At 46.7% G+C, this 72,089-nt stretch overlaps 1 protein-coding gene, 1 non-coding gene and 1 pseudogene across 2 annotated transcripts; 1 reads left to right on the forward strand and 2 right to left on the reverse strand.

Annotated features, from left to right (window-relative positions):
- Positions 1–4,903: 4,903 nt before the first annotated feature.
- Positions 4,904–5,040, forward strand: LOC119920001. The gene has a single exon (XR_005447773.1). It is a non-coding gene; the product is annotated as a small nucleolar RNA SNORA7 (small nucleolar RNA).
- Positions 5,041–17,394: 12,354 nt separating this feature from the next.
- Positions 17,395–60,029, reverse strand: EFHB (EF-hand domain family member B). The gene is made up of 13 exons (XM_038740032.1): positions 59,880–60,029; positions 49,013–49,075; positions 44,285–44,425; positions 37,990–38,170; positions 36,366–36,476; positions 34,898–35,027; positions 32,782–32,865; positions 28,388–28,455; positions 25,776–25,933; positions 22,775–22,982; positions 21,776–21,973; positions 19,583–19,764; positions 17,395–17,627 (listed from the first exon to the last, which is right to left on the reverse strand). The coding sequence occupies exons 1-13, from the start codon at positions 60,000–60,002 to the stop codon at positions 17,463–17,465; spliced, it is 1,812 nt and encodes a 603-aa protein (XP_038595960.1). The 5' UTR covers positions 60,003–60,029; the 3' UTR covers positions 17,395–17,462.
- A 9,570-nt stretch (positions 60,030–69,599) lies between these two features.
- LOC119919851 lies at positions 69,600–70,800 on the reverse strand (annotated as a pseudogene).
- Positions 70,801–72,089: the final 1,289 nt, after the last annotated feature.

A 72,089-nucleotide genomic window follows, 5' to 3' on the forward strand; every position in this document is an offset into this window, starting at 1 on the left:
CCCTTTCTCACATCCTCCCCCTAGCTTGGAACTCCCTCTCCCTCCATAAATACCAGACCACCACTCTCTCCACTTTCAAAGCATCACTAAAGTCACAATCTCCTCCAAGAGGCCTTGCCCGATTAAGTCCTCTTTTCCCTGGCTCGCTCTGCCCTCTGCATCCTCTATGCACTTGGATCTGTGACCTTTGGACTCTTGATATTCACCCTGCCCCCAACCTCATAGCATTTATGTACATATCTTTAAGTTACATATTACAATTATTTATTCATATTAATGTCTGTCTCCCCCTCAAGCTCATTATGGGCAGGGAATATGTCGGCTAATTCTGGTGTATCGTACTCTCCCAAGCCCTTAGTACAGTGCTCTGCACATAGTAAACATTCAATTAATATGATTGACTGATAGTAGTAATATTAGTAGAAGTAGTAGTAGTGTAGTAGCAGCAGCATTTATTGAGCACCAACTGGGGACAACACACTGTACTTGGGAGTCCAAAACAAGCAAGTAACACATTCCCAGTTCACAAGGAGCTTACAGTTCAACATGGAGACAGACATGAAAGCATTCACAAATGATAATTGTGGTATTTGTTATGTGCTTGCTATGTGCCAAGCACTGTACTAAGCTCTGGGGTAGATACAAGATAATTAAATCAAACACAGTCTTTGTCATATATTGGGCCCACAGTCTAAGGGGGACTAAATAAAACAGGTGTTTTACTCCCATTTTATAGATGAGGAAAAAGGCTCAGAGAAATTAAGTGATTTACCTAAGGTCACACAGCAGGCAAGTGGCAGAGCAGGATTAGAACCCAGGTTTTCTGACCCACGGGCCTATGTATGCTATTTCCACTAAGCCATATTTCTTCTCAAAATAAAATGAATAATTGAACATACAATTGAATAAGTATATATGCATCAGTGCCGAAGAGAGTTAAAAACAAGTACATAAATGCTGATGATGTCACCTGACATCAAGTAGCAGTGTAGCCTAGGGAAGGAGCTCGGAACTGGGAGTCAGAGGACCTGGGTTCTAATCTTGACTCTGCCACTTGTCTGTTGTGTGATCTTGGGCAAGTCACATCCCTACTCGGTTGCTCAATTGCTTCAACTGGAATTTGGAAATGAGGATTAAATATCAATTCTCCCTGCCCTTTAGAATATGAGTGCCATGTGGAAAGGGGACTGTCTGTGACCTGATGATCTTGTATCTACCCCAGCACTTGCTGCATGGTAAGTACTTAATAAATATTATTATTATCAGTATCACTATCATTATTATAACTAGCAGACATCTCCCACAGCCTGCTGTAAATTATTTGAGACACAAAAACTGCAAAACCAACCCGGGATACTGCTGTCCTCTTGGTGGACTGAGAGGTGTGTGAGTCACCCAGTCAGAACAGGGGTGGGGAAGTAGCAGTGTGGATTAGTGGATAGAGTACAGTGCTGGGAGTCAGAATCCCGTCTCTGCCACATGTCTGCTGTGTGACCTTGGGCAAGTCACTTCACTTCTCTGGGCCCCAGTTACCTCATCTGTAAAATGGAGATTAAGACTGTGAGCCCTGTGTGGGACAGAGACTGTCCAACCTGAATAACTTGTCTCCATCCCAGCACTTAGAACAGTGCTTGACACATAGTAACCCTCAAAAAGTTCTAACATTATCATTATCTTGTATCTTCCCCAGTGCCCTTACTGTGCCTGGCATATAGCAAGTGCTTAACAAGAACCTTAAAAAAATTAATGAATAACTTTGATTGATGGATTGATTGAAGGACAAGTTCCTGAGCCCCAGAACCAGTGCCCTGAGAGCATCCCTCAGAAGATGTCTTTGTGCCTTCCCCTCAGGTGGTCTCTGGAGCATGCTCTGGTACTGAGCTCACCAAAATACATTGTCTTGGGCATCCTTTTAACCAAATCTATATCAGCTACATATTTGATAGAGTGGTAATCAAGAACTGCGATAACCAAAGTGAATGGCAGGAAGCAGCACGGCCTAGTTGAAAGTGCATGGGCCTGGAAATCAGAGGACTTGGGTTCTAATCCTCACTTGCTTGCTGTGTGACCTTGGGCAAGGCATTTAACTTTTCTGGACCTCAGTTGATTCATCTTTAAAATGGGAATTAAATCCTCCTCCCTCCTACGTAGACTGTGAGCCCCATGTAGGACAGGGACTATTTCCAACCTATTTCATATCTACCCTACTGCTTAGTAATGTTCCTGGCACATATTATAAACATAAAACCCCCAAATTGGAACTAGACAGCGGGAGGAGAAGAAGAGAAAGGCTTCGCGGGGGAAGCATTTATTTTGTAGAGTTTTGAAGGAGGGAAGTGATTCAGTTAAAAAGGGAAAGGGAAGGAAAGTGAGAGCCAGGGAACTTCATGAGTGATGTCCCTGAAGTGGGGCACTGTGTGAAGGGTATGGGTAGCAAGAAAACAGATGACGTGAGTTGGGAATTGTGGGAGAGGAGAAGAGGATAGTTGGTTCCAGGCCTGGAAGCCCTTGGGCTCTGATTCTGAATATTTACAGCATCTGCAGGCTCTCCCAATCCTCGTTGCATGTTTGGGATGTTTCTGACCTTGGGTTTGAGGCCTCTCCTTTCTGCCAGCTGGTCCTGTGACTGCTCGTATGAGTACCTTGTTCCTCTGCCAGCCCCCAACCCCCCTGGAGGTTCTCCTTGGCCCTCTGACAAACAGGGGAAAGGGAGCAGGTAATATGCACTTCTAATAATGTGGTATTTATTAAGCACTATGTGCCAAGCGCTATACCAAGTGCTGGAGTAGATACAAGATCATCAGGTCGCACCCAATCCCTGTCCCACCCAGGGCTCACGGCCTAACAGGGAGGGAGGACGAGAATCAAATCCTGATTTCACAAGAGGAGGAAGCTGAAGCACAGAGGAGTGAAATGACTTGCCCAAGATCACACAGCAGGCAAGTGGCAGAGCCAGGATTAGGAACCAGGTCTCCTGACTCCCACGCCTATTCTCTTTCCAATAAGCCATGATGCTTTTTCATTGGCTCGGCCCAGTAGGGACAAGGGAATAATTTTTCCAACCTCTCCCAGCCCTAGCTAAGGATGTGGACAGTGAAGTATTTTGCCTGTCTACTGGTGCACTCACCCACCTTGTATTCTTTTTTCTTTTAAATTTTTCTTTTTCCCTTCTCTCCTTGCTGTTGCACTGTTCCCAGGTTTCCTTCCCTCCTTGTTCCCTGATTCCTGCCCCTGGATTTTCAGTGACAACCCCACTGATCTGTACATCCAATAGGAGCTCTTCGACCTGCATCTGGGCATAAATAGGATGAGGACCCCGGGGAGCCTGTGGCTGAGGAGGGCACCCAGAGGTATTATGTGCCACAAAGACAAACCACAACTTCACCCCAGCCACTCTTCTCACAGTGCATAGCATTGCCTGCTGAGGGACTGGGCAAGAGAGTGTGGATGACTCAACCAAAGTCCTCACCACTAATGGAGAGACCACCCAAATACACTTCCTTTGGGTGGTGGGATATGGATCGAGAGTGCCAATAAGGGCCATACCAAGTTGAAGGTTTTATAGGTTCCTGGGCCTGCTACATGATAGCTATCCAGTTTCAGCTGCACCATCTACAAAACCCACTCAGAAAATGACAGTAAGCACTCAGTAAATATGATTGAATGAATGAGTACCTGAAAGCATTGTCAGCTCACTGGCATTGAAAAAATGGCCACAGCAGCACAGCTCTGGGACTGAAATGCAAATCAGAAGGACAGAATAAACCACTTAGAGACCCAGTGAAGCCCAGTCTCAGATAAAGGGATGGAGCAGGGAACAGATGGGAGACCAGTACCACAGACAGACCAGCCTGACAGGCAGCTACCAGGGTTTAGGATGCTTGTCTGGAGCAAAGACTTTGCAAGTCATGGGATGTGAAGAACCAGGTTTGGAAATAGGGAAAGGTCCTGCTTAGGATAAACCTCTTAACATATAAGTGCACAAAAGACAAGGCTATCAGTCACAATGGGTCTCACCATCAGTAGCGTCAACTGAGAAAGTGAAGGGCAGCTCTCTTTTTCTTCAACCTCTCCCCACCCCCTCTCAGATGTACACATATGTGCCCCTTCCCCCCCACCCCTTGCCACCTGCCCCCAAAACTCAAGCCAGTCCTGGGTCTCCTGAGGCAACAAGGGGCAGGAGCTGGCTTTCTCCCACCCCCACCCTGGAGACATCCCCCGCCCCCATGCCCCCATCCTCTCCGGGGCCCAGCCCAGTGGCCACCACCCTGCCTAGAGTGGTGGAGAAACTGTCATGTCATGCCCGTGCCTGCCCGTGCCTGTACCCCTGGTTACAGCTGGAGCTAGGGTAGAGGAAAGCTTGGCATTTCCAAATAATTCATTCTGGAACCCCTTATGGGCACTTCTGTTGAGCCAGAATAGCATACTGCTCCCTTCTGACTTACTTTCACCTCTGACCAGAGTTCTGATTATCTATGTCAGTGCTCCCCTATATTGATGCAGATAATCAAGAGAACACTGTACCTTTCATTATAAATATCACCTTCGGGGTAGCTTTTGGTAATAACAAGTGTGGTGTTCCTTAAGCACTTACTGTGTGCCAAGCGCTGTCTTAGGTACTGAGGTAGATACAAGAAAATCGATTGGACACAGTCCCTGTCCCACTTGGGGCTCACAGTCTTAGGGGGAGGGAAAATGGGGATTTAATCCCCATTTTACAGATGAAGAAACTGAGGCACAGAAAAGTCAAGTGATTTATTCAAAGTCACACAGCGAGTGAGTAGCAGAACCAGCATTAGAACACAGGTCCTCTGATTCCTAGGTCTGTGTTCTTCCCACTAGTTCACACTGATTCTCAAGCACCAGTCTCTGTCAGGATTTGCTTCTACTTAGAGGTCATTCCCCACCTCAGGGTCACACCTGGAGAGTTTCCAGTACTCTACCAGTCTCAACTACAGGAGTGAGAGTCAAGCAGAGGCATACCCATTCCATTTCTAGCTTAGCCAATGGCTAGCGAGTGGAAGACAATCTGCTACAAGTCAAAACTCCCCTGTGCTGGGCAGCAGCGGCATGGGAGAGAGTCGAGGGCAGAGACTCGGGTTTACTGCACAGAAGGAGGCAGTGGTGAACCACTTCTGTTTTTTTACCAAGAAAACTCTTGCCATCTTGAAAATGATTGAAGATAGAGGAGGGACGTTCTGGGAGAGATGTGTCCATGGTGATGCTATGGGTCAGAGATGACTCGACAGCATAAGACAAGAGGCTATTCACACCCTCAGATGAGGGAACAAGTTCACTTGGGACAGCAGCCCTGGAATGGTGAAAAAGGAATGATAAAGAATAAGGAAATTAGGGAAATTCCCCAGCATTTATCAACAGCTCACTCAGGGAGGCAGTAAAGAAGGGAAAAAGAGAGAGGGGTGAGGAAACGCTGGCAGCTTGGACCCCAGTCATCCCGTTCTACTGGAATTCCCTGCTGAGCCTACAGCTCCAGAGAGACACTGCACAGAATCCACATCACTGGATTTTCCCCACAGGCCCTGCTCCAGTCTAGGAAGAATGAGAAATCAGTGGTAGAGCGATGCCTTCTCAACTTTTACAACATTGGGATAATTGTGGTTATGGCTGCGCTTGTGGCTGGGGCTGGTGTAAATATTAGCTCCTAGATTGCTATTATCCTGTGGACGTGTTTTTAAGCCTTTCATCTTTCCTTACGTATCTTTGGCCAGCACTCTCCCCGCTTTATTGTTGGGGGCCAGGGACCGTTTCTAATTCTCACCCGTGTACTTTTTCCCGGCACCTAATACAATTCTCAGATCCCCGAATAAATACTTTGGGAGTTGGGGGCTGCCTCTCTATCGCCATCTCGTGGGCAAGGACTCGAATGGCAGCCTGTTGCCTCTTTTTCGCCATCTCGTGGGTAGAACGAGGAGACGTGTAAGGAAGCTCTCTTGCATTGTGAAATTAATTGTTGCTTGTTTTGTATTTCGCTGTTCTTGTTCTATTCGTCTGTTCATCCCCTTGTAGACTGTGAACCCCATGTGGGACAGGGACCAGGCCTAATCTGTTTAAATCCCCCCCCAGCATATGGCATGGAGCTCTGCACATAATAAGCAATCACTTGAGAAACACCACAACCGTAACTACGATAAAGTTCTGCTAGATTTACACACACACACACACACACACACACACACACAGTGGTCTCAGGACACATCTGGGTGTAGCTGACAAAAGTCAAACCCTCTCCAGGTCAACTAGAAAGAAATCAAAAGTAAAATTTGGAATACAAAGGCCCCAAGAGCTTCCCCTGGAACCAATTCTCATAAATTGAGAAGCAGCGTGGCCCTGTGGAAAGACCATGGGCCAGGGAATCAGATGACCTGGGTTTTAATCCCGGCTACCCGTCTTGTGCGACCTTGGCCGAGTCACTTAACTTCTCTGTGCCTCAGTTACCTCATTAGTAAAATGGAGCTTAAGACTGTGAGCCCTATATGAGAGAGGGACTGTGTCCTCTCTGATTATCTTGTATTTACCCCATCGTTTAACAAACAGCATAAAATAAAATGAAATAGCAGCTGCCCCAGCCTGGATATCAATAGGAACCTGGTGATGATTTCTAGGGCTTTAAAAGGGAAATTAGAGGAGGGATGAAGGCATGTGTGTGCTGGGAGGGGGAGGTTATCCTGCTCCAAAATGACTGAAAACAGCAAAGTAACTGGAATTTGGACCTTTGCTTCCTCTGTGTCACAATCTGGAGCATCTTGTAGTAGTAGTGGTGGTGATAGCGGTATTACTGGGAATAGTAATAATAATAATAGTATTTGTTAAGCACTTACTATGTGCAAAGCACTGTTCTAAGCAGTAGTGATAGTAGTAGGAGTAGAGGCAGCATGGCTTAGTGGATAGAACAATGGCCCGGGAGTCAGAAGGTCATGGGTTCTAATCCCGGCTCCGCCACTAGTCTGTTGTGTGGCCTTGGGCAAGTCACTTCACTTCCCTGTGCCTCAGTTACTTCATCTGTAAAATGGGATTGAGACTGTGAGCCCCACATGGGACAGGTACCGTATCCAACCTGATTTGCTTGTATCCACCTCAGAGCTTAGTACAGTGCCTGGCACAAAGTGCTTAAAAAATGCAATAATAATAATAATAATATTAGTAATGGTAATAGTAGCATTTACTGAAGGCTCACTTGGTGGAAGGCATTGTACTTGGGAAGTACAGAATAATGTAGTGACACTTTGCTGTTGGATCAAGTTGTTAGCTTCAGCCTGCAGGTATCCCCCTTTCCTCCCCTAGGGATGTACCTGTGGCCTTTAGTTCCCCTCAAGACACACCTGTGAGGCCCGGGTCATTTCTCCAGCCACTGCTCCCCTCCAACCCCATCACCTGAATTTCCGCACCTCACTTCCTCACCGCTCACCTCTGTCCATCTTCCCTTCCTCACTGCAACAAGCAGAAATTCCTGACCATCAGATTTCAGGCATTCAATCAGCTATCTCCTCTCACTCTCTTGGTTTCTCTGAAGCTCACCTACTCACTGGGCCTCATTCTTACCTGCCCCCACCATCCAACTCATGCTCACGTCCTGATTCTGTGATGACTTGACACCTGTCCACATGTTTTGTTTTGTTGTCCGTCTCCCCCTTCTAGACTGCGACCCCGTTGTTGGGTGAGGACCGTCTCTATATGTTTTATAACTTGTACTTCCCAAGCCTTAGTACAGTGCTCTGCACACAGTAAGCACTCAATAAATACGATTGAATGAATGAATGAATGGAACTCCCTCCCCCTTCAGACTGCTGTTCTTCCCATCTTCATAGTGCTGCTGAAATCATAGCTCTTCTGGGAGGTTTTCCCCAGTTAATTTCTAATATTATAGCCCCACGATTACCACTTTAGCACTTGTCAGCCAACTCTTCATATGTGTATTTACCACCACCTGTAGCCATTTCTCTGCATAGTTTATATACCCTATTTCTTAAGTACTAACTCATTTATAGATATAATTTTCCTTCTTCCTCTTATCTGTACATTATTTTAGTGTCTGTCTCCCCTGCTAGAGGGAAGGGATCATGCTTTCTAATCCTACTGCTCTCACTCAAGCACGTAGTTCAGTGTTCTGTGTGCTGCAGGTGCTCAATAACTACCATTGATTGATTGATCCTGGCCTCATTCTGTCTCTTCAATTATTCCATCTGATGCTGCTGGGCTCATCTGCTCTTCTTTTTTCCACCCCTCTCTTCTCCTTTCCTTCTCCCCCTGAGAGTGTATGTCAGCCACCTTGCAACTGGTGGCTGCAGCTGTAGCTGTCTAAACAAAGGGGCCAGTCTGCTCTTCACCTGATAGAAGTGACAGCCTCCACACAGTATCCAGAGCGAACAGGTCTATTCCTTAAAAATAATAATTTTCATATTTGATAAGTGCTTAGAACTGGGGTGGATGCAACATAGGCATGTCAGACACTCCCTGTTCTACATGGGTCTCACTATCGATGCATGCCCTAGGATTTGTACACCTTCAGTGCTTTGATATTCACCCCATCCCATCCCCAAAGAACCTGTGTACATATCCTCACACTCTGCCATTTCTCCTAGCTCTAATTTATTTTAATGTCTGCCTCCCCAACTAAGCTCCTTGTAGGCAGGGACCATATCTACCAACTCTATTATACTGTACTCTCCCAAGCACTTGGTACAATACTCTGCACCCAGCAAGCACTTTTGACGGTCAGTCCAACTAGCCCCTACCCTCAGGATGGGGAAGAGGAAGTCAAGAGGGTCGCTCTGTGGTGACCTTCCCTGAGGGAAGTGTAATTAATGGCATATATTGCAGTACTTGGAGCCGAGTCAACCTGAGGGAAGGATTGGAGAAGAAGTAGGGGGCCAGGTGGTTGGGGAAGGAGACCCATCTATAAGGCAAGAGATTGTGAACTGTGTGACTGGGAGAGCAGGACTCAGGAAAGTTTTGAGCTGTGAACGCTGGATGGACACAGGGCACAGGGAAGGAGCAGAAATGATCCCGGGTGAGGGTTAGGACACCCTGAAGATATGGGAACCAGAGTCAGGACTCCGGAGGAGGGAGGCTCCTACCTCTAAGGGGTATAAAGAACACTGAGAGGCCCTGTTTCCAAATGACTTGGAGAAGGAAAGACTAGAACCTGTGATACCCCAGGAAAGTAAGAGGGAGAAGGAGCAGCCTAACATGAGCCCTGGGTTGCCTGCAGAAAAGTACAGAGGGTCCAAGGGGGAAATGTATTAGATCTACGGAAAGGAGGTTTGAACATGAATTGTTTTATTGTTGCCGAATTAAGAATACTATTAAACATTATTAAGATTATCTGATCTTGGCATCTGCCAGGGGAACTCTGAGTTTCAAGGAGACACACAGGCTGAGGAGTCTGGGCTTGGGAGGGAGCGCTTTGTCCACTGGCGTCCTGTGGCTGGGTCCAGGAGGGAAGCAGTAGGATAGTCCCCAGTGATCTCTATGCTTTCGGGGAGATGCTTAGGATTTGGGGACCTGAGATGAAATGGGAAGAAAGGCATTTCAAAAAGGAAAGAGAAGGGCTTTAGGTCCCAGCAGAGGCTAACAGGAGACTGGGCACCCCTAAGGTGACCCTAGGGTCTCTTTCAGCCTGGATTTGGGGCTGAGAATCCTGGGAACATCACAGTGCTCAATAAATACAATTGATTGATTGGGAAACGGACTGGGATTGTGGGGTCTTTAAGAGGGCAGTTGACAGCGGATGGGTAGAGGGGGAACAATGGACCCAAAAAATATAAAAATTAATATCAACTCTTTCATCCTTGCCAGCTGTCTCTTGAGAGGAAATCACCATCTTGCTTCCAAAATTGATCCCCTCTACCTATGCCTCCAACTCCACCTCTTCTCACTTTCTAGAAACACTTGAGCCCATTCTTCTTCCCTCTGTCTGCTCTCTCCAACCACTCATTCTCTAATGGGCTCTTTCCCCTCTGCCTTCAAAAGTGACCATTTTTCTCCAATCCTAGAGGCCTGCATTGGATCCCACTGCACCTTCGGTTACTCCTCCATCTCCCTCCCTCCCATTTCTGTCCAAACTCCTTGAATGGGTTATTTACACCCTCTGTTTCCACTTCCTCTCCTCCAGCCTTCTCCTTCACCCTCTACAATCCAGCTTCCATCCCTTCCACTTTGTATGAACTGCTTTCTCTGGGGTCATCTTGTCACATCTTGTCACACCTTTAGGAGTCATCCTAAAAGATATGGTAATTGAAGTCATGGGTAGAAATGAACTCCCTAAGGGAGTGAGTGTAGATGGAGAATACAAGAGAACCCAAACCTGAGTCTTGAGGGACAATGACCATTAGGGAGTGGGAGGCAGAGGAGGGGACAGCTAAAGAGACCTAAAAGGAATGGCCAGAGAAGTATTATTTAATGGTACGAGTTAGGCGCTTACTGTGTGACAAGCACTGTTCTAAGTGCTGGGGTAGATACAAATCGATCAGGTTGGAAACAGCCCCTGTTCCACATGGGGCTCACAGTCTAAGTAGGAGGGGTAACAGGTATTGAATCCCCATCATTACAGCTGAGGAAGTGGAAGTACAAAGAAGTTAAGTGACTTGCCCAAGGTCACACAGCAGGCAAATGGTAGAGCTGATATTAGAACCCAGGTTCTCTGACTGTCAGGCTTGTGCTCTTTCGACTAGGCCATTCATTCAGTCATTCATTCAATCGTATTTATTGAGCGCTTACTGTGTGCAGAGCACTGTACTAAGCGCTTGGGAAGAACAAGTTGGCAACATATAGAGACAGTCCCTACCCAACAGTGGGCTCACAGTCTAGAAGGGGGAGACAGAGAACAAAACAAAACATATTAACAAAATAAAATAAATAGAATAAATATGTACAAATAAAATAGAGTAATAAATACATATAAACATATATACATATACACAGGTGCTGTGGGGAGGGGAAGGAGGTAAGGTGGGGGGATGGAGAGGGGGTGGAGGGGGAGAGGAAGGAGGGGGATCAGTCTGGGAAGGCCTCCTGGAGGAGGTGAGCTCTCAGTAGGGCCTTGAAGGGCCATGCTGATTCCTTTCTGTTTTTCAACCTACATTTCAGGTAGTCACAAATCCTGTTAGTTCTTTCTTTACAACATCTCCAGAATCTGTCCTTTCCTCTCCATCCAAACTGCTACCATGCAAGCACTTGTTTCATCCAGTCTCTACTACTACAACTCCCTCCTTCCAACCTCCAGCCTCTCCCCTCTCCAGTCCATATTTCACTCAGCTGCCTGTATCATTTTTCTAAAACATTGTTTGCACATGTCTTCCGACTCCTCATAATCTTCTAATGGTTGCCCATTGCTCTCCCCCATCAAAAGGAAACTCCTGATCATTGGCTTTAAGGCACATAAATAGCTCTCTCCCCTCCTACTTACCTTTGCTCCTCTCCCGCTCCACCCAGGCTTCACTCCTCTCAAGCAGTGTGGCCTAGTGGAAAGAGCACAAGCTTGGGAGTCAGAGGACAGGGGTTCTAATCCTTGACCAAATAACATAACTTCCCTGTGCCTTAGTTTCCTCATATGTAAAATAGGCATGCTTCTCTTTCTTACTTAGACTGTGAACTGGGCCCAGGGTGAAAAATGGACTGGAGAGGGGAGAGGCTGGAGGCAGAGAGGTCAGTGGGTAGAGGATGATGCAGAAGCTGGATAAGGACTTCAAGCTGAGTGCCCAGGATCGGCATGGTGGTTATGTGGATGGAGGGACAGGAAGGGGTGGAAATGTTGCAGGGGTAAACTTGACAGGCTTTGAAGACAGACAGAATATGGGGCTGGAAAAAAAGGGAGGGGTCAAAGATAACGCCAAGGCCACAGGCATCAGATATGGGGAGGATGGTGGTGCTATCAGCTATGATGGGAGTGTTAAGGCGAGAAAAAGGATCTTGAAGGGAAGATGAGTTTAGTTGGGAACGTATCGAGTTTGAGGTGGCAGCGGGAAACCTATATACTGAAGTCTAAACAAGCTATATACTTTATCGAGAAAAGTCAAGTATGTTAGTTGGTGGATGCTTCCCTGTAAATCTCCCAGAAAATGCTTTCTGGGCAGGTGGGCTATGGCTACAGATCATTAGTGACCTTTGAGAGGGTGGTTTCTGTGTAGTGAAGGGGACAGAAGCCAGATTGGAGGGAGTCAAGGAGAAAATTGGAGGAGAGGAATTTGAGACAGCAGGTGTAGACAACTGCCTCCATTGAAAGCAATGGAGAAAAAGCCATTGGAGAGAGAACAGTTGAAGATGGCTGTTAGGGTGGGAAGTAGGGAGAGAGCAACAGTTTTGACAAGGTACCAAGTAATGGGCTCAGATGCACAGGTAGAGGGGTTGGATCTTTAGAGGAGGCAGATCTCTTCTAGAGATACTGCTGGGAAAGATGGGAGAGTTGAAGAGGGGGTTAGATGGGGGAGGGACTGAGGAGAGGCAGGGGAGCTCACGCCTAATGGTGGCCAGGGCTTTGGGGGCAAGGAATGGGGGAGGCAGGGGGACAGGGGCCTGAGGAGGGAGTTAAATGTCTGGAACAACTGGTGAAGGTGATGGACATGCATGTCAATGAGGGTGGAGGAATGGCTTTGCCGGGCAGAGGAGAGGGCAGAGTAAAAGCATGCAAGGATAAACATGAAGTGGACGAAGTCGGCCTGATATTGAGATTTCTGCCAGCAACACTCTGCAGCTTGTGCCCAAAAGGAAATGAGGTGGACTGTGCAGGTGATCCACAGCTGTAGGTCAGTGGGACAAGATTGACGAAAGGATAGGGGAGTGAGTGAGTTGAGTTCAGTAGAGAGGGTGGTGTTTGGAGTGTCAATTTGGTATGGAGGCTAAATGGAGAGTGATGAGTTGAGAAAATTGGATGGGGTCAAAAATCGGAGGTCTCTGTGGGGTAATGGTACAGTTTTATGGTTTTATGGGGAGGGGGTGTGTGGGAGAGGAGGCAAGTGAAGAGGTTGTGGTCAGAGGGATTTCAGAGCTTTTGAGGGAAGAGATTGTGTAGTGGTTAGAAATGATGAGATCGAGTGTGTGTCCAAATTGGTGAGTGCCATCCTTGGTGCCATCCTTGACTCAGCTCTCTCATTCACCCCACACATCCAATCCTTCACCAAAACCTGCCAGTTTCACCTCTACAATAATGGCAAGATCTGCCCTTTCCTCTGCATACAAACCGCTACCTTGCTGGTTCAATTTCTCATCCTATCCCGACTGGATTACTGCATCAGCCTCCTTTCTGATCTCCCATCCTCCTGTCTCTCCCTGCTTCAGTCTATACTTCACTCTGCTACCCAGATTATCTTTGTACAGAAATGCTCTGAGCATGTCACTCCCCTCCTCAAAAATCTCCAGTGGTTGCCTATCAACCTTCGAATCAAGCAAAGACTCCTTACTCTTGGCTTCAAAGCTCTCCATCACCTTGCGCCTTCCCACCTCACCTCCCTTCTCTCCTTTAGCCCAGCCCGCACACTCGACTCCTCTGCCGCTAACCTCCTCACTGTGCCTCATTCTCGCCTGTCCCGCCGTCGACCCCTGGCCCATGTCCTACCTCTGGCCTGGAATGCCCTCCCTCCACACATCTGCCAAACTAGCTCTCTTCCTCCCTTCAAAGCCCTACTGAGAGCTCACCTCCTCCAGGAGGCCTTCCTGACTGACCCCCCCTTTTCTGCTCCACCTCCTCCCCATCACCTCCCCTCCCTCTGCCTTACCCCCTTCTCCTCCCCGCAGCACTTGTGCATATCTGTATATATTCATTACTCTATTTATTTTATTAATAATGTGTATATAGCTATAATGCCATTTATTCTGATGGTATTGACACCTGCCTACTTGTTTTGTTTTGTTGTCTGTCTCCCCCTTCTAGACTGTGAGCCCGTTGTTGGGTAGGGACTGTCTCTATATGTTGCCGATTTGTACTTCCCAAGTGCTTAGTACAGTGCTCTGCACACAGTAAGCGCTCAATAAATATGATTGAATGAATGAATGAAATATCTCATATACCTTATTATTTAAGCATGGGTATGGGCATGGGTCCCCTTCTTACATTTATCTGAAATTCATTTTATGTGCCTTCACTACCAAATTTTATGTTCTTTGAAGGCAGGGACCATGTCTGGTATCTCCATTCTACTCTTACAGTATTTAGTTCAGAGCTCTGCATAAAATAGGCACTCAATAATACTACTGATTGATTGATTTGACTGACTTTTCAGGTGGCAGAAGTAATCATATCAGAATATTGAGATTTATGATCCAATTACAGATTTAATCACCCTGGCACTATTATTTCATAGACATGTGATCGAAGAGAACAGAGCAGTCTAAATTAACTTTTTTATTTGAGTTTCTAGGGCTGGAGACCAAACTTGAATGGAACTTCCTATTGGAAGCCCTGTAATTATTTGAAAAAATATCTGATAATTTAAAAATCCTCAAAGCCCCAAAGAATTCCAAACCTTACCTTAACCCATTTCAGAGTAATTGCAGCATTAATTTTTACTGCCCTTATTTTGAACCCCAAAGACCTTCCTTGTGCTAAATACTAGAAACCCGAAGCATCTGGCATGAAGTCTGGAGTGGAGTCTGACATGGATCTGACAGCAATCGATCAATCAATCAATCAATCAATCAATCGTATTCATTGAGTGCTTACTATGTGCAGAGCACTGTACTAAGCGCTTGGGAAGTACAAATTGGCATCACATAGAGACAGTCCCTACCCAACAGTGGGCTCACAGTCTAAAAGGGGGAGACAGAGAACAGAACCAAACATACCAACAAAATAAAATAAGTAGGATAGAAATGTACAAGTAAAATAAATAAATAGAGTAATAAATATGTACAACCATATATACATATATACAGGTGCTGTGGGGAAGGGAAGGAGGTAAGATGGGGGCATGGAGAGGGGGACGAGGGGGAGAGGAAAGAAGGGGCTCAGTCTGGGAAGGCCTCCTGGAGGAGGTGAGCTCTCAGCAGGGCCTTGAAGGGAGGAAGAGAGCTAGCTTGGCGGATGGGCAGAGGGAGGGCATTCCAGGCCCGGGGGATGACGTGGGCCGGGGGTCGATGGCGGGACAGGCGAGAGCGAGGTACAGTGAGGAGATTAGTGGTGGAGGAGCGGAGGGTGCGGGCTGGGCAGTAGAAGGAGAGAAGGGAGGTGAGGTAGGAGGGGGCGAGGTGATGGAGAGCCTTGAAGCCCAGGGTGAGGAGTTTCTGCCTGATGCGCAGATTGATCGGTAGCCATTGGAGGTTTTTGAGGAGGGGAGTAATATGTCCAGAGCGTTTCTGGACAAAGATAATCCGGGCAGCAGCATGAAGTATGGATTGAAGTGGAGAGAGACACGAGGATGGGAGATCAGAGAGAAGGCTAGTGCAGTAGTCCAGACGGGATAGGATGAGAGCTTGAATTAGCAGGGTAGCGGTTTGGATGGAGAGGAAAGGGTGGATCTTGGCAATGTTGCGGAGCTGAGACCGGCAGGTTTTGGTGACGGCTTGGACGTGAGGGGTGAATGAGAGAGCGGAGTCGAGGATGACACCAAGGTTGCGGGCTTGTGAGACGGGAAGGATGGTAGTGCTTCAATCAACCAATGGCATTTATTGAGCGCTTACCGTATGCAGAGCAAATATAGAGTTGGACATAAAGCCTGGCATGTAGTCTCATATGTAGTGTGGCACGGATCTGGCACGGAGTCTGACAGTGGGAAGGGAGTGGCAGCAGGGTAAGGGTTTCTCCTCTTTTCTCTGGGACTTCCCCAGACTAGCCATTTCTTCCCTTCCACCCTCTTTCTCTTTGGCCTCCCCACACTTCGTTGCTCTTTGCGTTCTGCTTCTTTTCTTTATCTAGCAGTTTATTTCCCATAAGTCAAAAATCCACTGGGTAATGGCACAGAGTTTAAATCTTTTAAATTTGCATTATAAGCCTTCGTGCCTGACAACCTTCCCAAAGTACACCCAAGAAGGAGTTGTTTCATCAAATTTGAGGTGAGATAGTATTAACATGCTAGGAGTGCGTGCCATTCGGATGCTTTGGAAAGAAAGCCCAAACTGTCTTCATTTTATTTGGAATACCAGTTTTAAGCATCCTAAATCATCGAAGGGCATTTGGGGTAAAATATCGGAGTATGGTTGCCGCTGTTTGTGGCAGATACTTGGGGGAGACTTTTGAAAAAAGTCCATATGTCTACTGTAATGGGATACTTGCAAAGAATGGTGGGAAACAGACTTTTCCCATACTTCCACTGATCAGGCCGCTCACGTAGAATAAATCTGGTGCATCAGAGTTTATTATCAGGCTCATAAGGAAGCAGCATGGCTTGGTGGAAAGAGCACGGGTTTGGGAGTCAGGGGACGTGAGTTCTAATCCTAGCTCCCACCACTTGTCTGCTGTGTGACCTTGGGCAAGCCACTTAACTTCTCTGTGCCTCAGTCACCTCATCTGTAAAATGGGGATTGACTTGAGCCCCACGTGGGACAAACTGATTACCTTGTATCTACCCCAGAGCTTAGAACAGTGCTTGGCACATAGTAAGCACTTAACAAATACCATAATAATAATTATTAGTAGTAGTAGTAGTAGTATTCATAGGTCTCAAACAAGGGGAAAATAATAGGCTTGTAAGCGCTTAGTACAGTGCTCTGAACACAGTAAGCGCTCAATAAATACGATTGATTGATTGTAGTCATAGTAGCAGACAAGCTCATCTCCCTGCCCAACCATCTAATCCTCTCTCTCCCCTTTCTTTCCTACCCCCTGCTGATTCCTTCAGGCCTCCTTGCCATCCTTGGCTCACCCTACTCACAACCTTTGGCACCTTAACCACTCTGGCCTGGTTACCAGTGCTCATGTCCTGTCCCAGGCCCTACACCTGGTGCCCTATGACGACTACTTGACTTGATCCTTGCTCCCTGCCATCCCTACCTTTCCAGGGCATCATTCCCAAGTGCCCTTCCCATCCTCTACCCTGCTCCCCACTGCAAGGTCCACTTCCCAGAGGCCGAGATTGGGCCCAGTCCTGCTTTCCAGCCGCTCCCAGCCTGCCCTGGGGGTCCCACCCACTCTGGGCCTGTTCCTTTCAATTCTAAAGCCACTTTGGATCCTCTGCTCACCGGTCCTGGCTTTCCCACTTCCTGTCACTCCCACCCACATCTCCCAGGGTCCCCATTCCCTACTTCTGGTGTCCTCCCCCAGCCGGCTCACGGGTTCTCCAGATGCCCTGAATCCGTGATTTACCTCAGAGACTGACTCCACATTACCCCTGATTCCCCACCACAACAGTCCCCATATCCCCAAACCCAACTCAGCCCTGTCTTCCCCTCATTCCACTCTGGGTGTCCTCCCAAGAATAAAGGGTCACCACTCTCAGGATTGGCCTCTACCGACAGAATCTATTTAAAGGCATATACAACATCACATAAACGAGGGCTCTTTCTGTTTGAAGTTATCATTGACACTTGATGTGTGATGCGTGCTGCATCTCATCTAGGACTTTGAGGATGGTCTCCACACAGACTTCCCCATTGTGTTGCTTCTTGGAAGCCAGAGTCCACAATTCTTCAAAATTTTCATCAGAAAGGTTTACACCGATGTTGCGTAATATCCGTGCAATCTACAAGACACGAGAGGGAATCTTGAAATGGGAAGCTGATGACTGGAGAAGTGAGGTGAGTGAAGTCTAGAGCCCCCTCTAGACTGTAAGCACGTTGTGGGCAGGGAATGTGTCTACCAACTCTGCTACACTGTATTCTCCCAAGTGTTTAGGACAGTGTTCTGCACATAGTAAGTGCTCAATAAATACCATTGATTGATTTAGAAGAGACCGTGTCAGGCAAGGTAATGGCAGAGTTAATTATGGAGGGATCAGGCTGTCTCCACTGGTCAGCTGTTTTGGAAAACATCCCTAAGGAAAATTTCCAGGAAGCAATTTTCAGCACAGAGAGATGGAAAGACACCCTCTCCGACCCCTTCCCCTGGATTGGCATCCCCCAAAGCAGGTGAGGGATAGGTCGCTGCTGCCGTGCCAACAGCCTGCTGCAGGCCCTTGCCAGGGAACAATCAATTCCACTCTCCAATCGGACAATCCAAACCTTTTACTTGCAAATTCAAAATTATTCAAATGGACCCTGCCTCAGGTGCAAAAATTCATTTCAAATCAGTAAGTTCCATAAAGAAAGACCACAGCAAATGCCAGCGCCAATACACACATTTGAAAGGAGCCTTGTGGCCCACAGGGAAATCACGTGTGAATTACGGTGAAATGGAATAGTCTTGCAGGTGGGGCTGGGATGAAGCCCCCAGGAGGAGAGAGATTCCAGGGACCCATTACTGAGTGAGAATTCATCAAAGGGAGAGCACAGTCTGGTAGAAATGGTAAGCTCCTTGAGGGCAAGGAATGTGCCTTGTGTTTCGGTTGTACCAAGTGCCCGGAATGGTACTATGCTTTTCAGTAAGCGCACAGTAAATACCTTCCCTGCTGCTAGGACTGGGATCAAAGTGTTGCAAGAAACTTCATAACTGGAAGACAGAGGGATTTATCCGAGAGAAGGTCCGGTGGCCAGGGCTTCAGACCACAAAGGAGAGAAGTGTGTGCGTAGGATAAATTGTACATTCCAAGAGCATAGTACAGTGCACGGCACAACGGTAAGCGCTCAATAAATACGATTGAATGAATGAATTGAAGATGAAATTTGAAAATCTTATCTCAATAAATCAAGCAACGGTATTTACTGATTGCTTACTGTGTGCCAAGTACTTTAGTAGGCACTTGGGAGAGTACAATACAGAAGAGTTGACAGACAAATTCCCTTCCCACAAGAATCATGAGAAGCAGCACAGTGTAGCAGATATGTGTAGCAGATAGTCATGTGTCTAATCCCGACTCTGCCACTGGTCTGCTGTGTGACCTTAGGCAAGTCACCTCACTTCTCTGTGCCTCAATTACCTTATCTGTAAAATGGGGATTGAGATTGGGAGCCCCAGTAGGACAGGGAGAGCATGGGTTGGGGAGCCAGAGGTCGTGGGTTCTAATACCATCTCCGCAACTTGTCAGCTGTGTGACTTTGGGCAAGTCACTTCACTTCTCTGTGGCTCAGTTACCTCATCTGTAAAATGGGGATTAAGACTGTGAGCCCCACGTGGGACAACCTGATTCCCTTGTATCTACCCCAGTACGTAGAACAGTGCTTGGCACATAGTAAGTGCTTAAGAAATATCATCAATATTATTATTATTATTGTTATTTGCTTGGGTCCAGAACTTAGTACAATGCCTGGCACATAGTAAGCACTTAAATACCACAACTATTATTATTATTATCATTACATCTACCCCAGTGGTTAGCACAGAGCCGGGCACATAGTAAGTGCTTCACAACTACCATTAAAAAAAATCAAGACTTCAAAAGCTTAAAACTACTTCAATACATCTAATATTCAGGAACAAAAGTTGGAAAAGGAAAATATCATCAATCCCATGAATGACTTCCTCTTTGCTGAGTGGGTGTGAATAAAACTGCCTATTCCCAGCTATCACTTTTTTGGCATTTTTAAAAATAATATCCAGTACCTCTTCCTTGGATCTAGTTTTGAAGAAATCGCTTTCAAACACTCTCTTCTGACTGTAAACCGATGGGTACAATAAAGCATAAGCTGTGCCATCTCCCCCATAGTTCATTTCGTCAGTGATGCTACGGATACGAGGCGCTGGTATGTCACTACGAATAGTTGGAATACCATACATGGGGTAATCTGGGAAATGATAAATTAAAAAGAGAGAGAAAATACCTTCGTAAAGGAAACAAAGTCACACTATCCATCTAAAATTCTAACAAGATTATAAGGTTCAGGCTGCCTGCACTCCTGCAATCCTGCCTCAGTTTCCTGCACATGCGTGGGCCTCACATTTTTTAACAATCAATCAATCAATCAATCATATTTATTGAGCACTTACTGTGTGCAGAGCAGTGTACTAAGCACTTGGGAAGTACAAGTTGGCAACATATAGAGACAGTCCCTACCCAACAGTGGGCTCACAGTCTAAAAGGGGGAGACAGAGAACAAAACCAAACATACTAACAAAATAAAATAAATAGAATAGATATGTACAAGTAAAATAAATAAATAAATAGAGTAATAAATATGTACAAACATATATACATATATACAGGTGCTGTGGGGAAGGGAAGGAGGTAAGATGAGGGGGATGGAGAGGGGGACGAGGGGGGGAGGAAGGAAGGGGCTCAGTCTGGGAAGGCCTCCTGGAGGAGGTGAGCTCTCAGTAGGGACTTGAAGGGAGGAAGAGAGTTAGCTTGGCGGATGGGCAGAGGGAGGGCATCCCAGGCCCGGGGGATGACGTGGGCCGGGGGTCGATGGCGGGACAGGCGAGAGGGAGGTACGGTGAGGAGATCAGCGGTGGAGGAGCGGAGGGTGCGGGCTGGGCTGGAGAAGGAGAGAAGGGAGGTGAGTTAGGAGGGGGCGAGGTGATGGACAGCCTTGAAGTCCAGGGTCAGGAGTTTCTGCCTGATGCGCAGATTGATTAACAGATGGAGCAACCAGATCACTGTGAGTGTTTATCCTTTCGGTCATTCTTTTGGTCATTCATCCATTCATCAATCCATCCATCAATTCATTCATTCATGTGTTCCAGCCACCCATCCATCCATCATTCATTGGCATCTGGTCCTGCTAACCTTTTCCTCCAGCAGTTGTGAAAGGAAGCCCACTTGATGCCAGCACTGAATCCTTCTTTCTGAGTCTTCTACTCCCTCCCAACCCCACTCCCAACACCCACTTGAAAAAAAAGGGATGTTAAGCGCTTACTATGTACCAGGTACTGTATGAAGCGCTGGGACAGATACAAGATAATCAGGTTGGACAGGGCTCCTGTCCCACATAAGGCTCATGGTCTCAATCCCCACTCTACAGGTGAGGTAACTGAGGCACAGAGAAGTTAAGTGACTTGCCCAAGGTCACACAGCAGACAAGTGCCAGAACTGGGATTAGGACCCAGGTCCTTCTGAGTCCCAGCTAGACGATAAGCACTTAGTACAATGCTCTGCACACAGTAAATAGGATTGAATGAATAAGCTCGTTGTGGGCAGGGAATGTGTCTGTTTATTGTTATAGTGTACTCTCCCAAGCACTTAGCACAGTGCTTTGCACACAGTAAGTGCTCAATAAATACGACTGACTGACTGACTCTATCCTCTAGGCCACACTGCTTCACCTGTGCAGGCAGAAGGGGTAGCTGCCTTGAGCCTATTTCCCTTAGGGTGTGTTTTGGTTGTGTGGTGGGGGAGGGGGAGCTTGTTCCCCCTCCCCCAAGGAGATCCTCCAAGGTCACCCCAACAGTCCTCTCTCCCCTCCATCTGGGCTAGACTGCACATAAAATGAGAGAGCAGAACAGTCTCAAAATCCTCCAGGGTGTCCGAAAACCGAAAAGAGCCTTGGAGGTGCCAGGAAGCAGGGATATGTGCCCAAACACAAAGATGAGAAGGACCTCACAGAGAGTTTCCAGATTACCTCTGCTCTACACAGGGCTTAATTCACATAAAGAATTCCCAGGACTCAGCCCTAGTACTGGTAGCCGAGCCATGATCGAATCCTGGGCCTTCTAACTCCAGGGCCAGAAAGATCGAAGGCAAGAGCATATGCTTCTTAGCTGTTTCTTTTTCTAATAAGATGAAACTTCTGTGTAACTGAAATACAGGGAGTGAAAACTTGGGTTGTGGTTCCAAAGAGTCCGGTCTCATGTACTCACAAGTCAGAGGCAAGCCTCCCACGATTGCATTAATCTGCGACGAGGTTGTCCGATAGTCAGAAAACACTCTCCCTGTTGGTCTTGAGGGTGCCTTGGGTGTTTTCTCTGAACCCCCTGACTCCTTCAGTTTGATGTCTTCTGCTTTCAATAAAGTAGTGTCATGGCGCAGGGGAGTCTGGACAGAATCCAGCTTCCTCCCTTTCATCAAAGGAGAAGCAAAATGATGAAGAAACCAAGATACAACTACTTAGATCTCCAATCAACAAGTGGGAACATTTTCAGCTAAGTTCCCTCTTGCAAGCCAAAGCTGCTTCAGGCCAGGGGGTCCCCGAACTGCAGGAATCCTGCCCAGGGTGGAAAGCCACTGCAAGGAGAACCACAGACCCTGGGCCAAGTGGGCGTCCAAAGACACCTGTATGAGACCCCAAAGGCACATAACACCCCTGGCACAACCCAAACCCCAAAGTGGTTCTGAGGTAACCCCAAATCACCCTGGGGTTGTGGGCGGGGGCTTTGGGAACAGTAAGCCTCAACACTAACTGCTCTCACTGCCTGAAAACTGCCAGGAGACATTTGTGGACATTATTCATTAGATTTTTTGAGCAATGCCTGAAAGCATTCTCATTCCCTTCCCCGACCTCGATTCAGGCTCTGTAACAAAGTATTTACCCTCCCCGGATTTCCCTGCATCTTGGCTGCCTCCTGCTGTGACCCTATACCGGCTCTCCTGTTGCTTGAGAAAGTTTTTGGGTTGGATTTTAAAGATACTGGCTGGCTTTGATTAGCTGCTGTTGGGGCACTCTTGTTAAAAGACCTAATTAGAACTATTTGATCATTAAGACAAACAATGGTGTCCTGCTATTTCTACTTTACTCCAGTACAGGCTTTAAAGACCATCAGAGTAGAGGAGGAAAAGAAATCTCAGAGCCAAGGACCAGCTCCCTTGCCTCCCTACAGACCCCGCTAGTGGCTGAATGATCCTCTGTGTCATGCACCTACCTCGAGTAAGGATCTTTTCTTCAAACTCCTTCATGACCATTCTATCCTTCCAGTTAAGAAAATTTGCAAATTCTTTATAGTCGATCCGGCCGACTTGATCCAAATCACAGAAATCAAATAGAGCCTCCAGGAGTTCTTCCTCTAGGTCTAGGTTAGCTTGGCAACAGGCTTTTTGTAGCTCTTCTTTGTCTATCTTTCCATCCCCATCCTATTATAATGCAGCAACAGCTAAAATGAGACCGTCCTTAGGAATAGATGTAGTCTACCATTTAGTTTAAAGAAAACACATTACTTGATGGTCTTATAGGCTTACTATTCCATGAAAAAACACTGAATTTGCCTTTGCTTATACATTAACAGTCAATCATTAAACTATATCAGTGTTTTTCAAGGACACTATTATATTTGCTAATTATCAACACTAATTATTTTACACAGCTTGAATTGAAAAAATAATTTAAGGCGATTATGAATGTCAAGATAGCATTGAAATGTATTTCCACGGCCCCAGGGTCAGGTCCAGTGAGCTCAATGTGAAGTTTATCTTCCTTTAGTTGCTCAAGCCCTTGATTTGTCCCAGTTAGGCTTACAGGGACACTTGTTTTTAATGGTATTTGTAAAGCCCTTACTATGTGCCAGGCTCTGTACTAAGTGCTGGGGTAGATACAAGATAATCAGGGGGGAAACAGTCCATGTCCCTCAGTCTTAATCTCTATTTTACACACGAGGTAACTGAGGCACAGCGAGGTTAAGTGACTTGCCCAAGGCTATACAGCAGACAAGTGGCAGAGTTGATATTAGAATCTGGGTCCTCTGACTTCTGGCCCCATGCACTTTCCACCTTCACCATTTGACAGGAGGTCATATAATTCAAGTTGTTCCTTAGACACAGGTTTCTCGGGACTACTTTAGCTCTCGTGGGATCAATGTCAATCAATTAATCAATCAATGGCATTTAGTGAGTACTTATTGTGCACGGCAGAGTACAACAGCATAAGTGGATATGATCCTTGACCTCAAAGAGCCAAGAGAAATTTTAAAATAAGGAGCAGACAACCTACCAAAAGAAACAATTTGACATTTGGAGAGTTGTTAATATAGCAAATATTCAGTCAGTGGTCTATGATTCATGTTTCTACACTGAGAAAATGTCACAGAAACTTTAATAACCATATTGGGTTCAAATCTCTAGCTTTCACAGAGTGTTTACCTTGTGTTCTACAAGTTTCACATAGATTCTAGGAAAGTATCAAATACTGTATTTGCCTTTTTTATTGATTTATGGAAGATAGGTCATGACTTCCATAAATCAGAGTTGTTGGGCAAATGCCCCAACAAAAATGAAAAATGACCTTAATTCTGTGCTTGCAAGGAGAACCACAGTAGGAGGAAAGAGGGAAGGAAAGGAAGAAGGGTATAAAGGAGAACGAGGAGGAAGTGGAGGAGGAGAAAGAGAAGTGGGTGGGGGGGAGAGGAAAAGAAGGAGGAAGAGGAGGAGGCAGAGAAGGAGAAGGAGAAGTTGAGGTGGGGGGAGAGGAAAAGGAGGAGGAAGAGGAGGAGGCAGAGAAGGGAACCTAATCCTAAATGCTTGCCTCACAGCCCACATTACTCTTGAGATACCTCTGCACTGACAGCATGCTAACCCCTCCTAACCGCCACATGTAGAATATTGAAATATCATCCAGATCAGTATTAAATCTCATTCTCAAAATTCACTGACTGCAAATTTTAGTGAATGGAATCACCTAGAAATGAAATGGTAACACAGCCCAAACCTGGGTGTGGGGCTGCCCTGGGCCAAGCAGTTAGCTACTCGCCCTCCCAATTCAGTCACTCGAGCCCCAGTCCTTGGCCCGAATAAAAAGTGACTTGCCCGAGGTAGCACAGCAGACAAGTGGCCGAACTGGGATTAGAACTCAGGTCCTCCTGACTCCCGGGCCCGGAATTCTTTCCACTAGGTCATGCTGCTTCCTTAGGGGCACCACTGTTCTCTTCTGTTTGATATTGAGAATGGCAGCTCTATGGCACGTCCACGGCTATGGCCGGGGCCCTCGCCTCTCCACCCTCATCCTGCCCACGCGTCCAGGCAGCAGGCTACTTGGGGGCCTCTGCAGGGTGACCCAGACTTCCACAGCTGTATCTCGGCCCCCGATTCCTCCATTAGCCCACACGCCCAGGGATTCCTTCCCCAGTTTCCCAGCAGGGTGACCCCGAAGCCACCTGAGGACTGATGACAACAAACCAAGGCAACTTCAGGACAAAGACTCTGGATGTGAGCTCCCTCTAGACTGTGAGCTCTTCGTGGGTAGGGAATACATTAGTACAATCACTCATCCTATCCCGACTGGAATACTGCATCAGCATCCTTTCTGATCTCCCAACCTCAGTCTAAACTTCACTCTGCTGCCCGGATTATCTTTCTACCGAAACACTCTGGGCACGTCACTCCCCTCCTCAAAAATCTCCAGTGGTCGCCTATCAATCTTCAAATCAAGCAAAAACTCCTCACTATTGGCTTCAAAGCTCTCCATCACCTTGCCCCCTCCCACCTCACCTCCCTTCTCTCCTTCTACAGCCCAGCCCACACATTCCGCTTCTCTGCCACCAATCTCTTCACTGTACCTCGTTCCGGCCTGTCCCACCATCGATCCCTGACCCACGTCCTACCTCTGGCCTGGAATGCCCTCCCTCTTCACATCTGCCAAACTAGCACGCTTCCCCCCACCCCTTCAAAGCCCTACTGAAAGCTCACCTCCTCCAGGAGGCCTTCCCGGACTAAGCCCCCCTAGGAACTGTGCCCAACCCGATTTGCTTGTATCTACCCCAGCGCGTAGTACAGTGCCTGGCACACAGTAAGTGTTTAACAAAGCACACGGTAAGCACTCAATAAATAAATAAATGTGTAAAGTGGGCCAGGAGGACAGGACTTGGGGGTCCCTCTAGTCACCGCAGGAAAATTTCAGCAAGCCACTGTCATTCTCCCGGCTGTGGGGGGGCTGACCTGGTCGAAGTGCCTGAATGCCGCCAGCAAAGTCTGAAAGTTGTGATAGTTCACATTCTTCAGGTAATGGCGAACTGCTACCAAGGTAGCGCACTCTTGGTCTTTATGTCGGAGGAACTCACTAGGCAGTCTATAATAACGGAGCAGATCACCAAAACCTGATGAAATAGAAGGACTTAGTCATGCATTTAAGTTTTAAATTTACGAATGGAAAACAGTATTGTTTTCATTTTTACTGAATAGCTGAATCAGCCCCTTCCAGGGAAGAGGAAAGAACGGCGGGGACGCACCTAAGCATGTGAAGTTTGAAGGTTGAAGTACAGAGGAATCTTAAAGGTTGTGATTACAGTATCGGATTCCATGTATCATAAGATAAATGCCATTAATAATAATAATAATAATGATAGCATTTATTAAGCGCTTTCTATGTGGAAAGCACTGTTCTAAGTGCTTGGGAGGTTACAAGGTGATCAGGTTGTCCCACGGGGGGCTCACAGTCTTCATCCCCATTTTACATATGAGGTAACTGAGGCACAGAGAAGTATCTTGCCCAAAGTCACAGAGCCGACAATTAGCGGAGCCGGGATTTGAACCCATGATCTCTGACTCCAAAGCCCAAACTCCACTGAGCCACGCTGCTTCTCATTAAGGGTCAGCCTAATGATCTATCCAATGTAGCATTCTATATTCTTTGAAATAGCCCACTGAAGGCCTCTTCTCCATGAGTATACGCAAACCCTCTTGAATCTGGGAAGCAGCATGGCCTAGTGAAAAGAGCACAGGCCTTGGAGCCAGAGGACCTGGGCTCTAATCCCAGATCCACCACTTACCTACTGTGTGATCTTGGGTGAGTCACTTAACTTCTCTGTGCCTCAGTTCCCTAATCTGCAAAATGGGAGTTCAGTACCTGTTATCTTTCCTACCTCCCTCTAGACTGTAAGCTCGATGTGGGTAGGGAACCCATCTACCAACTCTGTTGTATTGAACTATGCCATGCCCTTAGTACAGTGTTCTGCACAGAGTAAACATTCAATAAATGATTTTTTTAATGGTACTTTCCAGACCCTGTACTAAATGCAGGGGCAGATACATGTTAATCAGATTGGACACAGTCCATGTCCCACATGGGGCTCACAGTCTTAAGCCCCATTTTACAGATGAGGTAATTTAGGCACAGAGAAGTCAAGTGACTTGCCCATGGTCACACAGCAGACAAGAGGTGGAACTGAAATTAGAACTCAGATCCTTCTGACTTCCGGGCTTGTGGTCTATTGACTGATCGATTACTTAGACTGGGAGTCCCATGTGGGACAGGGATTCTGTCTGATCTGCATATACTGTATCTACCCCAGTGCTTAGTGCAGTGCTTGACACATAGCTCACTCTCCCTTCTGCGTCTTCTATGCACTTCAATCTTGACCTTTGGACATTTCATATTCACCCCGGCCCAAACCCCACAGCACTTATATACATATCTTTAAATTACATATTATAAATTGATCCCAGCGCTTAGAACAGTGCTTTGCACATAGTAAGCGCTTACCAAATACCATCATTATTATTATAAATTATTGATTTATATTAATGCCAGCCTCCTCCTCTACACTGTAAGCTCATTATGGGCAAGGAATGTGTCTGCTAATTCTGTTGCATTGTACTCTCCCAAGCGCTTAGGACAGTGCTCTGCACATAGTAAGCGCTCAAAAAATACAAATGATTGATTGATAGTAAGTGCTTAAACAAATATGATCTAATAGAAATTACAATTACAAGTATCATTATTATCTATTGAGATTTCCTCTTCCTCAGATTCCTCCAGTAACAATTCCATAGACCACCCTATATGTCAACTATTTTTGTTTGTTTTGAATTTACTAACATCCTTAGTATTTACATCATTTCCATTGTCATGTGCTGAAAATGATTTTTGCTACTCATTTTTTTAAAAAATTCTTGTTTGAACATCCATATATTTCCTCCAGACAAAAATCTAGGCTGGATGGATGCACCTATCAGAAAGCTAATATTAAGATTGCCTTTTTCACTCCTTAAAGTTAACCCTCATCCTCCCGCAAAACTGTCTGCTCATTTTTTGGAGATTCAAGGTTGATAACTCAAGCCACTTGAAAAAGCAAGCCTTTTGATCTTTTCCTAAAGTGTCATATTAACATCCCATCTCATTCGACATGCATGAAGTAAAGAACTATTTCATGTTAGGAAATATGATTAACAATGAACCAAATCTGAATCTCTGGTGGATGAAGAGATATGTGGAGGTTGCTCTCAATGCTGACAAACACCACTGGATCATTTCATCAACCATCCACTGAACTCTGACCTAAATTTAGCCCAGATAAAAGTGTCTATCATTCTCAGTATTTAAAATGTCCCTTTAAAATACTTATTGGGGGCACAGCATGTTCAGTAAAATACAGAATGGAATAAGAATTTCTCTTTTCTGAATCTTGACTGATTTCATCAACTTTACAGTACTTCAGTCCTGTAATTTATAGTTCAATATGGAATTTGCTGAGGACGTAGGTATTGCATATGGCATATTGAATTCAATGATATGGATTACTTCGGGGGGAAAAAAAACCCAGCATATTTACCATACTCATCCGGTAGGAGAGGCTTTCCAAATGTGTGGCCTGGTGGAACGTTCATTGTTTCTGCAATACTATCAGAGGAAAAGAAAAGAAATCCAAGGACTTTAGATCCCACCAACTCAGGGGCCTGAAATTTGAAATATCGATTCAATTCCTACAGTCCCTATTTAATGTTTGCCTGTCAATTGCCAAAGTTGCTCAGAGGCTACTGTGTTCTTGCCTTGCCACTTGCTGCCTTAATGCAGAGTCTGTCTGCATTCCAACTGCAAAGGCATTTATGGCCATGGTGATTCAGGAAGCCAAGCTTCAGATACACACTGTTTAACAAGGTGGTTTCACTCTTACGATAGTAGAGTTCCAAGTGGTTTGCTGCTCCCTGCCCCTCACAGGAAAGGGATAGCTCATGGGGAAATGTGTGGGCAGGAGACCCTGAAGTGTCACACTTTCAGCCCTGTGTTTAGCCCAGCATTAGCAGCTGGGATCAATGATGGTGCAAGTTTGGAGCGAAGCAGCAGCTGCGCGGCACAGCCTCCACCTGGCATTTTGGCAGTGGAAGCTGGCTCTCGAGACCCAATCATCAGCCACCCCTATGACACATGTATTCATTTATATCCATCCTCAGTACTTGTGCATGTAGAATGTTCACTTCCACATTCAATTACTTAGTCTGGTAGTTCATTTTGACATAGTTCATCCCACCAGCACTGTTTCCCCTAGACTGTAAACTCATTGTGGGCATGGAACGTGTATACTGACTCTGTTATTGTACTATCCCAAGCCCTTAGTACAGTGCTCTGCACACAGTAAGGGCTCAATAAATACCACTGATTTATTACCTGATCCTTGTTCTTCCTTCAGTACTCGCTATAATAAATGTGTTCATACCTGTCTTGTTTTTTTAATGGTATCTCTTAAGTGCTTACTATGTTCCAGACACTGTTCTAAGCATGGGGATAGATGCAAGCTAATCAGGTTGGATGTAGTCACATGTGGGGTTCACAGTCTTAACCCCCATTTTACAGATGAGGCCCAGAGAAATTAAATGACTTGCCCAAGATCACACAGCAGGCAAGTGGAGGAGTCAGGAGTCAGGATTAGAAGCCAGGTCCTACTGATGTCCAGGATTGTGCTCTATCCATTAGGCCACACTGCTTCTTGGTTTCTCTGCCTGTATCCCTCTTTAGATTGTAAACTCCTTGCTGACAGGAAATGTGTCTTATGCTCCTATCCTACCGTACTTTTCTAAGTGTTCAGTACAGTGAATTGCCCTCACCAAATGCTCAATAAATATCCTAACAACAGATAAAATGACAATTATCAACTGCCTTAAACCATGTGGTGGTACTATAACCTTAAGTCACCAAACAGTGGGAGCGTCTGGAGAAGTAGGATGGCTGGTGGGGGGAAGAGAGCAGCTGGGCATCTTGGACTAACTATGACTAAGCTAAGACACCTTCCTCCCAACTTTGCCCGTGATCTCTAAATTGTTCTACCATCTTTCAGACTGAGCACTGGCTAAACTGTACTGGGACCTCCTGGAAAAAACTGGACTGATTTCACCTCTCTTAACAATAGGGAGATGTATTTAACAACAATCAATGGTATTTAATGAGTCCTTGCTGTGTGCAGAGCGCTGCGCTAAGTGCTTGGGAGAAGCCGAGAAACATTTAGATGAGACTGCTGTTTCACATTTGCTTGGTAACAAAAAGATCTTTCCCAAAGGTTTGCCTGGAATATAGGCTTTTCTGTTTCTTCCCAAGTGCTCAGCCACAAGCGCTAACCTTCAAACAGACATCCTGCCCCAGCAGCTCTGCCCTCACCTCAATCTCACCCAACCCCAGGCCCCTGCAAGAAGCTGAAAAGGTGTGGAGGTAATAGGGACCTCCTGATCCAGCCGAAGCAAAAGGGATTGGAAAGCCACATTGTCGCAGCATGAAGTGACCAAGCAATCTGGGAGCTTGCTTCGTGAGTACGAGAAGCTCAGATACTGCTCATCGTTTCCAGTTACCTGTTTCCATTTTTGGCAAGACCTGGAAATTTCTGTATGTTCTTATCTGGTTTGGGATGTCTCCATTATTATTTTCTCACAGTAGGGATACAATGTGCTTATCATTTAAGGAGTTTGAACCCCGTTTCCCTTTTGTATTACATAAGCTGTAGGCAACTCATTCATCCTTTCAGGATTCACTCTCCCTGTCCCAACAGCCGTGCACCTGTGTAATAGTAACTGTTCCGTTAGGAGGGTGCTGGCCAGGGGTTAATATTCCATTGCATTTTCGATGTTCCTAAATACTCCCTAACCACTCTCCTACCTGCTTCAAACTTAATGACTAATATTTAATACTGTGCTCTATTCCAGTCTTACTACCAATACTGTTCTTCTCACATGAAACCTGTCATTTAGTCATTGTTTTTGTTGTTTTTTGAACAAGGCTTTGAATATGGCACACAAAATGAAAAGATAGCAACCAACTCCAAGGGTTTTTGCACGGATTTAGGCCAAGGGGTTACCGTCTCTGATGAAACGTGATGCAGAGAATTTAAATGGGTCACACTATCCTGTTCAACAGCAAGTCAGCTTTTTATCATAGGTCTCGCCTGTCTGCTAAAACTGATCCAGTTGAAGTGGGATTCGGAACCTACCCAAATCTACATCACTAGTCCTAATCTCTCTCCCTCTCTGCAGTCTCGCATTTCCTCTTGCCTTCAAGACATCTCTGCTTGGATGTCCTCCTGTCACCTCAAGCTTAACATGTCGAAAAAAACTCTTTATCTTCCACCCAAACCCTGTCCTCAAAAATCTCCAGTGGTTGCCTGTCAACCTACGAATCAAGCAAAAACTCCTCAATCTCGGCTTCAAGGCTGTCCATCACCTCACCCCCTCCTACCTCATCCCCCCTTCTCTCCTTCTACAGCCCAGCCCGCACCCTCTGCTCCTCTGCCGCTAACCTCCTCACTGTGCCTCGTTCTCGCCTGGCCCGCCATCGACCCCCAGCCCACGTCCTTCCCCTGGCCTGGATTGTCCTCCCTCCACACATCCACCAAACTAGCTCTCTTCCTCCCTTCAAAGCCCTACTGAGAGCTCACCTCCTCTGGAGCCTTCCCAGACTGAGCCCCCTTTTTCCTCTCCTCCTCCCCATCCCTCCCACCCTACCTCCTTCCCCTCCCCACAGTACTTGTATATATTTGTACAGATTTATTACTCTATTTATTTTACTTGTACATATTTACTATTCTATTTAATTTGTTAATGATGTGCCTATAGCTATAATTCTATTTATTCTGACGATTTTGACACCTGTCTACATGTTTTGTTGTCTGTCTCCCCCTTCTAGACTGTGAGCCCATTGTTGGGTAGGGACTCTTTTATATGTTGCCGACTTGTACTTTCCAATTGCTTAGTACAGTGCTCTGCACACAGTAAGTGCTCAAAAAATATGATTGAATGAATTAATGAATCAATGTCATCCTCCTGACTTTCCTACCACTGCAGATGTCACCACCATCCTTCCTGTCTCACAAGCCCTTAGTGTCACCCTTGACTCCCCTCTCTCATTCAACCCACATATTCAATCCATCACTAAATCCTGTTGGTCCCACCTTCACAACATCACTAAAATCCTCCCTTTCCACTCCATCCAAACTGCTAACATGTTAATACAATCACTCATCCTATCCTGCCTGGATTACTGCATCAGCCTCCTTGCTGACCTCCCAGCCTCCTACCTCTGCCCACTCCAATCCATACTTCACTTTGTTGCCCAGATCATTTTTCTACAGAAATGTTCAGGACATGTCACCACACTTTGCAAAAAACTCCAGTGGTTGCCCATCCACTTCTGCAGCAAATAAAAACTCCTCACCATTAGCTTTAAAGCACTCCATCACCTTGCCCCCTCCTACCTCACCTCACTACTCTCCTACTACAACCCACCCTGCACACTTCACCCCTCTAATGCTAACCTTCTCACTGTGCCTTCATCTTGCCTATTTTGCCCCAGAGCCCTCGCCAACGTCCTCCCTCTGGCCTGGAACACCCTGTCCCCTCAATTCCGACAGACAATTACTGCCCCCCGCCCCATGCCTTCAAAGCCTTATTGAAGGCACATCTCCTCCAGGAGGCCTTCCCTGCTTTCCTCTTCTCCCACTCCCTTCTGCATCACCCTGACTTGCTCCCTCTGTTCTTCCCCGCAACCCAGCCCCACAGCACTTATGTAATTTTTTATATATATTAATGTCTGACTCCCCGGTTCTAGACTGAAAGCTTGTTGTGGGCAGGGAATGTGTCTGTTTATTGCTGTATTGTACTCTCCCAAGCACTTAGTACAGTGCACTGCACACAGTAAGCTCTCAATAAATACAATTGATTGATTGAATAAATGAATGAATGAACTTACGGATCAAGGACTTTTCCAAGTTGAGGATGAAATTTTTCTTTGAAATCATCATTTATTTTGGAAACCACCTGTGCTTTGTTCTTCCTACAAATTAGAAAAAGGTCAAGCAAATACAATCATCCAGTAATACCTTGCTGATGTGCATAGGTTTAATGAAGAGAACAATATAAGTGCTGAGAGAAATATTTTTCAAGTAAATATTAGATCAATTTTTTAAGACAAATTATTCTGCACCCTGGTTATCATTAATTATTATCCATACTTCACGCCGCTGCCCGGATCGTCTTTGTCCAGAAATGCTCTGGGCATGTTACTCCCCTCCTCAAAAATCTCCAGTGGCTACCAATCAACCTATGCATCAGACAAAAACTCCTCACCCTGGGCTTCAAGGCTGTCCATCACCTTGCCCCCTCCTACCTCACCTCCCTTCTCTCCTTCTCCAGCCCAGCCCGCACCCTCTGCTCCTCTGCCGCGAATCTCCTCACCGTGCCTCGTTCTCGCCTGTCCCGCCATCGACCCCCGGCCCACGTCCTCCCCCTGGCCTGGAATGCCCTCCCTCCGCACATCTGCCAAGCTAGCTCTCTTCCTCCCTTCAAAGCCCTACTGAGAGTTCACCTCCTCCAGGAGGCCTTCCCAGACTGAGCCCCCTCCTTCCTCTCCCCCTCCTCCCCCCCCCCCGCATCCCCCCCGCCTTACCTCCTTCCCCTCCTCACAGCACCTTATATATGTATATATGTTTGTAAGTATTTATTACTCTATTTATTTATTTTATTTGTACATATTTATTCTATTTATTTTATTTTGTTAATATGTTTTGTTCTGTTCTCTGTCTCCCCCTTCTAGATTGTGAGCCCGCTGTTGGGTAGGGACCGTTTCTATATGTGGCCAACTTGTACTTCCCAAGCACTTAGTACACTGCTCTGCACACAGTAAGCGCTCAATAAACATGATTGAATGAATGTATTATCAATTAATATTAATAATCACCAGGATATTATTAGTGATGATATTAATACTATTATTACTAATAGTAGTGGTATTTATTAACCGCTTTCTATGTCCCAAGCATTATACTAAGCATTGGGGTAGTTACAACATAATCAGGTTACACACAGTCCCTGCTCTTTCCATCTTACAGTCAGTTTTAAAATACTAATTTAAATTATTTTTAGGGGCTCAAACCACTGGAGTCAGAGGAAAGGAAAGGGAGGAGAGTGGGCAATTTTAATTCTGACCTAGCCTTCAGACTGGAATGATGGCAGAGAAAGTAAGAATGTGGATTCTGGCATAGCCTTTATTTGAAACTCCTTTGGAAATTCCCTTTTGTGAAATCCTTGAAAAGCTCTGTAAATGCTGTTGTGGCTACAGATAAAGATTCATCAGAAGAAAGAACCTAGCAATGTAGAAACAGCTTAGAATCTTTGAACAATTTCTACCTGGCTGGCTCCCAGGGGAAATTCTAGGATACCATGAAAATGATGGCAGGGAAGATAGTTGTTAGTACTTTTAAATAGTACATCCTTACACGTTTCACTTAAAAATCAGCCTTAATAATAATAATAATAATGACGGCATTTATTAAGCGCTTACTATGTGCAAAGCACTGTTCTAAGCTCTGGGGAGGTTACAAGGTGATTAGGTTGTCCCACGGGGGGCTCACAGTCTTAATCCCCATTTTACAGATGAGGGAACTGAGGCACAGAGAAGTTAAGTGACTTGCCCAAAGTCACACAGCTGACAATTGGCAGAGCCGGGATTTGAACCCATGAACTCAGACTCCAAAGCCCGTGCTCTTTCCACTGGGCCAAGCCTTCAATTTGGAACCTGACATAGGAGATTAAAATGGACTTTCAAAGCTCCAGAGAGGAAACATCCCACAAACTAGGCATCCATGATGCAGTGTCTTTAATAATCATAAGCATCCATTATGGTCTTTATGATTTCCCAGGCTTCACATTATTAATTCTAAAACATCATAATGGAATTGGAGATGAAAGCTATAAGCCACGGAGCTTTAAGAAAAATGAATTCTACTGAAATTTCTGATCTGAAACACTTATAAATCAGCACAATAAAAGTGCTGAAAAATTCTAGTACCTCACATAATTTCACTTACAATTGAAGATTGTGGCGCCAATACAGAGATTTGGCTAGGTTCCATCCGTCGTTAAAATGAGGCGTTTCCAATCCGTACGTTTTAAACCTGTGGAAACTAGCTGGGTTGTATTTCCTGTTCTTTGCCTCTCCTTTGAAAAAAAAGAGGTTTCAAGTTCATTCTAGGTCAACAAACAGAGCTGGAAAAATGGATTGAAAACACATTATTTGGCCACTTGCTTTGAAGACTAGATGGTTTTATTAAAGCACTCCATCACTTTTTAGGGGGGAAAAGGAGCACAGAGGACATAGGATGTTTGCGATGCAGACAGCTGGCTTGGGCATCCTGGTAGGTGTTTCAGATATGAAGAGGGAGGGCATTTCCCGAGAGGCAGAACGTGGGCAAGAGGTCCGTGGCGAGATAGATGAGATCGAGGTACAGCGAGAAGGTTCACATTAGAGGAGCTAAGTGTGTGGGCTGGGTTGTAGTAGGAGAGTAGTGAGGTGAGGTAGGAGGGGGCAAGGTGATGGAGTAGAAAAGAGAGGTGCCCAACTCCACTCAAATTTCTGCTGTGGAGAACTGACTCGTGATTCTGTTCTCACAGCAGCAGCATAGTCTCATGGAAAATATGGGGCTGGGAGTCAGGGCATAATCCACCCTTTCCTCTCCATTCAAACTGCTATTACATTAATCCAAGCATTTATCCTATCCCACCTTGATTACTGTAATCAGCCTCCTTGCTGATTTCCCTGCCTTCTGTCCCTCCCCTCTCCACCCCACTTCTCTCTGCTGCCTGGGTCATTTTTCTACAAAAACACTCGGTCCATGTTTTCCCACTCCTCAGGAACTTCCAATGGTTGCCCATCCACCTTGGCATCAAACAGAAACTTTGGCTTTAAAGCACCCAATCACCTTGCCCCCTCCTACCTCACCTCACTACTCTCCTACTACAACCCAGGCCACACACTTAGCTCCTCTAATGCGCACCTTCTCGCTGAACCTCGATCTCATCTATCTCACCGCGGACCTCTTGCCCACGTTCTGCCTCTCGGGAAATGCCCTCCCTCTTCATATCTGATGAACAATTACTCTCCTCCACTTCAGAGCCTTATTGAAGGCACATCACCTCCAGCAGGCCTTCTCTGACTAAGCCTCCCCTTTCCTCTTCTCCCACTCCCTTCTGCGTCACCCTGACTTGTTCCCTTTATTCATCCCTCCTCCCAGCCCCACAGCACTCTAGACTGTAAGCTCGTTGTGGGCAGGGCATGTATCTGTTGTATTAACTCTCCTAAGTGCTGAATACAGTGCTCTGCACACAGTAAGCACTCAATAAATACAAGTGACTAATGACTGACTGGTTCCACATCTAACTGAGTGATTTCAGGTGGGTTGTTCACCTAAATGACAAATAGGATCATCATTTCCCATCTCTTTTTATTCTGAGGATGGATGATGACATACAAAAGCAGGTTGTTGCTCCTGATCTTACCTGGGCCGTAACCATTGTGCGAGATGATGTACAGATCCCGCCCTTCTTCCGACTCCCTAAAAACTTGGTCAAAGGATTTGGGTGGATTTATCAACTCTCTGGCAGATAATCCTGAAAACAAAACAAATGAAAGTAACCTGCTTCACCTTGAAACAATGATCAGGCTAGACTTCGATATAATACCAGAAAAGATTTTCAGTTCAATCCTACCTCAATTTAGCTGTTAAGAATACACATGAACTCCACAGCCACTGTAGCAGGGGCCACCTCCTCCCCCGCTCCCTTTAAGAGGGAAGCAGTGGAGGGCTTTGGGGTCCCTGCTAGCAGTCATTCAGAGAGGATCCACAAAGACCAGCCAAGAGCTCCTGGAGTTGGAGAAGGCCAAGACTCGGACCCAAGGCCAAGGATGCGAGAAAGAAGCGGAGAAGCCAGAAAGTAAGGAGCTGCTTCTGGAAGGGATGTGGACAGCTGAACTGCTCCCAGACCTTGGCCCTCAAGCAAAGGCTAGTGCTCTCACTGGCAGCATAGTGGGAAACTGGAATAGCAAGGGCTCTCTGTGACTGTAGCAAAATAGTGGGCCTTCACATATACTCAGGGAACAGCAGCTTATTTGCCTGAACAATCTTTGTGACTCGTATCATTATTGCACAGGACGGTACCCAGCCTTCGCACCTGTTGTAACCCAGCAGGTGATGAAAGAAGGATAAATGTTTAGCTCCTGGAATTTCTCTCTTTGAAGGGCATGGCCTTAGACCCAAATTTTCATTGGCTGCCAATACCTTTAAGGGGGAAAGAAAGCTTAAGAAGTCCTATGAGGAGTTGCAGTTAGAGGCGTGGGAAAGTCAGCCCTCTGGCTTTTACTAAATGCCCTAAAGTAAACAACCTCCAGCCCTGTGTCCCCTATGGAAATACTCGAAACTCAGGAAACCTCAAATAGAATTGGTGAAGCTCACTTCAAATCAGGGCTTTAAGATTCACAGCATGTGGGCAGGGATTGTCTCTATTGCTGAATTGTACTTTTCAAGCACTTAGTACAGTGCCCCGCACACAGAAAGCGCTCAATGAATACGACTGAATGAATGAATTAATGAATGAATGTTCCAGGACTCCGTAACAGGGACTTGTCTCACAAAGATAAAGAGAAAATTGTGACCTCACCCATCTTCTCACTGTTGAGAACCTTGTGGCTACTTCAGCCTAATCTAGGCTGGGCAGGACTTGCAATAGAGACCCAGTTCACACACACCCACCCTAACCCCTTCACTTATTATCGGCTGATCTCTGTCTTCCCAGTAGGGTACTGGAGCCTGCGGTGAGAGGGTGTTGCCAAAGGGAAAGGCAACTGGCATCTCTCTCTGGGCATGTACTCTGCTTCTCTACTGGCTTCGTGCCTGTGGGGGCCCATGGGAGGCAGAGAGCAGTGATGTCGTGCTACAGGGGCAAGGGAGGATACCCCCACCCCCACCCACTCATAAACACAATGACCCGAGGAGAAAAGCGATCTCCTGCCTTCATGCACCTCTCCACAAGAGTGGCGTCTGCCACTCATGCCAGGCACTTGGCCCACCTCTGAGATGGGGACGGTCCTGTATTCAGAGAGAACACTTAAAACATCTATTGTTACCTCTGATGCTGGTTGTTCCAAAGGTTGTATTGACTATATCCAGATTTTTAGGCAATCTTGATGTTTGATCATAGGATTTCCCTAGTGGTTTTAGTTGATTACTGAAGTAAAACGATTCTCTTTTCTCTCTAAGTTTTCGTTCACATGTACTGAGAAGAGATGGATTTATCAATGTTCCTGCCTGAATAAACCACATATCACACAAATGTAAAAGACCAAAGTTAGAGACAATCCCTAGAGATGCCTCAGACTTATGTTGGAGCACAGCCTGTCAATTCAATATTTGTTATAAAAAAAAAACTAATGAAAGTCAAAAGTAAATATAAACTCGGGCTGTGGGAATAACCAAAGCAAATCTTCCATAGACCAAAATATCTACTTTGGGACTTGAATTGGTAGGTCCACTCAGCCTAACGTCCCCCAGTGAACTGCCTTCTCTCCCTGACTCTGACTGTGCATTTGACCTAGCCTAAGAACTTCCAGTAACGTCTCAGAGGGAAACTGGGAAAGGGCTTGGAAGACATGGTTTGGGGGTCCTAACCCCATGACTGGTAGGGGAGGCACCAAGACCAAGTGGAAAGAGCCGAGACTGGGAGTCAGAAGAACCAGATTCTAGTTCTGGTGCTACCACTTTCCTCCTGTGTGACATTAAACAAGTCACTTAACTCTTCTGTGCCTCAGTTTTCTCATCTATAAAACATGCACAAAAACCTGTTATCCCAACTCAGACTGAGTCCTATTTGAGTCATTGACTATGTTCAATTAGACTATATCTACCTCAGTTCTTAGCACAGTGCTTCACACACAGTAAGCACTTACAAATTCCATTATTATTGTTACTATATGTATTGTATCCATGTGTAATTTCCTCAAAATTTGGAAATGCCCCCTTTTCATAAAGGGAATCTAGGCTGTAGTATGCAGTTTTTTTTGTTATTTTTTTCTTATGGTTCCTTTCCTCCATGTTAAACCCACAAATAGTATCAGTGAGTGAGTGCTCCTAATCCATAATCCATGCAGGTGCCCTCACAGTAGAGCAAAAGAGATGTTATCTCAACTGAGTACAACCGATACATATTTATAGACACAAGCGAAATTTACTTTGAAAAGAAGGGAGCATACTTATCTGTGTCTGTAAATCAGGGGTGATGGGGAAAGGTAACTTGTGTCTTGGGTTGCAATTCAGCCTGGCTGGCCTGGAAAATGCTAATTTGGACTCGTGGAGACAAGGCAGATACTTGTCTTTAGCACTTTCTCATCAGTACAATAGGTGACTTGGTGTTTAGTTGATGTTTGAGGGTGGCAGCGGTAACAGGATAGTGAGACAGATACAGGGATGGATGGGGGACAAGCGAAACTTTTCTTGGCTGATGTCAGGGGTCTTGAAGCAGGACAAGTCAAGGGCTTGATGCCTCTGTGAAGATCTAACAATGGGAGCAGATGGCATCATGGCTGAAGTAGAAATATCTCCTGAAAAATTCCACTGGCATCAATTCGAGTTCCTGGGATTGGCCGTGTCATCATGTATTCTAATCAGTCAGCCTTACACTAAGCAGTTTGAAATTAATCACATCTCATTTGGAAATGCACTGTAGAAACTGTGCTCAAGCCCTCCTTTTAGTTGATTAGCTTCTGGGAGTTTAACAGAAACAAATGGGGCTGATCTTTTTTAACAGGAAAGTGTAAGTCAGCCAATCAAACCATCAATCAATCAACGGTATTTATTGAAGCTGTCTGTGGGCAGGGCATTGTACCCAGCACTTGGAAAAGTACAATAGAATAGGCAGACACAATCCCTGGCCTTGAGAAGATTACAATCCAGAGGCTTTGTAGTTTTTCCAGTTCTCCCATTGGCCTATTGTTGAACAAGGACAGTATGGCAATCTGGGGACAACAATAATAATAATGATAATAACAGTATTGGTTAAGGGCTCACTTTGTGCCAAGCAATATGCTAAGCACTGGGGTAGACACAGGATGATCAGATTGGACTCAGTCCCCATCTCTCACAGGGCTCATGCTCCAAGAGATGTTACCAGAGATGGGGCACAGGCATTATTCTGGGGAAACAAACATTGCTTCAATGTCCCAGGAAACACGAAAGTTCAGGGACTGAATGGGGTGGTCATTTTCTTTTCTCTTTAATCTTGCATTTTGTCCTAATCCCCTTCATGCAAAAGGAGATACATGTCTCTGGTTGGTAGGAAGCCCCTAGGGGCTTTGAGGCTGGGGCACAATAAGCGGCCAGAACTGTTGAATAATTTAACTGAGATCTCCAATAGGGGAAAAGGAAAGACAACAAATTGGGAGAATTTACAATGAATGAGTCAGAAGATACCCCCTGGGAGATTTGAGCAATTGTGAAGAGGAATTGAACATGTTAGAACGAAAGCCTGAAATATTTTTTAGTGGTGAAGAAAAATTGTTTCATTATTTCACTGAAAGAGAAGACATTAACTCTCCTTCCTTACTTCTAGCACCTTAGAACTTCACCCGGGGGTGGGGTGGGGGGGGGTGGTGTGTGTGTGTGTGTGTGTGTGTGTGTGTGTGTGTGTGTGTGTGTGTGTGTGTGTGTGTGTGTGTGTGTGTGTGTAGGGGGCAGAGATTGTTTGCTTTTTTTGGTATTTGTTAAAGCACTTACTATGTGCCGACACTGTACTAAGCATTGGGGTAGATACAAGTTAATCAGGTTGGACACAGTCCCTCTTCCACATAGGGCTTACAGTCTTAATCCCAATTTTACAGGTGACACAACTGAGGAACAGAGAAATGAAATGACTTCCCCAAGCTCACACAGCAGAAAGTGACAGAGTTGGGATTAGAACTCAGGTCCTTCTGACTACCAGCCCATGCTTTATCCACTAGGTCATTATGTTTCTCTAACTTCTGTTTGTTATTGTTTCTGCTTGCTACTAATTCTGGTGTCTCAGGCTCCACTCTCACTTTCAGCTTGAGATAAGGCTGTGCGTGTGCATCTAGCCAAACATCCAGAATCTGGTGGCACCAGGAAATTTGAAGCAGCCTAGAGAGCTCTTAACCTGCCCTCCACTTTACCGCTGTGCCCAGAGAACTTGGGGAACATTGTATGGGTGAAAAGCTCCACTCCATTCCGAAAGTTTCACAGGACTTCTGGGAAGAGACCATTAATTCTGGTGTGGCTCAAGGAAACACTGAACAGGCATGAATTCTTCTAGTCCATAATCTCTGGGTGCCTTCGCACTCATGACAGATACCCCAAAGCTAATTCTACCTTTGCACTACCCCTGGACCCTTTCCAGATCTCTCTCCTGGCTGGAGGAAATAGTGTACAGCCCAGTGCTTTGTTGACTGGAGAAAGGTTATCCCATTTTTGTATTTAACCCTATCCCTGGGGTGGCCTGATTCTCTCTGCTGCTTGCTCCCTGGCTTTTCATGGTGAAGATGAGAACCACCAAATAACAGTCAGAGGCAAATTACTTGTTACTGGAAGATGGAAACAGGAAGCCAATGGTTCCATCCAAACTCACAGGATTCAAAGAGGAACCGGACCAGCTCAGAGAGCCCAAGAGGAGCTGTACTGGTAGACAGCAGACTCTTAAGGTCTGGATTCAGCCTGAGACCCCGAGAGCTCCAGGCCTGAGGGAATCAGCCGGATCTGAGCATTTCCCGCACCACCAAAGGGCTGAGTTCCTAGGTCTTTCTATCATCTTCGGTTTGAACTGGGCCCATGGAACTGTGATTGAGAATCCAACCCGGCTCTTCCAGGGGATCCTCAGCCCATCTCAGCCACCCCCGGCACCTGGACTGAGGGATCTATTGCCCAGAGACAACTTGGGGGACGCCAGACTGCTTCCCCTCACTGAACAACACTTGGGCATCACTGGAACATCATGGTTTCCCTTGCCAACTCTAGGGGTTACATTCCTGAAAATGCTCGCACTGGGTAAGACAGTGACTGGTAATAATAATAATGGCATCTGTTAAGCGCTTACTATGTGTCAAGCACTATTCTAAGCGCTGGGGTAGATACAAGGTAATCAGGTTGTCCCACGTGGGGCTCACAGTCTTAATCCCCATTTTACAGATGAGGTAACTGAGGCCCAGAGAAGTTAAGTGACTTGCCCAAAGCCACACAGCTGACAAGTGGCAGAGCCGGGATTGGAACCCACGACCTCTGACTCCCAAGCCACTGCTCTTTCCACCAAGCCATGCTGCTTAACAACAAAGGTAACAACAAAGGTTTATGGAATAAAGGAGGCTCTGACTTCAGTCGCGCCTAGTGGAATTCAGGATGTTCTGTGGGGGAACAATACAAGGGAAAGCTATTGAAAATTATCTCAAGCCAGCTGTGCTCTCTCTCCCTTGGTACTTCCAGCATGGAACTACTGCTACCTCCAAGGGAAGCAGCGTGGCCTAGTGATATGAACACAGGACCTGGAGTGAGGAAATCTGGGTTCTAATCCCAGCTACGTTGGGTGATCTTCGGCAAGTCACTTAATCGATCAATCAATCGTATTTATCGAGCGCTTACTTTGTGCAGAGCACTGTACTAAGCGCTTGGGAAGTACAAGTTGGAGTCACTGGGCCTCAGTTTCCTCATCTGTAAAACAGGGATTCAATTCCTGTTATCCTTAGACCATGAGCCCCATGTGAGGCAGGGACTGTTTTTCACCTGACTGTATAATAAGCGCTTAATAAATGCCATCATTATTAGAGTTATTACAAGTTGGCAACGTAGTAAGCTTCGTACCTAGTAATCACGGGACTGCGCATGCGCAGCGTCCTCCAGGGCCGGGGCTCCCTTCTCCCCCCGCCCGGGCTCCGACCGCGCATGCGCCGACCCCTCCAGGGCGGGCCTCCCTCCTCCCCCTTCTCCCCTCCCCCACATTGGGCTCGCTCCGACTGCGCACTCTCCGAGCTCTCCAGGGCGGGGCCCGTCCTCCCCTCCCCCCCCCCAGGCTCCGACAGCGCATGCGCCTCCCTCCTCCTCCCTCCCCTCCGGACTCGGAACGCGCATGCGCCGAGCTCCCTCCCTTCTCCCCCCTTCCCGGGCTTCGACTGCGCATGCGCTGCGCTCTCCTGGGCGGGGGGCCCTTCCCCCTCCCTCCCCGCCCCCACCTCTGGCGCGCTCCGACTGCGCATGTTCCACGCTCTGCAGGGCGGGTCCCCTTCTCCCCCGGCCCGGGCTCCGACTGCGCATGCGCCTAGCCCTCACAGTCTTAACCCCCCATTTTACAGATGAGGGGACTGAGGCCTAGAGAAGTTGAGTGACTTGCCCAAAGTCACACAGCTGGTAAGTGGCGGAGCCGAGATTTGAACCCGTGACCTCTGGCTCCAAAGCCCGTGCTCTTTTAGACTGAGCCCACTGTTGGGTAGGGACTGTCTCTGTAGGTTGCCAACGTGTACTTCCCGAGCGCTTAGTACAGTACTCTGCACACAGTAAGCGCTCAATAAATACAATTGATTGAATAATAATAATAACTGTGGTATTTGTTAAGCACTTACTATGTGCCAAGCACTGTTCTAAGCACTGAGGTAATCAGGTTGTCCCACATGGGGCTTCCAGTCTTAATCCCCATTTTACAGATGAGGTAACCGAGGTACAGAGAAGTTAAGTGGCTTGCCCAAGGTCACACAGCTGATAAGTGGCGGAGCCAGGATTAGAACCCACGTTCTCTGATTCCCAAGTCTGTGCTCTTTTCATTAAGCCACACTGCTTCTCTACTCCAGTGCTGGGCACATAAGTAAGCATTTTAACAAATGTCACAATTATTATTATCATCATCATCAATCATATTTATTGAGCGCTTACTGTGTGCAGAGCACTGTACTAAGCGCTTGGGAAGTACAAATTGGCAACATATAGAGACAGTCCCTACCCAACAGTGGGCTCACAGTCTAAAAATACTCACAGAGTATTATTACTCTAGCATTGTTACCTTCTCCCATAATGCCCGAACAACGGTGACTATCTAAAGTTCCCTGTTTTGAACCCATAAGTTAGAGTTCAGTTGCCAGTAATGAATTAACAATTTATTTCCTGTCTAATGCTAATAGTAACTACTGATTCAGAGAAACTGTGAATTAGCAAGTGAAAAGGCAGGGGGCCTTCAGTGGCAACTAGTATAGTCACAGTTGTGGAAAACCATGTTTACTCAAAACTGGGCAATGGTCAAAATGGTACCTGGAAAATTAGCCTTAAGTACGCAAAACTTAAGGTAGCAAGGAAAACCTGCACCCTGATGTTTTTTCAGCCAAACCCTATCGAGGATACACTGAAGTAAGCATAGAAAGTAAGCATAAAAGAGAAATTTACTTTGAATGAAGAGTTTCTCTTGCCATGTGTTAACTGGGCGGCGATATTAGGATCATTTGCCCTTCCATAAAATACTCTTTCGGCTCCTGGAGGTGGATTTGAAGTGTTGAGAAATTTTCTCACCACAGGTGGAGTGATAAGCTGTAACACAATGAAACAAGAATCATCCATGTTACATTGGGTATTAAGCCCTGTATAAAATCATGAATGGAATTGATTGCAATGAATACACTTAATGCCATTAAGTCATAGAAACCGAACGATACGTTTATGGAATCTGTGTAAATATGCAAATACTGCCAAAGGAATGTCTGTCTGATGTTCACACTGAAAATGAATGATAAAAATGAACATGCTGGCAAATGTTATCTTTTTCTTTACACGCAGTAGAATGGGAACAGATTAGTAAGCACAAAGAGATGGGGGATGCAGTTAAACACACGCAATGAAAGAGACAGAAGGTCATCCGTTCTTTACCTGGGGAAAATGAACTCATTTCCCCCGGGGCACCAAAAGAATGTCATCCAAGATGGTCGAGGGTGAACACTGCTATTTACAAGGTGCCCGGCAACTTAGCTGGGCATGTCCGGAAGACTCTCAAAACACTTTAATGGCTATTTTCCTGCTGCATAATCATATCGTTGATATTAATAGATGAGGTGCAATTATTATTTCATGGAAAGCTCAAGTCAGTGGAAGAAAACAGGCTTGAACATGTAAGCTGATTTATTTACCCCAAGTTAATAAAAACGTTTAGAGATTTACAGGCTGGTGTGAAAGCCAGACAAATGGAACATCTCTAAGGTTAGGAGAGGGGCAGGGACCAGTCACTTCAGCTATGGCTTTTGGGATGGGGGATGGTGCATTAAGGGAATGAATGCTCTGTGTCCTTGTAGAGTTGTTGCTCCCCAAGAGGGGAAGGGCTTCCGTCACTTGTAAAGCATGGGCCAGTCACCATGGAGGGACCCAACATCAGTTTGCCTTCTAGACTGTAAGCTCACTGTAGGCAGGGAATGTGTCTGTTTATTGTTGGATTGTACTCACCTAAGTGCTCAGTACAGTGCCCTGCACACAGAAAGCGCTCAATACCTACAATTGAATGAATAATACTCGTTTCTTTTGTCCTTCCAGTTTGAAGACACTGCTGCCGAAGTTAACTCTTTAACAGTGTGTGCTGAAAATGAAGGGTGACTCACAATCTCTGCTACATTGTGTGCTCATGAAATTGCCCCTTACTAGATGACTGCACTGGCTACCCACAATGCCCAGCACTGTTTTCATTTGCCCTGTGTGTCACCATCTCAAAGCATCTGCACTGAGAATCACCTCAACTTTAACCGCAAAATTTCAGGTTGGTTGTTTTTCTGCTCCTGCTTTGACTGTACCTGGAGATGTCCCATGGATTGTGGCTGTGCTCCAAGGTGTCTTTAAGGCACTCCTTCTGACCACCCTGTTTATGACTTTTCCAAAGAGGAGAAGGGGAGGTAAGCTGATGTCACTGATTCTGGTTACATGTCCCACCCAGCAAAGGTGTGATGCATCAACACTGGTGGACAGACTACATTTCTGGGCCCCGTGGTTTGTTGATCCAGATTGCCATTTGATGGTATGGGTTGCACGTAAGTGGCACTGGTGGAACTTCTCCAGAAGCTGGATCTGAGGTCTGCAGTGGGCTGGTTTCACAGCCACATAGAGTAGACACTATAACTTATCTGTAGGCCTTCAATTTGGTGTAAATCTGATTCAATCACTTGTGTTTATTGAGTGCACACTGTGTGCAGAGCACTGTACTAAGCACTTGGTAGAGCGAAATACAGTTGGAAGACACAATCCCTGCCCTCAAGGAGCTGGCTGTGTTGGTGCAACACTGCAAGTCTCCCAAAGACCATCTTGACCCTCCTGAACTGATCTACCTCTGGGTCTACTCTTAAATAACTGGAAGATGCCGTGGCTTAGTAGAGAAGCAGCGTGGCTTAGTGGAAAGAGCACAGGCTTGGGAGTCAGAGGATGTGAGTTCTTATCCCGGCTCCGCCACATGTCTGCGGTGTGACCTTGGGCAAACCACTTAAGTTCTCTGTGCCTCAGTTACCTCATCTGGAAAATGGGGATTAAGACTGTGAGCCCCATAGGGGGCAACCTGATTACCTTGTATCTACCCCAGTGCTTAGAGCAGTGCTTGGCACAGAGTAAGCACTTAAGAAATACCATAATAATAATAATAATAATTGATTGTGACTGATTGATTGATGTGTGTGCTTCCTAAGTGGAAAATTTCACTGGGAGCATCCAGATACAGTGCAGTGCTCTGGATTTATTTATTGATTGAAGTTTATGTCACTGGTGGAAATCTTTGCCTGTATTTAGAGCCGGTCTGGGATAGGAGGCTTCCTGACTAATTGCTGACCAATATCATTTCAGTGGTTTCAACAAGGAGCTCCTTAGTTCGACCAGAACGAGTGTCACATTGAACAGTGGCTTAAGTAACAAGTAATAAAGGGCACAGCCATGCCCTTTGCTGAGGTCTCACAGAGCACTCTGTCCTATGACCTCAGGCTGCTGCTTCCCCTGACTGCCAACTTGCAGTTCACCATTCGACATGGGGTACCCGGCTAAAATTCCTAGAATGAGAAGCAGTTGTCCCTCTTTCAAACCAGGCACCCAAAAGGAATCCAGAGTACTCAGATAAACCTTCCTTTAGGATTCTGGTGAGATGTAAAATCTTTTTTATATCTTGCCAGAATCCTAAAGAAAACACTGAGTAGTTTGAAGAAATGTAAAACTCTGATTCACTATCTCTGCTAACAAATAATATTTTAATCAGAGGCATGACTGAATAGGATGCAAAAAGGTAAATTCAAACAAAGATTTCAAACCACAAACTTAAGGTTGACCCTTCAAAATAGATCTTCAAGCCCCTCTTCCCCGGCATATCGTCCCATCAGCTGAATGAAGGGGAGGGGGGTCAGCTCTGAAGTGATTCATCCCTCACGCAGCATCAGGAGGGAAAAAGAGAGAGGAGAAATCCTTCCTCACCTCTATCAAGGCCAGCTCTGGGTCTTGCCTTCACCCAGGACCACCTTGATTGATTGACTCAAGCCTCTTTTGCTTCCTAGGAAGTGTACCTTTCACCTTTAATTCCCTACAGCTCCTTGGTCAACCTTCACTGGATGACCAAAGACTGATCATAATTCAGCACAGCAAGCATTCACTCTGCCATGTGGGAACTGAGCAAGAGCTGGGGTGGTTAGTGCCAACCATCACTGTTCTTAGCAGTGCATGACCTGATAAAAATAGGATTCTTCTCTTGCCTCCCTGGCCTATCAGTCAATCTATCAATCAGTGATATTGATTGAGCTCTTACTGTGTGCAGAGCACTGCACTAAGCTTTTGGGAGAGGACAATACAACAGTGTGGCATCCTTCCACTGAAGTCCTAAACAGCGTCGGCTTTTGTTCTACTAAAGGGATGGTGGTGGCGACAGCAGCAGTGACACCTATGGCACCCTGCTTTGATGTTTGAATGGCCCAGTTCAGAAATACAGTCCTTAACCAGCTAGGGCAAGGGCCTAGGACAGTGGAAGAGACCATTTTTTTGGCCACCCTCACATTCACAGATAAAAATCTTACATCTGGTAGGGTTAGCTTTAAATATAGCAGCTAACCCTACCAGATGTACCAGATGTGTGTGTGAATGAGACTATACCAGGACCAGTATTAATTTGAACATTTACTTTTATAGACTCATTTCCAACACTCTGAGTCATCTGATATACCCAGATACATTTTTATAGGAAACTACCAAGCACTAGGGAATCTAAATTTCACAAGCAAATACTACTTGATTAAAGATTTGTTTTTCTTCCTGTGGTTTACAAAACCCAGTTTCAGCATTTCCCTGATATCGGGTCACTTAAAACACAGGAGGAGGTAGGAGGTTCATTCAGCAAAACTAAGAAATATAATCTAAAGTTCTGCTTTCCCATATTCCTCTTTTAAAAATTAAATCAACAGTGGCAAAACACCCCGGGGGAAAAAAGTCTGATGCTGGGCTCATCTTTCCTCCATGTGTGAATAATGAGCTGTTAAAGTTCTAGGGGTAAGAACTCCTTAGTACAGTGCAAGTTCTCAGGCCACTTCACTGCTCACGGTAAGCACTCAGTAAGTGCCACTGAATGATCTGAAGGTTGTTGCTAGTATGATGGAGCCTCTCTTCAGGAACAACAGATGAGCCTGTGACTTCAGAACCAGGACTCTGTGATACGCACACACCCTAGTCCCCTGCAAGCATGTTCTCACCGGGGCTTGAGTGCAACGAGCGAGTAGAGGGAAGGGATGCAACTCATTGCAAAGTGCACATGCGGTCTTTGCCCATGTTCGCCAGCAACAGGCAGACCTAGAACCCAGGTCTCCCGATTCCCGAGAAATGTTCTTCTCAGGGGACTCACTGATACTTAGATTCAAATCTGTAAACACCTCTTCCTCTGGCAAAAATAGAAGTCTCTATTTCTAGGCTGGGGGACCTATCAGTTCCTCCTCACTTCCAAACCTGTAGTAGGGAAGGGTTTGGTCTAAGGACCAATCAGTAAATTAATGGCATTTACGGAACACATACTGTATGCAGAGCACTGTACTAAGTGCTTGAGAGAGTAATAGAGATTTTACTAGTTTTTATTTTCAAAGCTGATGCCAGTGGTGGCAACAAGAGCACAAATGCAGACTGAACACTCACCCGCGGACGTTTTTCAGTGAGGCAGGCTGCGACCCTGTGCCCGATTGGATAAAGCTTCCCGGCCTAAAAAACAAAAATGAGGGATTGCAGAGGTAAGGATTAGCACGGGTTGGGAATGACATTTTCTTTGAAATTATGCCTGGCCCCAGGCTGACAAACTAATTTCAACATTAAAAGAGCCTAATGAAATCATGCCTTATTGAAAAATAGGATGCATCATCACAGTACCCAGCACCTCTGTAGAAACTAACAGAGTTGGGGATAACTTCAATCAATAATATTTACTGAGATCCTACTGGGAGCAGAGTGCTATATTAAACACAGTTCTGGAACCTCTTTTCTTCACACTTAACACACACTCCCTTGGGGAGCTCATCTGCTCCCATGGCTACAAATACTTCCTCTCTGTGGCCTTTGCTAGCCCCGACTTCAGGCCATCTCCACAGTCTCCTGTTTCCTCCTTCCTCCATGTCACCTTTATGTGGATCCCCTGCTGGTAGCTCAAGATCAATCTATCCAAAAATGAACAAAACTCCTCATCTTCCCTTCCAATTCCTCTCTCCTTCACCAACATTCCCATCTCAGTTGACAATACCACCATCCACCTTCCCCATCTTGAAAACCCGCATCCTTGGCCTAATCCTTTGACTTCTCCATATTCAGTTTGTCATCAAATCCTTTTTGTTTTTCCTCCAGAAAATTCACAGGATCTGCCTTGTTTTGTCCATCTAAATGGTCACCATGCTGGTACAGGCACTTGTCCTAACCCACCTTGAATGTATTCATTCAATCGTATTTATTAAGTGCTTACTGTACTGTACTAAGGGCTTGGAAAGTACAATATGAAAGCAGCATGGCCAAGTGGAAAGAGCACAGTCAAAGGACCTGGGCTTTAATCCCAGCTCTGCCATTTGTTTGGACAAGTCACTTTAACTTCTCTGTGTCTCAGTTTCCTCAAATGTAAAATGGGGATTAAATGCATGTTCTCCCTTCCTCTTAGACTATGCGCCCCAAGTGGGACAGGGACTGTGTCCGACCTAATGAACATGTACCAACCCTCAGGGCTTATAACAGTGTTTGACACACAGTAAGAGCTTTACAAATATCATTAAAAACTTCCTCACTGATCTCCCTGCCTCCAATCTCTCCCCTCTCTAATCATACTTCACCCTGCTTCCTAGATCACTTTTCTAAACCATCATTTTGCACACATCTCCCCACTCCTCAACAATTTCCAACGGTTGCCTTGCATAAAATCAACTCTCTCCCTTCAATTTATCCCTTCTTTTTTTAAGAATTGGTATTGGTTAAGCACCGACTGTGTGCCAAGCAACTGAACTAATCACTGGGATAGATATAAGATAATGAGGTGGGTTACAGTCCCTGTCCCACCTGGGGCTCGCAGTCTTAGTAGAAGGGAAAAGAGGAATTGAATCTTCATTTTAAGATGAGGAAACTGAGGCACATAGAAGTTAAGTGACTTGCCCAAGGTTACCCAGCACGTAAGCAGGTAAGTGGCAGAGCCAGGATTAAAACCCAGATCCTCTGACTTCCGGGCCCGTGCTCTTTCCATTAGGCCACGCTGCTTCCTCACAGTGACTCTTGGGTTGGGGGCTGAGTGACTGGAAAATACTTTGAGCTTCTTAAAACTGTATCTAAAAGCAAACAATCTAAGAGCACATGTTCTATCCACTAGACCATGCTGCTTCTCTTCTCCTACTACACCCCAGCTCGCATTCTCTGTTCCTCTCAAGCAAACCTACTCTCTGTGCCTTGATCTTACTCTCCTGTCACCAACTTCTTGGTCACATCTCACCCTGGCCTGGAACCCCCTCTCCCTTCATGTTCGACAGACCACAGCTCTCCCCGTCTTCAGAACCCTGATGAAATCACACAGCCTCCAGGAGGATTTCCCCAATTTATTACCAACCTCCCCATCTACTATACCCTCAACTTCACCAACCTATCCAACTAATATACCCTCATCTGCCACATCAGCCCTTCAACACCACCAGAGCACTTAAATATTTGTAACCCCATAGCACCTATGTACCTATCCTTCTTTTCTATTACTTCTTCCTATCTGTAATTTACTTTAGTGTCTGTCTTTCCTGCTAGACTGTAAGCTCCTTGAGGGGAGGGATCAAATCTACTAAATCTATTATACTCTCCCAAGCACTTAGTAAAGAGCCCTTCACGCAATAGGTGTTCAATAAACATTCTTGATTGACTGACTGCTTTGGGAGAAAGCAATAGAGACAAAAACTATCCTTGCCCTCAAGAAGCTTACAGTCTACTACTAGCACCCTTACTGGATGACAGACAGACAGGCAGGGTTGGTAGAAAGACCCATTCCCTAGTTGCTATGGAAGCAGAAATTGAATTTATTTCTAGGATTATTATTAATAATAATACTAATGGTATTTGTTAAGTACTTACCATCAATCAATCAATCGTATTTATTGAGCGCTTACTGTGTGCAGAGCACTGTACTAAGCACTTGGGAAGTACAAGTTGGCAACATGTAGAGACGGTCCCTACCCAACAACGGGCTCACAATCTAGAAGGGGGAGACAGACAACAAAACAGAACATATTAATGAAATAAAATAAATACAATAGATAAGTACAAGTAAAATAAATAAATAGAGTAATAAATACGTACAAACATATATACATATATACAGGTGCTCTGGGGAAGGGAAGGAGGTAAGATGGGATGGAGAAGGGGACGAGGGGGAGAGGAAGGAGGGGGCTCAGTCTGGGAAGGCCTCCTGGAGGAGGTGAGCTCTCAGTATGGCCTTGAAAGGAGGAAGAGAGCTAGCTTGGCAGATGGGCAGAGGGAGGGCATTCCAGGCCAGAGGGATGACGTGGGCCAGGGGTCGACGGCGGGACAGGCGAGAACGAGGCACGGTGAGGAGATTAGCGGCAGAGGAGCGGAGAGTGTGGGCTGGGCTGTAGAAGGAGAGAAGGGAGGTGAGGTAGGAGGGGCGAGGTGATGGACAGCCTTGAAGCCGAGGGTGAGGAGTTTCTGCCTGATGCGCAGGTTGATTGATAGCCACTGTTGTTTTTTGAGGAGGGGAGTAACATGCCCAGAGCATTTCTGGACAAAGACAATCCGGGCAGCAGCGTGAAGTATGGATTGAAGTGGGGAGAGACAAGAGGATGGGAGATCGGAGAGGAGGTTGATACAGTAGTCCGGACGGGATAGGATGAGAGCTTGAATGAGCAGGGTAGCGGTTTGGATGGAGAGGAAAGGGCGGATCTTGGCAATGTTGCGGAGCTGAGACCGGCAGGTTTTGGTGACGGCTTGGATGTGAGGGGTGAACGAGAGAGCGGAGTCGAGGATGACACCAAGGTTGCGGGCTTGTGAGACGGGAAGGATGGTAGTGCCGTCAACAGTGATGGGAAAGTCAGGGAGAGGGCAGGGTTTGGGAGGGAAGACAAGGAGTTCAGTCTTGGACATATTGAGTTTTAGGTGGCGGGCAGACATCCAGATGGAGATGTCCTGAAAGCAGGAGGAGATGCGAGCCTGGAGGGAGGGGGAGAGAGCAGGGGCAGAGATGTAGATCTGGGTGTCATCAGCGTAAAGATGATAGTTGAAGCCGTGGGAGCGAATGAGGTCACCAAGTGAGTGAGTGTAGATCAAGAACAGAAGGGGACCAAGAACTGAACCTTGGGAAACCCCCACAGTAAGGGGATGGGAGGGGGAGGAGGAGCTCACAAAAGAGACTGAGAGTGAACGACTGGAGAGATAAGAGGAGAACCAGGAGAGGACGGAGTCTGTGAAGCCAAGGTCAGATAGCATGTTGAGGAGAAGGGGGTGGTCCACAGTGTCAAAGGCAGCTGAGAGGTCGGGGAGGATTAGGATAGAGTATGAGCCGTTGGATTTGGCAAGCAGGAGGTCATTGGTGACCTTTGAGAGGGCAGTTTCCGTGGAATGTAGGGGACGGAAGCCAGACTGGAGGGGGTCGAGGAGAGAGTTGGTGTTGAGGAATTCGAGGCAGCACATGTAGACAACTCGTTCAAGGAGTTTGGAAAGGAATGGTAGAAGGGAGATGGGGCAATAACTAGAAGGTGAGGTGGGGTCAAGAGAGGGTTTTTTTAGGATGGGAGAGACATGGGCATGTTTGAAGGCAGAGGGGAAGGAACCAGTGGAGAGTGAGCGGTTGAAGATGGAAGTTAAGGAGGGGAGAAGGGATGGAGCGAGAGATTTCATGAGATGAGAGGGAATGGGGTCAGAAGCACAGGTGGCCAGAGTAGCACCCGAGAGGAGGGAGGAGAGCTCCTCTGAGGATACTGCTGGGAAGGATGGGAGAGTAGCAGAGATTGTTGAGAGCTGGGGGGCTAGAGAAGGGGGGGAGTGACTTTGGGGAGGTCAGAACTGATGGATTTAATTTTATTAATGAAGTAGGAGGCCAGATCGTTGGGGTGAGGGAAGGAGGGGGGGAGGAACCGGGGGCCTGAGAAGGGAGTTGAATGTACGGAAGAGCTGACGGGGATGATGGGCATGGGTGTCAATAAGGGAGGAGAAATAGTTTTGTCTGGCAGAGGAGAGGGCTGAGTTAAGGCAGGAAAGGATAAACTTGAAGTGAATGAGGTTGGCATGGTGTTCAGACTTTCGCCAGCAGCGTTCGGCAGCTCGAGCATAAGAGCGAAGGAGGCGGACAATGGCAGTGATCCAGGGCTGGGGGTTAGTGGTACGAGAGCAGCGAAGGGAAAGGGGAGCGAGTGAGTCTAGCTGAGTAGAAAGGGTAGAGTTGAGAGCAGTAATCTGATCATCAAGACTGGGTAGAGAGGAGAGGGAGGCGAGGTGGGGTGTACATGCCATGCACTGTTCTAAGCACTGGGGTAGATACAGGGTAATCAGGTTAATACATGTGGGGCTCACACTTTTAATCCCCATTTTACAGATGAGGTAACTGAGGCACAGAGTAGTGATTTGCCCAAGGTCACACAGCAGACAAGTGGCAAAGCAGGGATTAGTACCCATGCAATTAGACATCAAGATGTTTCAAAGTGATGAAGAACACTGAGCCACCCATCTGGTAAAATGAATTAGCAGAGTCAACAGCTTTGGATTTGGCTTGGCACCATAGAGTGAAACAAGATTTCTCAGGGAAGGAAAGCTCATGGGCTGAATACTGGGTACAAGTTCTCCAGTGGCCTTCCTTCTTCCAAAATAAGGTGCTTGAGGAACATCTTTGCAATCAGGCAAATAATTATGGTACTTCCTAAGTACTTACTATGTGTCAAGCACTGTTCTAAACTCTGGTGTAGATGCAAGTTAATCAGGTTGGACACAGTCTTTGCCCTACGTGGGGCTCACAGTCTAAGTAGGAGGGAAAACAGAAATCCCCGTTTCTTTTTACAGTTGAGGAAACTATGGCACAGAGAAGTTAAGTAACTTGCCCAAGGTCACCCAGCAGGCAGGTGGCTGAGTCAGGATTAGAACCCAGGTCCTCTGACTCCCAGGCTCATCCTCTTTCTGCTAGGTCACCCTGCTTACCAATCCTTTGTTTCAGACCTTTCAAAACTACTCAGAGGTATTCATGATGACCTTATCACCCTTCCCTATGGGGAAGCAGCGTGGCTCAGTGGAAGGAGCCCGGGCTTTGGAGTAAGAGGTCAGGGGTTCAAATCCCGACTCCGCCAATTGTCGGCTGTGTGACTTTGGCCAAGTCACTTAACTTCCCTGGGCCTCAGTTACCTCATCTGTAAAATGGGGATTAAGACTGTGAGCCCCCCGTGGGACAATCTGATCACCTTGTAACCTCCCCAGCGCTTAGAACAGTGCTTTGCACATAGTAAAGCGCTTAATAAATGTCATTATTGTTATTATTATTATGCCTTCCTGCAGAGTGGAAGTGTTTTGCTGTAATCCTCATGCCCTGTGACTTCCAATCTCTGCCCAGTGAAACTTGAGTTCAACAAGAGAGGAGAGGGGAGGGATGCAACTGACTGCAAAGTGAATGTGCGGTCTTTGCCCAATTTAGCCAGAGACAGACAAACTTAGAACCCAGGTCTCTTGATTCAAATCTTATAAGCACCTCTTTTTCTGGCAGTAATAGAACTCTGCAATTTTTAAATTTATAATCCAGGAAATCAATCAGCTCCTCCTCACTTCCAAACCTGCATAGGAAAGAGTTTTATAGGGACCAGTCTATTAATCAATGGTATTTACTGAGTGTGTACTGTATAAAAAGCACTGTACTAAGCACTTTGGAGATACTGTGCATTTCTTTTAAAAGGTGATGCCAGTGGTGGCAACTGATCCATCTCTCTCCTTCTCTGCAGTCTCACGTTTCCTCCTGCATTCAAGACATCTCTGCTTGGATGTACTGCTGTCACCTCAAACTTACCATGTCCAAAACAGAGCTTCTAATGTTCCCACCCAAACCCTGTCCCCCTCACTAACCTCCCCGTAGACAGCACCACCATCCTCCCTGTCTCACATGCCTGTTACGTTGGCATTATCCTTGACTCCTCTCTCTCATTCAACCCACATATTCAATCTATCATTAAATCCTGTTGGTTCAACCTTCAAAACATTACTAAAATCCCCATCCTCCTATCTCTCCCGGTTTCGGTCTGTACTTCATTCTGCTGCCCAGATTATCTTTGAACAGAAACGCTCTGGGCGTGTCACTCCCCTTCTCAAAAATCTCCAGGGGTTGCCAGTCAACCTACGAATCAAGCAAAAACTCCTCACTCTCGGCTTCAAGGCTCTCCATCACCTCGCCCCCTCCTACCTCACCTCCCTTCTCTCCTACAGCCAGCCCACACCCTCCGCTCCTCTGCCGCCAACCATCTCACTGTGCCTCATTCTCATTTGTCCTGACGTCGACCCCCGGCCCACATCCTTCCCCTGCCTGGAATGCCCGCCCTCCACACATCCGCCAAGCTAGCTCTCTTCCTCCCTGCAAAGCCCTACTGAGAGCTCACCTCCTCCAGGAGGCCTTCCCAGACTGAGCCCCCTTTTTCCTTCCCCTCCCCACAGCACTTGTATATATTTGTAAAGATGTATTATTCTATTTATTTTCCTTGTACATATTTACTATTCTATTTATTTTGTTAATGGTGTGCATATAGCTATAATTATTTATTCTGACAGTTTTGACACCTGTCTACATGCTTTGTTGTCTGTCTCTCCCTTCTAGACTGTGAGCCCGTTGTTGGGTAGGGATCATCTCTATATGTTGCCGACTTGTACTTCCCAAGTGCTTAGTACAGTGCTCTGCACACAGTAAGTGCTCAATAAATATGATTGAATGAATAAAATCCACCCTTTCCACTCCATCCAAACTACTACCACGTTAATCCAATCACTCATTCAGTCGTATTTATTGCACACTTCCTGTGTACAGAGCACTGTACTAAGTGCTTGGGAGAGTGCAAGACAACAATAGACAGACATATTCCCTGCCCACAGTGAGCTCACAGGGGGAGACAGACATTAATATAAATAAATTACAGATATGTACACAGGTGCTGTTGGGCTGGGAGGGAGGAAGAACAAATGGAGTAAGTCATGTTGACACAGAAGGGAGTGGGAGAAGAGGAGAGGGAGGGCTTAGCCAGGGAAGGCCTCTTGGAAAAGATGTGCCTTCAATAAGGCTTTGAAGAGGGAGAGAGTAATTGTCTGTCGGATTTGAGGAGGGAGGACGTTCCAGGCCATAGGCAGGACATGGGTGAGGGGTTGGCGGTGAGATATGTGAGATCAAGGTACAGTGAGAAGGTTAGAATTAATTAAAGGTGAAGTACGTGGGCTGGGTTGTAGTAGAAGAATAGTGAGGTGAGGTAGGAGGGGACAAGGTGATTTAGTGCTTTAAAGCCAATGGTGATGAGTTTCTGATGCGAAGGTGGATGTACAACCACTGGAGTTCCTTGAAGAGTGGGAAAACATGGCCTAAACATTTTTGTAGAAAAATGATCTGGGCAGCAGAGCGAAGTATGGACTGGAGTGTGGAGAGACAGGAGGCAGGGAGGTGAGCAAAGGAGGTTGACACAGTAATCAGGGTGAGGTGGGATAAGTGATTGGATTAATATGGTAGCAGTTTGGATGGAGAGGAAAGGACTAATTTTAGCGGTGTTGTTGAAGTGGAATTGAAGGCATTTAGTGATGGATTGAATATGTAGGTTGAATGAGAGAGAGGAGTCAAGGACAACACCAAGGTTATGGGCCTGTGAAACAGGAGGGATGGTGGTGCCATCTACAGTGATGGGAAAGTTAGGGGGAGGACAGGGTTTGGGTGGGAAGATATGAAGTTCTTTTTTAGGCGTATTAAATTTGAGCTGATGGGAGGACATCCAAGTAGAGATGTCTTGAAGGCAGGAGGAAATGCGAGACTGCAGAGAGGGAGAGAGGGGCCAGACCCTGAGGGTGGGGAGAAGGGAGAATTTAGCCGCTGGTCACACGGGCAGGAGAATGGTGTCCGGACGATCCGGCACACCTGGGAGACTGTGCACTTCTACTGTTACATGAAACAAGGGCTCTGCTCTGTACTTCCTTGGGCTCACATGGGTCAGACAGTGTCCACGCAAGGTGATGGGGTTAGGATGGCTCCAGGCAGAGAGACCTCGGGTTTGTGTGGTCACTCTGTCCTCCACGATGGAAGCCGCTGGCTGTTTTGTGATCCTGGATTCTGGCCGAGGCAGGGCAGCCCAGCTCTTGCTCCGGGTGGGGTTGGGGCGAAGGGATGTCAGGTTGGTGTCACAGTCGTCCACAGGCCACCAAGGAGAATCTGCTTTTGTGTCAGAACAAGCTAGCGGGGTTCCTGGAGGGCAGGCCTCGGTAATGAGGGGGATCCCGGCCCTAACCACATCTAGCGGGCCTGAATGTTAGGGTTTACAGCTCTGGAATCCTGAGGCCCTGCAGCTCGAGACCCTTGCTGGGGGAAGTCGAACACACAGGTGAGGAGGTCAGCTGTGATGCCAGTGAGAGAGAGTGCTTCATGGATTCCTTTGGCTCTGACACTTCTCCCCCTTCTAGACTGTGAGCCTGTTGTTGGGTAGGGGCCATCCCTTTATTGTTGCCGATTTGTACTCCCTAAGCACTTAGTACAGTGCTGTGCACACAGTAAGTGCTCAATAAATACAACTGAATGAGAGAGATCAGGGCTGGAGATGTAGATTTGGGTATTATCTGCATAGAGGTGGTAGTTGAAGCCATGGGAGCAAATGAGTTCTCCAAGGGAATGGGTGTAGATGGAGAATAGAAGGGGACCCAGAACTAAACCTTGAGCGATCCCCACAGTTAGGGGGTGGGAAGCCGAGGAGGGACCCATGAAATGCACATGGATATGTACCCTTTAAGCACGTGATACTCATCCTACTCTCAGCCCCTCAGAACTTGGGTTCCTATCTCTAATTTATGTTAATAGCTGTAAGCTGTAAACTCTAGACTGTAAGCTCTTTGTGGGCCCGGATCACGTCTACCAACTCCATTGCTTTATACTCTCGCAAGTGTTTAGTATGGTGCTCTGCACACAGTACTTGCTTGATCAGTAGCAATTATTGATTTGGGGAGAACTTTAAAGGTGGGAAGTGCTGCAGTCAGATGGGTCCTGGGATGGAGGAAGGGAGGGTGTAAGTGAGGGACGCTATCGGTCAGAGGAGCAGCGTGGCCCAGAGAAGCAGCGTGGCTCAATGGAAAGATCACAGGCTTGGGAGTCAGGGGTCATGGGTTCAAATCCCAGCTCTGCCAATTATCAGCTGTGTGACTTTGGACACATCACTTCACTTCTCTGTGCCCCAGTTACCTCATCTGTAAAATGGGGATGAAGACTGTGAGCTCCACCTGGGACAATCTGATCACCCTGTATCCTCCCCAGCGCTCAGAACAGTGCTTTTCACATAGTAAGTGCTTAACAAACGCCACCATTATTATCGATGCCTGTCTACTCGTGTTGTTGCCCGTCTCCCCCCCTTCTAGACCGTCTCTACCGGTTGCCAAATTGTAATAATAATAATAATGACATTTATTAAGCACTTACTCTGTGCAAAGCACTGTTCTAAGCACTGGGAAGGTTACAGGGTGATCAGGTTGTCCCACTGGGGCCTCACAGTCTTAATCCCCATTTTCCAGATGAGGTAACTGAGGCCCAGAGAAGTGAAGCGACGTGCCCAAAGTCACACAGCTGATAACTGGCACATTTCCCGAGCCACGCTGCTTCTCCTGTACTTTCCACGCGCTTAGTACAGTGCTCTGCACACGTAAGCGCTCAGTCAATTCGATCGAATGAATGAATGGGGGGGAGGGCGGGGGGAGGTCCCGGCGGGCGTAACAGAGAAACGAGGGAGGTGACTTCAAGGCTGTCCATCCCCTCGCCCCCTCCTACCTCACCTCCCTTCTGTCCTTCTCCAGCCCAGCCCGCACCCTCCGCTCCTCTGCCGCGAATCTCCTCACCGGGCCTCGTTCTCGCCTGTCCCGCCATCGACCCCCGGGCCTGGAATGCCCTCCCTCTGCCCATCCGCCAAGCTAGCTCTCTTCCTCCCTTCAAGGCCCTACTGAGAGCTCACCTCCTCCAGGAGGCCTTCCCAGACTGAGCCCCTTCCTTCCTCTCCCCCCCATCTTACCTCCTTCCCTTCCCCACAGCACCTGTATATGTGTATATATGTTTGTACATAGTTGTTACTCTATTTTACTTGTACATATCCTATTTATTTGATTTTGTTAGTATGTTTGGTTTTGCTCTCTGTCTCCCCCTTTTAGACTGTTGGGTAGGGACTGTCTGTATATGTTGCCAACTTGTACTTCCCCAGCGCTTAGTACAGTGCTCTGCACACAGTAAGCGCTCAATAAATACGATTGATGATGATGATGATGATGATGATGATAGAAGCGAGAGTGGGGGCCGGGGACTCACGCTTGGCCAGCAGGGAAACCTGTCGACGAATCTCCCGCGGTAAACGGGCCTGATGTGATCGGGGGGCTCCACGTCGGGGTCGCTGTGCTCCAGGAAGGCCTGCGCGGCCCCGAGGGGTTCCATCGGCAGGGCTGAGGGCGGCCCGGAGGCCCCCGGGGCGGCCGGCTCCGCCGCGGGCTCCATCCCTACCGTTTACCCCCGTTTCCCCGGCAACGGGGCCCGCCCCGTTTGTGACGGCGCTGCCAGGGTGCAGAGGCGACCCATAGGGAGGGGCAAAGTGGCCCGGTAGAACGAGCGCGGGCTTGGGAGGCAGAAGCTCCGAGTTCTAATTCCGCCCCGGTCACCATCATCATCATCAATCGTATTTATTGAGCGCTTACTGTGTGCAGAGCACTGTACTAAGCGCTTGGGAAGTCCAAGTTGGCAACATATAGAGATGGTCCCTACCCAACAGTAGGCTCACAGTCTAAAAGGGGGAGACAAAACCAAACATACTAACAAAATCAAATAGAATAGATATGTACAAGTAAAATAAATAGAGTAATAAATATGTACAGACATATATACAGGTGCTGTGGGGAAGGGAAGGAGGTAAGATGGGGGGGTGGAGAGGGGGACGAGGGGGAGAGGAAGGAAGGGGCTCAGTCTGGGAAGGCCTCCTGGAGGAGGTGAGCTCTCAGTAGGGCCTTGAAGGGAGGAAGAGAGCTAGCTTGGCGGATGGGCAGAGGGAGGGCATTCCAGGCCCGGGGGTCAATGACGGGACAGGGGAGAACAAGGCCTAGTGAGGAGATTAGCGGCGGAGGAGCGGAGGGTGCGGGCTGGGCTGGAGAAGGACAGAAGGGAGGTGAGGTAGGAGGGGGCGAGGGGATGGACAGCCTTGAAGCCCAGGGTGAGGAGTTTCTGCCTGATGCGCAGATTGATTGGTAGCCACTGGAGAGTTTTGAGGAGGGGTGTAATATGCCCAGAGCGTTTCTGGACAAAGATAATCCGGGCAGCAGCATGAAGTATGGATTGAAGTGGTCCCTTGGCGGCTGGGTGACCCTGGGCAAGTCACTTCACCTCTCCGGGCCTCGGCTTCCTCTCCTATAGAGCACGGGCTTAGGAGCGAGAGGACATGGGTTCTGATCCCGACACCGCCCCCTGTCAGCCGTGTGACCTTGGGCAAGTCACAACTTCTCCGTACCGCAGTTACCTCATCTGGAAAATGGGGATTAAGAATGTGAGCCTCTGTCTCCCCCTTCTAGACTGTGAGCCCACCGTTGGGTAGGGACCGTCTCTATATGTTGCCAAATTGTACTTCCCAAGCGCTTAGTACAGTAAGCTCTGCACACAGTAAGCGCTCAATAAATACGATTGAATGAATGAATGAAATTGTACTTCCCAAGCGCTTAGTACAGTGCTCTGCACACAGTAAGCGCTCAATAAATACGATTGAATGAATGAATGAGCCCCGCGTGGGACAACCTGATTATCTTGTATCTTCCCCAGCTCTTAGAACAATGCTTGGCACATAGTAAGCGCTTAACAAATACCATTATTATTATTATTATTATTATTAAAATGGGGGTGTACCTGTTCTCCCTCCTATTTAGACTGTGAGCCCCAAGTGGTATGGGAACCTGATTAACCTGATTCAGCTTGTGCTTGTCTTTTGGGATGTGTGCTTTAAGGGTGCAGTCATCAGCACAGAGAAATTCTTGGCTGTTTCGGTGGTTGTTGATGATGATTCAGAAGAGTTTCTCAACAGAGCAGGAACACATTCCAACACCTTAATACAGGGATCGGGTTGCAACCTCCACAATGGCTGCATGCAATACATTGGCCTCATCCTACCACTTTTCTTCAGTGATTCCCCTGCTCTAATGCCAACAATCCTGGGGTACGAATTTCCAAATCTTAATGAACTTCTCAGGGTAGTAATAATAGTAGTAATGATACTTGATCATAAGGTCGTTGTGGGCAGAAAATATGTCTACCAACTCCCTTGTATCGTACTCTCCCAAGTGCTTAATAAATACCATTGATCGACTAAGTTCTCCTAGACCCTGAGGTAATGACAAGGCAGACAGATTCACCATAGTCCGTCTCCAAAAGGGGTTCACAATCTAAAAGGGTAAACACCTCCAACTAAACATGTCCATAACAGAACTCCTCATCTTCCCACCCAAGACCTGTCCCTCCAATGACTTCCCGACACTGCAGTTAACACCACTATTCTCCATCACACAAGCCCATAACCTTAGCAGTATCCTCGACTCTTCGCTTTCATTTGACCCACATATTCAACCTGTCACCAAATCCCGTCAGTTCTGCCATCACATCTCTGATCCCAGTTCCGCCTCTTGTCTGCTCTGTGGCCTTGGGCAAGTTACTTCACTTCTCCATCCCTTAGTTACCTCATCTGTAAAATGGGGATTAAGACTGTGAGCCTCACTTGGGACAGAGACTGTCCAACCTGAATTGTGCGTATCCACCCTAGTGCTTAGTACAGTGCCTGGCACATAGTAAGCACTTAATAAGTGTCATTATTATTAGAGAAGCAGTGTGGCTCAGTGGAAAAGAGCCTGCGCTTTGGAGTCAGAGGTCATGGGTTCAAATATCGGCTCTGCCGCTTGTCAGCTGTGTGACTTTGGGCAAGTCACTTGACTTCTCTGTGCTTCAGTTACCTCATCTGTAAAATGGGGATTAAGACTGTGAGCCCCACATGGGACACCTGATCACCTTGTAACCTCCCCAGCGCTTAGAACAGTGCTTTGCACATAGTAAGCACTTAATAAATGCCATTATTGTTATTATTATTACTATTAATAAAATCTGCCCTTTCCTCTCCATCCAAATTGCTACTATGCTGATCCAAGCACTTGTCCTATCTCATTTTTACTACTGCATCAGCCTCTTCATTGGCCATATTGCTTCCAGTCTCTCCTATTTACTGAGTGCTTACTTTGTGCAGAACACCATACTAAGCACTTGGGAGAGTACAAAATAACAGACACATTCCCTGCCCACAATGGCATTACAGTCTAGAGGGGGAAATAGACATTGATTAAATAAATAGGTTACAGATATGTACACTTCAGTCCTCTCCCCACTCCAGTCCTTTCTTCACTCACTTCATTTTTCTAAAAACAATATTCAGTCCATATTTCTCCACTCCTCAAAAACCTCCAGTGGTTTCCCATCCACCTCCACATCAAACAGAAGCTCTTTACCATCAGCTTTAAAGTACTCAGTCAGCTTTCTCCCTCTTATGGAAACTCACTGAATTCCTAGCTACAACCCAGGCCAAATACTTCACTCGATTGATTGATTGATTCACTCCTCCAATGCCAATCTACTCATCATTTCTCAGTCTCATCTGTCTCACCGCCAACCCCTTGCCCATGTTCTCCCTCTAGCCTGGCACTCCCTTCCCCTTCATATCCAACAGATCACCACTCTCCCCACCCTCAAAGGCTTATTAAAATCACACCTCCTCCAAGATCCCTTCCCTGATTACGTTTTCATTTCCTCTACTCCCTTTCCCTTCTGCATCACCTATGTCATAACTGTGGTATTTGCTAAGCACTTATTACATGCCAGTCACGGTACTAAGCACTAGGATAGACAGTTTTAACTGATCTCACATGGGATTCACAGTTGACGTAGAAGGGAGAACATTTTCATGTTGCAGATGAGGGAACAGAGGAGTTACATGACTTGCCCCAGGTCACACAGCAGACAAGTGGCAGAGCCACAGACCAGAACCCTGGTCTTCTGATCCCAGGCCTGTGTTCTTTCCACTAGCCCATGCAGGTATACCCATTAAGCACTTGACAGTCACCACATCCTCAGCCACACAGCACTTATGTACAGATCTGTAATTTACTGTCTCCCTCTCTAGACTGAAAACTCCTTGTAGGCAGGGATCATGCCTACCAACTCAGTTATATTGTACTTTCCAAAGTGCTTAGTACGGTGCTTGGCACTCAGTAAGTGCTCAATAAATACTATTGATTGATTATGGTGAATTTGAAAACAGTAATCAATGACAAAGTCAACAATTTGGGATACCAATGTAAAACCAAGTAGCTAATCACCTCAGGCTTAACATGTCCAATACAGAACTCCTTATCTTCCCAGCCAAACCTTGTCCTCACCATCACATCTCAAGTTGTCCTTTCCTCTCCAACTAAACTGCTACGATGTTAATCCAAGCACTTACCCTAACCTGCCTCAATTACCGTACCAGCCTCCTTGCTGGCCTCCCTGCTTCCCGTCTCTTCCCACTCCAATCCATATTTCACTCTGCTGCCCAGATCATTTTTCTACAAAAACGTTCAGTCCATGTTTCCCCACTCCTCAGCAATCTCCAGTGGTTGCCAACTCCATCCCCTCGCCCCCTCCTACCTCACCTCCCTTCTCTCCTTCTATGGCCCAGCCCACACGCTCCACTCTTCAGCCGCTAACCTCCTCACTGTGCCTTCTTCTCGACTATCCCACCGTCGACCCCGCCGTCGACCCCTGGCCCACGTCCTAACCCTAGCCTGGAATGCCCTCCCTCCACACATCTGCCAAACTAGCTCTCTTCCTCCCTTCAAAGCTCACCTCCTCCAGGAGGCCTTCTCAGACTGAGCCCCCCCATCCTCTGCTCCTCCTCCCCTCCCCATCACCCCCACTCCCTCCCTCTGCCCTACCTCCTTCCCCTCCCCACAGCACTTGTATATATTTGTACATATTTATTACTCCATTAATTTTATTAATCATGTGTATATAGCTATAATTCTATTTGTTCTGATGGTATTGACACCTGTCTACTTGTTTTATTTTGTTGTCTGTCTCCCCCTTTTAGACTGTAAGCCCATTGTTGGGTAGGGACCGTCTCTATATGTTACCAATTTGTACCTCCCAAGCGCTTAGTACAGTGCTCTGCACACAGTAAGCACTCAATAAATATGACTGAATGAATGAATCAAACAGAAACTCCTTACCATTGGCTTTAAAGTACTCAGTCACCTTGCCTCTTGCTAACTCACCTCACTACAACCCAGCCCGCACACTTGGCTCCTCTAATGCCAATTCTACCTCGATCTTATCTATCTCGCTGCCGACCTCTCACCCAAGTTCTGTCTCTGGCCTGGAACGCCCTCCCTTTCCATATCCGACAGACAGGTACTCTCCCCACCTTCAGAGCACTATTGAAGGCACATCTCCTCCAAGAGGCCTTCCCTTAGCCCTCATTTCCTCTTTTTCCCACTCCCTTCTGCGACACCCTGACTTGTTCCCTTTATTCATCACCAACCTTCAGCCCCACAGCACTTATGTACGTATCTGTAATTGATTTATTTATTTTAATGTCTGTTTCCCCCTCTAGACTGTAAGTTCCTTGTGGGAAGGGAATGTGTTTGTTAACTGTTGTGTTGCACTTTCCCAATCTCTTAGTACAGTGCCCTGCACTCAGTAAGTGCTCAATAAATGCGATTGATTGATAAACTTAGTTCTTAAAGGGAGAAGTCTTTGCACTCCCTCCTGCTTCTGGTATAGTTTTTGATTACATACTTTTTCATGTCGAATGCTGTCATAAAAGTCTATGCAAAGTGTCTCGCCGTCTTGGTTCTGTGCTTACTGAACTTCTCCTTCTGTACCCTGTACTCCTTGGTGTTGAACTTCCATTGACTCTAATATGCTGTGAAGATCAGGTCCGCTGTGTTACGTTTTGCCCTGAAAGTAAACCTGGACTCCACCAGCTTGTGTCCACATTCTTCTTCAGGGGGCAGGCCAAGTGGGCTCTGACCAGGATCTTGTCAGCAGTGGAGGGGCCTTGTCAGCACTTACTAGACCCTGATAATTGCTGAGCCTGATCTTTCACTCAATAAATACCGTTGATTGATTCCTTCTTAGAAGCAGCACAGTCTGGTGGATAGAGCACTGGTCTGGATGTCAGAAGAACCTGGGTTCTAGTCCCAGCTCCTCCACTTTTTTATTTATGATATTTGTCAAGCGTTTCCTATGTGCCAGACACTTCTAAGCGCAGGGGTAGATACAAAGTAATCAGGTTGGACACAGTCCCTGACCCACATGGGGCTCACAGTCTTAATCCCCATTTTACAGATGAGGTAACTGAGGCACAGGGAAGTGAAGCAACTTGCCCAAGGTCACACAAGTGGCAGAATGGGACTAGAATCCAGGTCCCACTGACTCCCAGGGCCTGTGCCGTATCCGCTAGGCCATGCTGTGTGACCCTGGGCAAGTCACTTAACTTCTCTGGGGCTCAGTTACCTCATCTGTGAAGTGAGGATGAAGACCATGAGCCCTGTGTGGGACAGGAACTGTATCCAACAAATACCATAATTATAATTACTATTATTTTGTGCAAGATTGGGGATAAGAGTTATTCTTAGATCTGGTTTGAGATCCTATTGGACAGTGGCTGTTGTTATTGAAACCTTTAACCAAAGTAATATTGTAACCAAAATTGTAATAATAATAATAATGGTATTTGTTAAGGGCTTACTATGTGCAAGGTAGGTATCAAGAACATGAATGAGTAGTCTCTGTTTGTGTTGTGATGGGGAGGAGGGCAAGGAGGGACCTGCTAATTCAGAGATGCTCACTGTCAAAGGGGCTGGGCATTAAGCATTCCCTCCAAGTTTCAGAGGAAACCACAGTGGACACTACTGGTTAAGTGAACCCCTGAATGCTATCCATTACTAAGTCCGAGAGTCATGGAGTGGTGGCATCAAGTAACACCTTGCCCAAAGTTGAGGGTGGTGGGGCCACCTATCCAAGCTGTGCTGGTCACACTGCCAGGCAGAGCTCAGGATCCCAGCCAGATGCGTGACCGTGTCGGCTAGGGGAAGAGGGAGGGACAATCTGAGGTTGGACCCCACGAGAGTTCCTAACACCAGCTCAAAGATGCATGGATACTAGTACCCTTGTGTTAAGAACTGATTGATTCATCATAGGGGCCTACTGCTTAAACACAGTCCTATCCTCAACAGATGGAAGACTGTAAAGGGATTTCAAAGATCAAAGATGAATCCATCACCATCTTTTTTATGGTATTTGTTAAGTGCTTACTATGTGCCAAGTGCTGTTCTAAGCACTGGGGTAGATACAAGGTAATCAGGGTAGATACAAGGTAATCAGGTTGTCCCAAGTGGGACTCAAAGTTTTAATCCCCATTTTACAGATGGAGTAACTGAGGCAAAGGGAAGTTAAATGACTTGCCCAAGTTCACATAGCAGACAAGTGGCGGAGCGGGATTAGAACCCACATCCTCTGACTCCCAAGCCCATCTTCTTGCCACTAGGCCATGCTGCTCCTCTTCTAATTCAAATCCAGGGTTTCCCCTTGCTCCCCTTTCCCCCCCCCCAGTACACTGCCAAACTTCCCTCAACAGCTCCCCTGTGAACATGCCAACCACAGGTCCAGCTTTGCGGGTTCACCCTGCTGAAAACGAGCTCTTTTACCCCCTGCCCTTCCGACAGCAGGGACTGATCTCTCCTAGCGCTGCGCTTTTCTTCCACTGTTGTCGTCCCACCTCCCTGCCTAATTCCTCTTGTGGGATCAGCCACACTCCTGCTGGTGTTTCCAGGTGAGTGATTGACATTCTACAGGAAATAGATTTTCCCTCTCAGAGGGGGCCCCCTCGCCCCACTTTGACATCCCAAGCATGTTTCTTACAGGTTATAGGTATTTTGATAGTTCAAGTGTCCTGCTCACCAGTCACCGTTTGGGACTGAGGGAAGCCTGTCTAGGTGAAGGGGATAATTTTGAGGGCAACTTTTTATTCTTCTTCCCCATTTGGAGTGAGTGGTGTGTCCCTAAGGGGAACTGCTCAGACCTCAAGGGTGCAGCCTGGGGGACTTGTTGCTTCTTCAATAACCAGGTGATTGATAACCTTCTGGAGGAAATACCCGATCCATAGTGCAGTGGCAAAAATTGCCAACGTGCCACACAGGGTAAATAAGCTGCTTGGTGGTCTGAATGAAGGGAGTGCCACAGGGCCATTAAATTCTGGGAAAAAACATGGGAAAAAAATCCATGTCTTCTTTTTGGGCCCTGCTGTTGGTCTGGGGAGAAAACCATGTTTTGGGAAATCAGGACCCTGGGCGTTGGTGAGGCTGTATTACAGTCATCCCTTGGTCATCCAAAAGATCCTGTAAAATAAGGATTACATAACTGGTCTCCCTCTTTCTTAAATTTTGAGTCCCATTTGGGAAAGGGACGGTGTCTGGCGTGATTAACTTGTATCTGCCCCAGCGCTTGACCTATAGGAAGTGGTTAACAAATCCTATTGAAAAGAATAATATAGGGGAGAAAAGGAGAAATTGCATTTCCCAGGAAGCAAAAGGGCTAACTCATGACCTCTGTGCACCTCAGTAAGGGGTGGAGCCAAGCCCCTGCCTTGCTTTGAGGAGGAGGAGGAGGAGGAGGAGGAGGAGGAGTGATATTTATTAATTACTGGTACAGTAATTAATAAGTACCAAGCTCTGGGAAAGAATATACAGGGGGAAGATAAGGTTGAGGAGGATTTCTGCTCTCTCTTTGCTCTATGGATGCCTTTCAGTGAGGAGCCACTTCAGAGCTGGTTCCACATGGGAAAACTCATATTTGTTTAGTAGGCTGATGGGAAGGTAGGCCAGGGAAGTAAGGGTTGCTGATCTATTTAGGGGCTTTCCGGTGTAAATCTTAGTTTGTGCTTTTAAATCCTTGTTTGATTATACTCTCCTGCATTCTTTTCAATTGTAGCTCCAATTAATATCACACTGTTTAGTGAACATGAGTAGAGTTTAAAATAATGCTAGTGTTATTTGCTAAGCACTTATTATTGTGACAAGCGTTGTACTAATAATAATGATGGTATTTGCTAGGCGCTTACTATGTGCCAAGCACTGTTCTAAGCACTGAGCACTGTTCTAAGCACTGGGGCTCATATATAAACAGATTGGGCAAAGTTCCTCTTCCACAAGGGTCACAGCCAAAGAGGAAGGGAGGACAGGTATTGATTTCCCATTTTACAGATGAAGAAACTGAGACACCTGGAAGTTAAGTGCCTTACCCAATCAATCATATTTATCAATCGTATTTACTGAGCGCTTGCTGTGTGCAGAGCACTGTACTAAGTGCTTGGGAAGTACAAGAAAATGTAAAAAAAAAAGCAGTAGCATTTCCGTTCAGACTGCTTAAACTTAAAGAGATGTTAACGCACTTATCCAGATGTTGTTAAACTAGCAGTTCAGAAATCCAGGGCCTGATCCACTCTGCTTCGGGTTTACATCATTTTTACATCACTTGGGAAGTGATGGCAATCGTTCATTCCTCCTCCTATCCCCTCACCACCCCTTGTTTCCCATTCCCACCTAAATTAAATAAATAATATTTTAAAAACATACACCTCAGTCACTTACAGGGGAATTAAGACCGGGGCGGGCGGGGGGAGTCCACTTCTGATTCCAAGGCTCTTTGAAGGGTCGGTGGGAGGCAGCCCAGCTCTGGCCTTCTGTTGTTAGGTAAAAATGATTTGGGAAAGAGCAAATGGAACCTACTTCAGGTCTTGAATGCTTTTGTGGTGGTGGAGGGGGAAAGGGGGAGAGGGAAAAGAGTCTCCATGACTGCCCCCAAGGAGAAGCGATCTGAGACCAGCTCGGGCCCTAGCTGGGGGTGAGAGCGACGGTTACTTCTGGAGACCAGACCGGTCCCAAAGAAAAGAGGTTGGCTCCAGCTGGGAAAGATGAATCAGTCACTTTCGGTGTCCGAGTAATCCGCAACTAAGGAAGAGCTGAGGCTAGTGGTGCTAGGGGCCCTCTTGGAATCTGTTTCTTGAGGGCACTCTGGGTCCGTTGGGCCACAGAAGCTGTCCTGGACCACTTCCCAAGAGCTCTCTTCTCCCTCACTCGCCCCGAGGGCTTCTAGGACACCGCCGGTCACAAAATCCCCTGCCGGGTTCTCGCACTCCTCCTTGGATTTCCGCAGGACGATGCCCAGGTTGCCCACTCTAAGGGAGGGATTGCTGGTTGAGGGTTTCCTGCCGATGGCCAGCTTCTTCAGGACATCGCTGGCTTTGCCGCCCGACCCAGGCGTTGAGGTTGGAGAGAACCAGGGGCGGCCGGGGATCTCGGTCCGTTTCAGTTTCTGTTTGGCCTCGTAAGAGTCTAGGCTGTGGTACTTGAATCAGGCAGCCAGCTTCCAATCCTCCTCGGACTCCCGGACCAGGGAGATGCTGAGATTCGCCTTGGTTTGCAGAGCCAGATCCTTCTCTTCTTCCTCCTTGATGACTTTTTTTTCTTCCCTAAACTTCCACCTCAGCGTGCTGTTGAGGGCAAAATCATCCTTCCGGGCGCTCTGGGCCTCCTGAATATTCGACAGGGTGGGAATAGCCTTGTGCAGCTTCCCGCGGTCAGCCGTGCAGTGCTCTAGGCGGAACATGGCATCCGTCTCCAACTTCTTCTCCTCTCCCTCCGTGGTTAGGATCTGTTCGTTATCCTCCATGTCCCAGTGCTCCTCCTTCCGCTGGGCGCCACTCACGATCACGTAGTCACAGTTGGCGGGGTCGGTCTGTATTTCGATATAGTTGATGCAGAGGTGACACTTCATCCGGAACTTGTAGATTGGTGTGGTGTAGTAATTTCCAACCTTCTTCTTTTCGGCATTGTAACGCACACCCATGCCGATGTGGTTTTTATAGCCATCACACCAGATGTTGTAGGGCATCTCAAACCGAATGATAAGGATGCCCTGTGAGAGCTTCCGTGCTCTCTCCCGCAGAGGGTGGCTATTCTGGTACCGATTAAGAGAGCCATGCTTGGATGGATCGAAGTCAGGAGGGTAATACTTGTTTACCCCTTTTCTTTCACCCATCTTGAAAAAAGTCTAACGCCAAGTAGCTTGAATGCCTCGATCTTCAAACGAAAGGGCCTTCCTACCCTTTTCCCAACCCTGCTTCCTTTCCCTCAGAAGGGGCGCTGAGGGTAAATGGCGGAGCTGGGATTAGAACCCAGGTCTTCTGACTCCCAGGTAATGCTCTTTCTATGAGACTGCACTGTTTCTCTATTTCTTTAGAATACTCAGTCTCCTTTGGGATTCTGGTCCTACTGCACAGCACTTTTATTCCTTTTGAATATCTGGTCTGGCAAAGGGGAGTTACTAATGCTCCTCATTAGTAAGATGTCTCCTCTGTCACGCTGGGTTCTCATCCTGGCTTTGCCAGCAGGGGAAGGCCTGCCTGGGCCAGGCCATTAGTGAGGAAGGTTTCTGACTAAAGAACCCCACTGGGCATTCCATTAAGTAGACAGGCCCAACAAGATTACTGAAAAACAGTGGGCTTATGAGGTTGACAAGGATCAAAGCGGGCATCAGGACCACCTCCAGTTAGGTCATGGCACTATACCACAGTCTTGACACTATGCTACTGTCACTTTGGTCATCATTGGGTCCGGCCTGTGATAAAAAAAAAAAGCTTTCTTTTTGTAAGGTGCTGCCCCGCAACTCCGCCTTCTCACTCTGTACCCTGTGCTTCAGCAGGAGCACAACTGACAAGGATGAGATCGGGAGGGGTTCCACACAGACCACTCCTTCTGGCAGGTTCAGGACTCAAGTCTCAGGATTTAGGCCCACTCTCCATTATCAGCGGTACACTCCATCATCATCATCATCATCATAGTGATCATCATCATTCATGTCTTCCCAGTCAAAGATAGAGTTGGAAAATTTGTACCTGCTAAAATGATCATCACAGACCATCTGATTGTTTTCACCGAGATATCCTCTTCTTGACGTACTGTTACGCACTTCCTTCCTAGGTGTCCTTTTCTTGTCTTGAAATGCAGCCAGAAATCAAAAAATATTAGCTCCGGATGCCATAGTGCCCATTTCCTCCCGACTGATTGACACCGCTTTGAGCTACCAAGGTGCCTCATTGTCCCCCACCACTTGTTGCTAGTGTTATTTAATTGCTACCCTTGTACTTATTCTCAGTCCCAGACTCTTCATGACTGAACTGGGGCTTATCCGTCATTTGCGACAAGAGACTCCGTCATTTAATTGCTATTATTGCTCTTTGACCACAATCGAGACTGTGCTTTGTGTTTAATCTACCTCCCTGCCATCATCTTCTCAGGATAGCTCACTGAACTCCTTCCTACTGGAAGCTGAATCCATTCCTTCCGGTTCTGTCCTCAGTGGCGATCTTCATCTGAACTACGCACATTCATGTCACTGAGCAGCCGA

Source organism: Tachyglossus aculeatus, chromosome X1 (genome assembly GCF_015852505.1).
Source record: "Tachyglossus aculeatus isolate mTacAcu1 chromosome X1, mTacAcu1.pri, whole genome shotgun sequence".
Lineage (NCBI taxonomy): Eukaryota > Metazoa > Chordata > Mammalia > Monotremata > Tachyglossidae > Tachyglossus > Tachyglossus aculeatus.

Bases quoted from the DNA above. Each gene is read 5' to 3' on its own strand.
- EFHB (XM_038740032.1), bottom strand. From the start codon at position 60,002: ATGGAACCCCTCGGGGCCGCGCAGGCCTTCCTGGAGCACAGCGACCCC. The intron at 44,426-49,012 runs GTGAGTGTTCAG...ATTGTGTTACAG, and splicing joins TCACTGAAAAACGTCCGCGG to CTTATCACTCCACCTGTGGT. The intron at 22,983-25,775 runs GTCAGCCCCCCC...GCATTATAATAG, and splicing joins CATTCAGGCACTTCGACCAG to GATGGGGATGGAAAGATAGA.